The sequence below is a fragment of the Impatiens glandulifera genome, chromosome 6, assembly GCF_907164915.1.
Source record: "Impatiens glandulifera chromosome 6, dImpGla2.1, whole genome shotgun sequence".
In the NCBI taxonomy this organism is placed as follows: Eukaryota; Viridiplantae; Streptophyta; class Magnoliopsida; order Ericales; family Balsaminaceae; genus Impatiens; species Impatiens glandulifera.
In genome coordinates, this window is record NC_061867.1 from 23,644,997 (window position 1) to 23,717,085 (window position 72,089).

The 72,089-nt window shown below is 33.0% G+C and overlaps 2 protein-coding genes across 2 annotated transcripts; both read left to right on the forward strand.

Moving 5' to 3' along the window:
• The first annotated feature begins 7,222 nt into the window (after window positions 1-7,222).
• Window positions 7,223-8,789, forward strand: LOC124942069 (probable glutathione peroxidase 8). The gene is made up of 6 exons (XM_047482481.1): window positions 7,223-7,374; window positions 7,742-7,818; window positions 7,921-7,982; window positions 8,188-8,306; window positions 8,382-8,549; window positions 8,646-8,789. The coding sequence occupies exons 1-6, from the start codon at window positions 7,321-7,323 to the stop codon at window positions 8,667-8,669; spliced, it is 504 nt and encodes a 167-aa protein (XP_047338437.1). The 5' UTR covers window positions 7,223-7,320; the 3' UTR covers window positions 8,670-8,789.
• Window positions 8,790-27,930: 19,141 nt separating this feature from the next.
• Window positions 27,931-29,308, forward strand: LOC124943385 (probable LRR receptor-like serine/threonine-protein kinase At2g16250). The gene is made up of 3 exons (XM_047483896.1): window positions 27,931-27,964; window positions 28,089-28,637; window positions 28,848-29,308. Exons 1-3 carry the CDS (start codon window positions 27,931-27,933, stop codon window positions 29,306-29,308), a joined length of 1,044 nt encoding a protein of 347 aa, XP_047339852.1.
• Window positions 29,309-72,089: the final 42,781 nt, after the last annotated feature.

Below are 72,089 nucleotides of genomic sequence, written 5' to 3' on the forward strand. Positions count from 1 at the left end.
GGCTATTGGTTGTAAATGGATCTTTGCGAAGAAAGAAGAATTTCCCGATAAAACTGATGTTCGCTACAAGGCAAGATTGGTAGCTAAAGGTTATGCTCAGAAGGAAGGAGTTGATTATAATGAGGTATTTTCTTCAGTTGTTAAACACTCTTCCATTAGAATTTTGTTGGCCTTGGTAGCGCAGATGAATTTGGAGCTAGCTCAACCAGATGTGAAGACCGCAGACATACACGGTCATTTGAACGAGGAAATCTACATTTATCAACCAGATGGATTCAATGTTGCTGATAAAGAAAATTGGGTTTGCAAGTTGAATAGATCATTGTACAGGTTGAAGCAATCGTCGAGACAATGGTACAAACAACTTGACAAGTTTATGATAGAGCACAAGTACAACAGAAGCATATTCAGTTCATGTGTGTATTTGCGAAAATTGCAAGATGAGTCTTACATCTATCTACTCTTGTACGTTGATGATATGTTGATAGCATCAAAGAGCCAATATGAAGTTCACAAATTAAAGGCTCAATTGGATAAAGAGTTCGAGATGAAAGACATGGGGAAAACCAAATCTAATTGTTTAGATTTGGTAAACATATTCCGCGTTTGAGTCGGCGCTGAAGAGCGCCAATTGGAAGCACTGAAGGTTTATTTTTAATATTGAAGATTAGTATTTGGATATTGTGCCAAGGTGGAGATTTGTTGTTTTTGGCACAATTAGAATCCCACATCGGAAGATGATGGGAGTGAAAGAAGTTTCTTAGTATATAAAAGAAACTATATTCACAATTAGAATAAATCCCACATCAAAAGATGATGGGAGTTGGGGAAGTTTCTTAGTGTATAAAAGAAAACTCTCTCCTCTTTGGTTTATGACACCCAATATTTGTATCTCTTTTTCCTTATTAATTGATAGCCTTAGTGCTCGGAGACGTAGGCAACATTTTGGCCGAACTCCGTTATCAAACTCTGTTAGTGTTCTTTCGTTTGTTTTTTCTTTTTTAGTGTTTCTGTCAAGGGTTTTTCCCAATAGTGTAGCCCTAATAGTTTTAATGGAATCAACGTTAGTGTGCGCTAGGATGAACAAATCGTCTGTAAAGTATAAATGGGTTACCACCTCCACCTCACAGAAATGGTGAAAGATGTATGGACGACTCTTTCGGAACATTGTGAAGATGCTCTCAAAGATCGCCATAATAGCTACGAAAAGGTAAGAAGAGAGGGGGTCCCCCTACCTCATGCCGTTTTCACCCTTGAAGTAGCCTCCGTGGACTTCATTGACGATAACAACAAAATAAGATGAAGAAACGTATTGCATAATCCAATCAATTAAAAATTATAGAAAAAACATAAACAACCAGAAAATCTCGAATGGCTTCCCATCTAATAGAGTCGAAAGTTTTCTTGATTTCTCTTTTGAAAGTCACTCTCAGGGATATTTTCCTTTTTCCATAGCCTTTGAGAAGGCTCTCCATGAGAAAAATATTATGGGAGATCGTTCTACCGGGGATGAATGCAGACTGATTAAGATTTATAATTTTTCCTATAAAAATTTTAAAACGTTTAGAAATGATTTTTGAAATTATTTTGTACACCACGTTGCAACAAGAAATTGATCTGAAATCTTGTACTTTCTCGGGAACCGTAGTTTTGGGGATCAAGGTTAGGACAACCGTATTCCATTATTTTAGCTTCTTCTTGTTCATGAAAAACTTCAAAACCCCGTCAATAACATTATTACCCACAACCGACCAATTTTCCTTGAAGAACTGTGCGTTGAACCCATCCAGAACCGGGCTCTTGTTCCCATCGATATCGAACATAGTCTATTTAACCTCAACTCTTGTGACAACCCTTATTAACTCACGACTGTCTTCAGTAGAGATTTTTTTGTCAATAATCTGATACATGGTATTCAGGTGACTTTGATGCTACTTTCTAATACTAATTAACTGCTTATAGAACTTGATAGCAAGATCATGCACACCCTTCTGACCTTGAACGTACTCTCCATCATCGTTCTTCAGCCTGTACACATTGTTTCTCATGTTTCTGGCCTTGCATTTTCTGTAGAAGAAATCCGTATTTTTATCACCCAGCGAGAGCCAATTCTGTTTTGACTTATGTCTAATAAAGTTCTCCTCAAGGAGACTTAGCTTCATGAAGTTTTCAAGTGCATCCCTCTCTTTCTCATTGAGTTGTTCATCGCTATCCTCCCTTAATAACTTCTTCTGAACCTCATTCAGTTTCTCTCTTGTAACAAGAACCCTATTAGAGATATTGTTGAACTTCTTCTTGTCGAAGCTTTGGAGATGATTCTTCAGGAGCTTTAGTTTCTCGAAAACTCTGTACATATTAGAACCCCTGATGTGTTTAGCCTAGAAACTTTCAAGAATATCCTTGAATTTTTCATTTTTTATTCAGAAGTTGAAAATTTTGAAGGGACTCTTGAACCTCTTCTCCTTCTCTTAGAATAGTTTAATCGGGCAATGATCAGAGATACCTGGACTCAGAACGTGAAGTTGGCTTCTCGGAAACTAGTTTATCCAATTCTCGTTGACCATGAATCTGTCAATCCTACTTTTCCTGATGTGCTCATCACCTCGCGTAGAAGACCATGTGAAGAAGTTCCCAGAATTAGTAGGCTCAATACAACCCATATCTCTGATGCAGTCATTGAAATCGATCATATTCCGAGTGATTTTATATTCTAGGCTACGATCGATTTCATTTTTATTTACGTTGTAGTCACCGAGGATGGCCCAAGGCTTATCACCACCAATCCAGTTCCTAAGGCAGCTCCAGAGTAGCCTTCTGTCAGTGCTTGAGTTGCTAGCATACACAATAGCAAGATGAAACTCAATTCCAGTGATTCTGTCTTTAACCTCAATCAGAATGGTTTGATCATTGAAGAAGAGATGCTTGACCTCAACGACTTTATTATCCCAAGTAACCCAGATTCTGCCCGTTCTATCATTCGAATTGTGTATACGTTCCCAATTGCTGTCAACACACAATATGCAAACCTTGTCAAAATTCTTGCTATTGATTTTTGTTTCAATAATACCCATAATAGTAACTTTCTAATTCTCAATTATCCTCTTGATTTCTTTGCATTTTAGAATGTCATTGAGACCTCTAATGTTTCATGTTACTATATTCATGAATGAATATAGGTTTCTGGTTCCTGACTTTCAAGACTGTCTTGGACCTCTTCATCGGAAAAGTCATAAGAGTCACTACGAGCAATTTCTTTATGTTCTCCTATATGGAATGTTGTTGGAAAACTTCTTTTGTCTCTCTTTCTTCTTTTGAAAATAGGAATTCCAGGTTATATGATGCAACTTATGAATCTTAACTTCTCTTACATAATCTCTAACTTAAATTTCTAATTGTTGGTTACCTTCTTGTTTTTCTCCAAAAAGACCAAGAGAATACTAAAAAAATGTGGATAATCAGGTAAAAATGATTATCCTTACTACTGTAATGATCATTCATTTCCTCTTTTTATTTTCATATATATAAAAGTATTTTGAACTAAAACCAATGACTTAATTAGTTTTAATTAGATAATTTTTTATTACCTGATCAACATTTATATATGGACCCTTACTACTGTTTTGTGTAATTCATATGAAAATAATAAATTGTATGAAAAAACTCTCGATTCTTTTAAAATAAATTTACTTATAGAATAAATGGACCTCGTAGTATTAAATTAGCCTGGATAATGATTCAATATATATTAAAATTGAACCACATAATTAACTATTTTTAATTAATTTTAAAAGTTGTCAGAAATCATTTACAAATCATTTATATAATATTTTATTTTAAAAGAAATTTTCTGACACGCAAACTGATGTTAAAATTCTCGAACCTCAATCTTTTTTTGTAAAACCGGATTACAAAGGGTTTTTCCGAAATTACTAAAAATATAATTGGAGATAAAATTAAAATCGACATAAAACAATAGTCACATACATGAAAGTTATATTATTTTGTTGGACAAGTTAAGCATGTCAAAGCTTAAAGTACATAGCCCGAGTATTTTATCTCATTTTAGATGTGTTTATCATATTTCTCCTCTAATATTTTAGATGATCATTTTAAATTATTATACACATTTGTTAAAAATAATAGTAAAACACTCCGAAAATGACATATTGAAAAATAAAAGAATGTACTTCATTTAAGAAAAATAATGCTCACAAGAACTTTACGCCTTTTCTAAAATTTGAGAGGGAACACAAGTACATCATGAGTTCTTTACCTCACAAAATACTTTTCTTTTAAGGATAACATTATTACAGCCCCTCTCTCAATTTGAACCACAATTCCCTCATCCCTCAAGTGCACATATAACTCAATAATCTCTCACAAGTGCACTCACTAGAATTGAAATTATTGTAAACAGATAATTCATTTACGATTTTAGGTTTTTAGCTTTTATTCAAAATGTTACGACTTTAAAATCATTCTAAGCCTGTCTAGAATGATCTCTTAAACTCGTGATTTTTTTTTCCGTTTTTGGGAATTTTTAATCAAATGACGTTAAGTCGTTTTTCAAAAAAAAAAACAAACTCAATAATCTCTCAAATTTGGACCCACATATACACCATCATATAACTTCCACATGTAGGGATGACAATTGATACTCGTATAATCGATATTTGTAGGTACCCGATGGTCGAATCAGGTATTTATATTGGGCTTGGAATGAGAAGGGAAGAATGTTATCCGATAGGATTTGAGGTCAAGGATGAGAAGTGTGCAACCCGAAACTCGATACCCGACTATATTAATATTAATTTTTTTTATTAATGCTTTAAGTGACTTTTCAAATTTCACATCTTTATAATAAATATATATCATTAATACTTCTACCCACACTTTAACTTTAAGTCAACATCATTTTATTAATATTTCTCTTTCATGATTCTTTATCCATATTTTGTAATAACAAAATGTTATTTATCTGTTGTCACTTTTTATCTTAACATTACTCTTAAACAAAAGTATATAAGTAAGTAATATTTTTGTTTTATTTTGATATTATTATTTATAAAGTTATTTATAATTTAATAAAGTTATATTTCTTCTTTTTCAACATCTAATCAGGTAATGGGGTATCCGTCAAGGATCAGATACTCGACAAATCGGGATACAACTAGAGTTATTCGTCGAATTGGAATCGAGTAATAAAATGAAAATTGGGTTCGGGAATAAGTATTTCACTACCCGACGACAGATAGGGTATTTGTTGTCATTTCTACCCACATGCACACACATATAACTCCAATTTATCTCAAATTCGGACTCACGTATACTATCATATCTTAGGTTTTAAAGACGTATTGTTAACATCGCTCTTCAAATCAAACCATTATTCCATCACCCTTAAATTTGCGCCAGCTAGGACTCGAACAACAGTCTCAAGTGTAAAATATGAGCACTTTAATCATTATACCACTCGTGATTTTTGTTCAAATTATAATTTTGTGTATTCATATATATTTTATACCTTTCGATTGAAAATTTGAACCATTCAACTTTAAAGAATTGTTAAAAAAATGCTTTTAACAAGATAAGATTAAACCCATAACCATATAGAATTCTACTTCTTTTTTTATCTTAAACCACCGTGCCACCACCATTTATATTTAAAATTATAATAATTTAATAAAATAATTTGATATTTTTAACAAATGGGCTGCCCTAAGGAATGAGTTGTCCTATCCCGAGGGTTTGCCGGGCTTATCCCAGGACCGATCCTGAATATCATATTGGGGTTATATCTCGACAAGAGGGAAACCGGTGCTACTCCATTTTGAACAACCAATCCTCAAATTCACATATAGATATATTATCTATTGGGTTAGGTCTCGACAAAGAGGATGTAACTTCGGTTTCAAGGATACATCATTAATGTTCAGTCTGAATTGAAATTACTTTTCCCTTATTTAGGCATGGAAATTTAGCCCTGACGGGTCGGGTACCCGAAGGAACCGATTGGTTCGGGTAATTTTCTTGTTTTCGGTTCCAGGTAATTTCGGGTCGAAATCGATCGGTTTCAGTTCGGGTCCGGTTCGGTTCGGGTACCCAAAAATATCAATAATTTTTTTTTTTCTGGTTCTCCTTTTTCGTTCGTGTTGGCGGCATTCCTAACCTAGTATCAGATTCTCTTCTCTTTTGTATTTCCACTGCCCTCCGTTTATATAATTTCATTCTTACATGTTGAGCTATACTTAGTTTAGAATAATTTAGAATGAATACAACTATGGCAGAAAAACTGAAAGTAAGAGACGAGGAAGAAGATGAATAAAACTATGGCAGAAAAACTGAAAATAAGAGAGAGTAAGAGAGGAGGAAAATAAGAGAGAGTAAGAGAGGAGGAAGAAGATGAATGCTAGGTTAGAGAAAATGAAAGATTTTTTTTAGTATACCGTTTATTTTTTTTAATACAATATTTATAATTATTTTTATTAAATAATTTTTTAAAGCTTAATTCACATTAATTATTTTTTTAATGTATCATTTAATATTTTAAAATATTAAAATTTTGTTTAATTTCATCTAAATTATATTTAAACATAAGTAAAAATTAAAAATATATTAACTTGTTAAAATTAATTATTAAATAAGTAAAACAGAAATTGTTTTAAAAAACTTGTTCTAGTTCGGATCCGGTTCGGGTTCGGGTACCCATCGGTTCCGAACCGATATTTCTGATAATTTAATTTTTTTTTGGGGCAAAATCGGGTCCGGTTCAGCTCGGATCTGAGTCGAATCCCCAAAACCCGGAAATTTGCTCTAACTACCCTTTTTCACTCATATATACCACAATTATTTTCATTTTAATCTTTATATATACTCTTACTCAAATTCACATAAATTATAGTTTTTTATTTTAATTAAAAAAAAAATCTCCAACCACTTCAAATAATTACAAATTATTACTTCTTAAACAACCATATTCTTTTAACCCAATCCTTCCTATATCTCGGAATTGGATTATTTGTTTTTGAGCGAATTAGCGTTAGTCCAAGCCCCCCAAATATTTCAACAAATAAAAATAGGAGAGAAAGTGAAATAGAAAAGAGAATTCATAATAAGAGAAGTGTAGTTACTAGCTAAGCATTCTTCCTTGACTTCCTGGATCTTCACTTCGTCCCTCTTTCCTGTTAATTGATCTCTTCGGCATAAAGGGCGCAGGTACGTGTAGTTAGTCATCGACTCCTTACCACCTCATCTCTCTCAAAACTCTGATGAATCTCACTAACTTGTATCGTTTCTTTTTTCTGAAGATCCGCTAACAAGATGTCAAGTGATTCGAAAGAGGAACTTCAATCTGTTTATGATTTCTCCGTCAAGGTTCATTCTCCGTCTATAACTCGCATTGTTTAAGAAACGAATGTCAATTAATTTAAATTATAGGGCTTGAAAATTGGGTGATTAGTCACATGTTCATTAGTGCCATATTTTACATGTTCATGGCTGAATGATTGAAGGGTATTATACATGAAGAATATAATAGATACTGGTAAAAGCTTCTATTAGAAATCTTGCATCTTATTATTAACAAATTGATACTGTTATAAGCTGAAAATGGAATCAAAGTATGTAACTTTAACTGCTGCAGATTAGGAATGAATATGGGTAGTGTATTTTGTAGCAGAGAGTTTGTTCATACATTGAAACCAAATATAAAGACTGAAGATAGATATAAGCCTTGTTTCAGGATGGCAAGGGGAATGATGTAAATCTGAGCAATTATAAAGGAAAAGTTCTGCTTATTGTTAATGTAGCCTCCAAATGGTGTAAACATTTTTCTTCCTCGTGAATATATCTACACTCCTATTGCAATTTGTTGGCTAAAAATTATTGACTCTTAAAATATTGTATTTTCTTCAACTATAGTGGAATGACAAACTCAAACTACACAGAACTGAACGAGTTGTATGACAAGTACAGAGATCAAGGTATGTCTTGTGCTTCTAAAGACCACTTATTGTTTTTGTTTCTGGATCTGTTTTCTCATAATAATGGTATAAATACATTTCTGAATTTGTCTATATCTAAATTTAGTTTCCAAATGTTTATGTATTTGAAATTGTATCCAGATATCAGTCTAACAATTGGATTTGTTCAAACTTTTGCTTGGTCTAACTATCGGTTTGTGTTCAGGCCTGGAGATATTGGCATTTCCGTGTAATCAATTTGGTGAAGAAGAGCCGGGAAATAATGATCAGATCGCTGATTTCGTCTGCACTCGTTTCAAATCTGAATTTCCCATTTTTGATAAGGTCAAAACCAATTGAAAACACTTATAGTGTTCTTTCTTAAAGGGTCTGTAACATTTTTTCTTTTATGAATTGCAGATTGATGTTAATGGTGAAAACACAGATCCATTGTACAAGTTCTTGAAGCTGGGGAAATGGGGAATCATTGGGGACGATATTCAATGGAACTTCGCCAAGTTTCTGGTAGACAAGAGTGGACAGGCTGTTGATCGCTATTATCCAACAACTTCTCCTCTTACCATCGAGGTAGTTCCATTGCATTTTGTTTATTTTTATTATTAATAAAGCACAATTTATTTGTGTGATACTAATTGATGTGTTTTATTTGTGTGTGGTTTGCAGAGAGATATAAAAAAGCTTCTTTAGATTCATTCTTAACTTTGAAAGCAGCATTGTGTAAAACAGTACATGTGTGACTTCTTAATAGTTCTTATGCTTTTATGATCATATATATTCTTCTTGGAAGAACTGTCATATTTATTTGTTATAAATATAGGTTTGCTCAGCCATTGATTTAAAGTCATTCTTGTTTGGTAAACAAAATCAAATATAACTAACATGTATTCCGTGCATTTGCACGAAAATCGTGAAAAAAATATTACGGTAAAAATTCTATGGGCGGGTCAACCCACAATCCGACTCAAGTATACATTTACTCTCACATATATCCAAATTAACCACAACTCTTGACCCGACAATCCGGACACTTTAAAAATTAAGCATCATTATATATATATATATATATATATATATATATATATAGATTAGTTAGTTAAAAAGTTGAACTTATATTGTTAAAATGTCACGCGTTTATCAAATTTTGGGTTGAATTTAAAATATAAAGTGTTATTAGCCTAGTTGGTTAAAATGTTATAATTGTTTTGTTAGGTTACAAGTTCAAACCATACCTATAGCATTTTTAATTTTATGTTTAACCGTTTTAAGTTTATGGACGGGTCAATCCACAATCCGACCCAAGTATCCATTTACTCTCACATATATCCAAATTAACCACAGCTCTCGACCCGGCAATCCGGACACTTTAAAAATTAAGCATCATTATATATATATAGATTAGTTAGTTAAAAAGTTGAACTTTTATTGTTAAAATGTCACGCGTTTATCAAATTTTGGGTTGAATTTAAAATATAAAGTGTTATTAGCCTAGTTGGTTTAAAAATTGTACTTATTTTGTTAGGTTGCAAGTTCGAAGCATACCTATAGCATTTTTAATTTTATTTTTAACCGTTTTAAGTTTATGGGCGGGTCAACCCACAATCCGACCCAAGTATCCATTTACTCTCACATATATCCAAATTAACCACAGCTCTCGACCCGGTAATCCGGACACTTTAAAAATTAAGCATCATTATATATATATAGATTAGTTAGTTAAAAAGTTGAACTTATATTGTTAAAATGTCACGCGTTTATCAAACTTTAGGTTGAATTTAAAATATAAAGTGTTATTAGCTTAGTTGGTTAAAAGGTTGTACTTGTTTTTGTTAGGTTGCAAGTTTGAACCATACCTATAGCATTTTTAATTTTATTTTTAACCGTTTTAAGTTTAAGGGCGGGTCAACCCACAATCCGACCCAAGTATCTATTTACTCTCACATATATTCAAATTAATCACAGCTCTCGACCCGGCAATCCGAACACTTTAAAAATTAAGCATCATTATATATATATATATAGATATCCAAATTAACCACAGCTCTCGACCCGGCAATCCGGACATTTTAAAAATTAAGCATCATTATATATATATATATATATAGATTAGTTAGTTAAAAAGTTAAACTTATATTGTTAAAATGTCACGCGTTTATCAAATTTTGGGTTGAATTTAAAATATAAAGTGTTATTAGCTTAGTTGGTTAAAATGTTGTACTTATTTTGTTAGGTTGCAAGTTCGAACCATACCTACAACATTTTTAATTTTATTTTTAACCGTTTTAAGTTTATGGGCGGATCAACCCATAATCCGACCCAAGTATCCATTACTCTCACATATATCCAAATTAACCACAGCTCTCAACCCGACAATCCAGACACTTTAAAAATTAAGCATCATTATATATATATAGATTTCACTCTCTCTCATTTATTAAATTACAGAATTCATTAATTAAAATATTAAAATATTTATTATTTTAAATTATTATTTATTATTTTATTTATATATTAATATTCTTCAAATTTTTTTTTATCAAAAATAATCATTATCTTTTTAAAACCTTGTTCGGTATGAGTTTTTTTTTTAAAACATACAAAATCAAACATAATTTTTTATTCATCACATTACTTAAATCATTAATCAAAATACTAAAATATTTTTTTATTTTAAATTATTATTTTTTATTTTATATATATCAATATATTTTAATCAGTATAGGTTTTTAAACCAAACTTATATAAAATCAAATTGGCTCCCTTTTATTCATCACATTACTTAAATTATTAACTAATATACTTTCTATTATAAATTATTATATTTTTTTAGTTTGATTTTAATTATATCATTTCTTTCCCGTTTATTTTATGATTTTTTTTTTAGGGTTTTATCTGTTTTTTTTTTCAAAAAAATCTTAGTTAAAAAAATGAGTTTTTTTTTAAAAAAATTTTCATTCTATTATAACCCTTCTCTATGTATATATATAATACTTTTTTAAAAATTATATAATTTAATTTATATTAAAATAAAATTTAAAATATAATAAAATAAAATAAATATAAAAAACTATTCATATATTAATATAACTTTTATTAATGGAGAAATAAAATTTTAAATGAATACTAATTTTAGTAGTCACTTATATTAGATAATATAGTTTTATTTTTATTATAATTTTTTTTTTTTGGAAAAAACAGTTAGAACCATTTTATTAAAATCTTAAAAGTGGGAGGTTAGAAATCAAAACTAGACAGACCCTAGCTATGATTAAGGATGACAATTAAAAGATCCCAAAAAAACTGATTGGTAACATTCATATATTAAAAAAAAAGATTACAAACAGAAAAGACTACATTTAAATTTAATTATCACAGCCTAACATTTTCCCATGCCATCTGTTTTCATTAAGAGGTCTTCTTCCCATTCCTCTTCCTTTTCCCGTTCCTTTGACGATGAAAGGAGGTTGTATTGAAAATGATGATAAATATTGTTATTTCTCATTTTGAATTCTCTCTTTGTACGAGCCCGTTTTGATTTGATAAAAAAAATTGTTTCTGAGAATTTCAAGTCTTTTATTTTTGTTATCATCAACTTGAATTTCTGTGTTCTTGTCTTCATTATCTCCGGCTTCAGGTTCAAACTCCACATTGGTTTTATAATCTTCTTTATCGGCTTTAGAATTTTCTGATTCAACTTTTGAAATTTTGGGTATCTTCCTCTTAAGTTTCCTCAACATCAACTCGAGGTTCATCTTCCATTTCCATTCTAACCTCCATTAATATGAGATTTCTATTACTATGGGTTTTCCCTTCCTATCAACAACTGTCATGTTCTTTGGTAGTGTATTTTGAGGATTCACTTCAATGCTTATTCTAGCATAAATAAAGTTCTCTCATCACTCTGTAATTGAGTCCATATATAATGGTTTCTCCAATAAACTAGCAAAGTGACTTAGAGCTTCTACATTATACATGTGTGCTGGGATGTTCCTAAGTTTGAACCATATTTGGGTTATTTCCTTTGGCTTGCTTAGAATGCTTAATTCTTCAGACCATCTCTCAAACTTCATATAGTTGGATCCAATATAAGTATGCCCAATTTTCAGAATATCATCCATGTTCATTCCCTTTTTAAATTGTAGAAAATAGAGATCATGAATGTTTGTAGAAACATTCTCAAGTCCTTTCTGCTTCCATTGTTCCATTAGTGATTCCTTAGTGTTTGGGAAAGATACACGTTTCTTTCCTATGTAGTTCCCAACAACTACATTTTCCCATTCTTTGACGCATTTCTCCTCCACTTTAGTGGGCAATTTAAATTCAAAAGGAGAGTTGAGAATCTCAACTTTTGTTTTAAACTCACCCAAGTTGATTTGACCTTTGTATGCATGATATTTTGCTTTCTTTTCTGCATTATTTTTTCAGACTTCATTTACCTTCCAGTTGGAATTGGTTCTGATAGTATAGCTCTTTGATTTTGGGGATTTCATTAGCTCCCTCATTGTTTCCACTGACCAGTTTACTATCTTTTCGTATTCTTCCTTTTTTAGTAGGTTCCAATCTTGAAGATAATGTATATTCAATTGGACGGTTGTTTACTGTATTTTCTCTTTGTTGAGAATAATTTCCCCTTTCTCTGAATGCATCAATAGCTTTGTGATTTGATTTAAGTCCAAAAAAGTTTGTTCTTTCATTATACCCAACATTCTATGTTCCTTCATTTTCTCCCAGTTTTCCTGCTGCACTTTCTTCAGAATTTATATCAGTAATTCGTTTTTTACCTTTGTTGCATTTCTGATTTTCATGGATAATTTCTTCAGCAATCATATCAATTTCTTTTTCAGCTACCTCCCTTATCCTTCCATCACAAATTCACTAATTTCCTTATTCTTTTTTTTTTCTTCCCATTTTAATGAATAGCAGAACACAATAATAAAACAAAACAAAGCAATAACAGAATATGGTACACTAGAAATCATAACTAGTATAGAACAGGATAAACTAAAAACCCCAACCTTTCAACCAAGATTTGCAGATAAATGAACGACCTAGTTATTAAAGTCGATACTATGCCGTTCGTGCCGATCATGCCGATTGTGCCGATCGTCTTGAAATATTATTAATATAACTATTATAATTTTTTTAAATAAAAATAATTAATTTATTTGAATATTTATTTAGAAGGATTGTATAATAAAGTTAGTTTGTATCAAAAAAAAATTTGAATAAATTTCTTTATAAATATTTAATTTAGATGATATATATTTATAAATTAATTAATATTTTTTATTTAAATATTTTCAACTTTATTTTCTAGTATAATTATTTATTTATTTGAATTATTTAAAATTTAAATGGTATATTAGATAATATAGTATGTTATAATTTTATTTTTATTATGAATTTATTTTTATTTAATATAATTAATATAATTTTTTTATTAGTGTCATATTAGGCTAATATTATTGTAATATTTAATTTAGATGAGGTATATTTATAAATTAATAATAATTTATTATTCAAATATGTTAACTTTAATTTTTTAGTATAATTATTTTTTATTTGAATTATTTAAATTTAAAATATGATATGTTATAGTTGGATTTATATTAGTCTCGTTTATTAAAAAATTATAATTAAACATATTTTTGCGTTTTTTCTCAACCTCTCACCTCAACGTTTAAACTTAAAACGAGTTTAAATTTATAATCTCATATTTTTCTCTCTTATCACTTTTAAATATATTTTTTTATTCATTTCTCTCATTTATTTCAATCTTTTCTAATTAATTTATTTATTCTTTCTCGTCTATTTAATCTCTTTCTAATCATTTTATTCATTCTCTCAAATCTATTCTATTTATTTCTAATATTTTTATACATTTATATAAAATTATTATAATAATAAAAAATACATTAAAATTAAATTTATTTATTAATTTTAATATATATCATAATATATAAAATAGTTTAAAAAAATATGAAATTTAAATTGTTAGAATCGGGATCGCCGAAGGAGACCGGGGGTCTGACTTGGACGAACGCTTACACAACACGCTGGGTGATACTAACTCGGTTAGAAGTTAATATCGATCCCTATACCACGCAAGTTGTCACAAACTCTTGAATCGAGTTCAAGTGTGAAATAGTTCGTTTCAACTTGAAGCAACACACACGGTTTGGACAACGATAAGAAAGTATGGAAAAAAATAAGAAACACAACACAGGATTTATGAATATTCGGAGATAAAACTCCTATGTCACCCCTTCTTCTCAAACCTTAAGTAATATATTCACTAAGAATATTCAACACACTTTACAACACGTCAAATAACCGAGGCTTATTTACTGCTCGTTATTGACTTACAACTCTCACTTCTTACACAGAATGAATGGAATTGTAATACACTTAATACTTTTGACAGAATGTAAAACAAGAACAATTTGAAGCTTTTTCAGTTTTATATCTTGATGTCTTGATTCTTGTGTTCATTGTTCATGTGTTATCTTTGATGTTGATTTTCTTACTCTTAAGTAATGAGAATATGACAACGGTCATATTTCTCATACAACGAATACCTGCATGGTAATCCTTGATTCTGATTGGTTAGTCAACAAAGGACTGCATGACATTAAATGCGGTTTACACTTCCCAAGATGCAATACAACCGTCCAATTTTGTCTTCTCTTGACTTATCATCAGAGAGGTTTGACAAATACCTGCTCTTTGGGGACTACTGTTGGACTTATACAAAAATAGGTACCTGATCACTTTTGGTAGTCCTCTGCTTCCCAAAGTCTATCATCAGACTAGTATCAAAAATGAAATAATACAGTCTACATATTTGTAGGCTCCCTTCTACTTATTCCCAAAGTAATCTAACTGCACCAAAAGGGAAACTTCCAATTGTTCCATATCTTTGATTTGGTCTGTTAAACTGCCCGTTATTTTTGTTTGTACAGATTGCTTCAAGATTGCACCTAGTATTGTGCCGACCGGTCGACCTACCGGTTTGTAGTTTCAATATCGGTTGACCGGTCTTTCTACCGAAAAGTGAAAATTGATCTTTGAAGTATAGGTTTACCAATCCCTTAGCTTGAGCGGTAAATTCATTCGAACCAATCTTCTACTTGATTCTGTTGTAGAGATAGCCAAAAAGATATAACTTAGAGAATTTTGGTTTGTGTCGCCTCTACAATATTGGTCAACCGGTCCAAGGTTGATAATGCTGATTTAATAATTTGATCGATCCCTGTATTTCCTGCACAAATAGTGAATTTAGTTAAGTTTTTTAGATAGTTAATTACTTACTAATTAATTATCTAATTTATCTAACAATTTCTCCTTTTTTGATTATTTATGTTAAATATTCAAAACATGTATTTATTATCCGGTTTAAATTAAATTTGAGAAAAAATTTGAATTTTTTTTCGTAAATTAATTTCTTTAACAATTTCTCCTTTTTTTATATTTTTAATTTAAAATTATCAAAACTATCATTTTGAAATTAAAACCGGATCATTAAGTCCCAAAAATAATTATAAGTTCCCAAAATATTATAGATTCCAAAATTTAATAATTGCAAGGAAATCATAGTAATATAAGAAAAAACGTAGATATAGAAATTAGTGTCCCCCTTCATCCTGTTTGTTTATCAACTCTTTGAAGAAGCCGCTCACAAAACTACGGGTTGGTTGTCCAGGAACTCAGTCTCAACATTTCTTGCCGATTGCACAGGAGCATGGAACTCGACATTTCTTCGACTTTGGATAGCATTATCGACCGAACTTACATCACCTTTATGGATTTGTCGGTTTGACTGGGCACTGTGAGGGATAGCTTAGAGTGGTACTGCCTCGATCGGTTCGGGTAGTGTTCTCGGTTTGCGGGTTAACGGCTTCATCCTCCTCTTCTTCATCACAAATCGGATTTTCACTTCTTACGACAGGATTTTCAACCGGTGTTTCAATTGTCGTTCTCGTATTTGCTGTCTCAAACTCTTGAACTCTTTTTCTTTTAGTCGCTCTTGTCTTCTTGGAAATCGGAGGAGAAACATCTTTCTCTTTATCAATTTGGTCTTAAAGAATTCGAGTCGCTCTCTCATTTTCTTCCTCGGCTGCCTTAGCTTTGACATCTTCTTCCTCTTAAGTAGTGAGAATATGACAACGGTCATATTTCTCATACAACGGATACCTGCATGGTAATCCTTGATTCTGATTGGTCGGTCAACAAAGGACTGCATGATATTAAATACGGTTGACACTTCCCAAGACACAATATAACCGACCAATTTGTCTTCTCTTGACTTATCATCAAAATGGTTTGACAAATACCTGCTCTTTGGGGACTGCTTTTGGACTTATACCAAAATAGGTACCTGATCACTTTTAGAAGTCTTCTGTTTCCCAAAGTCTATCATCAGACTTGTATCAAAAAGGAAATAATATAGTCTGCATATTCGAAGGCTCCCTTCTGCCTATTCCCAAAGTAATCTGATTGCACCAAAATGGAAACTTCCAACTGTTCCATATCTTTGATTTGGTTTGTTAAACTGCCCGTTATTTTTGTTTGTACGGATTGCTTTAAGATTGCACCTAGTATTGAGCTGACCGGTCGACCTACCTAGTCTCAGCATTTCTTGCCGATTGCACAGGAGCATGGAACTCGGCATTTCTTCGGCTCTGGAAAGTATTATCGGCCGAACTTACACCACCTCTACGGATTTGTCGGTCTGACCGAGCACTATGAGGGATAGCTCGGAGTGGTACTGCCTCGATCGGTTCGGGTAGTGTTCTCGGTTTGCGGGTTAACGACTTCATCCTCCTCTTCTTCATCACAAATCGGATTTTCACTACTTATGGTAGGATTTTCAACTGGTGTTTCAATTGTCGTTCCCGTATTTGCTGCCTCAAACTCTTGAACTCTTTTTCTTTTAGCCGCTCTTGTCTTCTTGGCAATCGGAGGAGAAACATCTTTCTCTTTATCAATTTGTTCTTTAAGAATTTGAGCCGCTCTTTCATTTTCTTCCTCGGCTGCCTTAGTCTTGACATCTTCTTCCTCTTAAGTTGTGAGAATATGAAAACGATCACATTTCCCATACAACGGATACATGCATTGTAATCCTTGATTATGATTGGTCGGTCAACAAAGGACTACATGGCATTAAATGCGGTTGACACTTCCCAAGACGCAATACAGCTGTCCAGTTTTGTCTTCTTTTGACTTATCATTTGAGCGGTTTGACAAATACCTACTCTTTGGGACTGTTGTTGGACTTATACCAAAATAGGTATCTCATCACTTTTGGTAGTCCTCTGCTTCCCAAAGTCTATCATCAGATTTGTATTAAAAAGGAAATAATATAGTGTGCATATTCGAAGGCTCCCTTCTACCTATATTCCCAAAGTAATCTAATTGCACCAAAATGGAAACTTTCAGCTATTCCATATCTTTGATTTGGTCTGTTAAACTGCCCGTTATTTTTGTTTGTACGGATTGCTTCAAGATTGCACCCAGTATTGTACCAACCGGTCGACCTATCGGTTTGTAGTTTCAATATCGGTTGACCAGTCTTTCTACCGAAAAGTAAAAACCGATCTTTAAAGTATAGGTTCACCGATCCATTAGCTTGAGTGGTAAATTCGTTTGAACCGATCTTCTACTTGATTCTGTTGTAGAGATAGCCGAAAAGATATAATTTAGAGAATTCTAGTTTGTGTCGCTTTTACAATATTGGTCAACTGGTCCAAGGTTGATAATGCTGATTTAATAATCTAATCGATCCCTATATTTCCTGCACAAACAGTGAATTTGGTTAAGTTATTTATATTACTTATTTTAAAATAAATTAATTTATAATATGAAGAAAGAAATTTATCTTAACATTATTAAATATTTATATATATTATTTATATCATATTTATATTAAATATATTTAAAATTATATATTTATAAAAATAATATATTCATACCATTTATTTTAAAATATATTATTTTTTAATTTAAGTAATTTATTAATATTTAAAATTATATATTAACAAAAATTTATTAAAATTTATAAAAAATAATATAATTTATTTTCAAATATATTAATTTTTAATTTAAATTATTTATTAATATTTAAAATTAAATTAATAAATATATATATAATATTATATATATATATATATATATTTCATTATTAAATAATATTATAAATATAAAAAATAAATTAGCTTATAAACCGAATCAAACATACACATATTTATCGTATAAATAAGATAATATCAAACATTAAACGTACAAATAAAACTGGCGTCAATAAGCTGCCATTAACGTCAATAAGTTGAATCAATCTAGTCTATTGTGTTTTAACTTTTATTTAAATTATTTAATAAAAATATTTAAAATAAAATAATTTTAAAATTTAATTTATATTAAAAAATTATAATGTAAATAAATATTATATATATATTAAAATTATTTTTTTATTAATATAAAATAAAATATTTAAGCATAGAATAATTTAAATATTTATATGAATACAATTATTGATTAAATAGATGACATGATATTTTGGTTTTTATATAAAAATTGATAAAATTGTGTATTAATCCATTAAGAAAATGTCACATAGAAAGATAAAAAAATTAATAAACAAGGAAAGTGATGTTTCACTTTTATGTATAAATGTCACTTAATTAGTGAAATACATAAATTACTTGTATGTGTAATATTGAATTAATCAAACAAGCCCATCTTTGTCATAATAAAAAATTAAAACTATGTGATTTGACAACTCATGGTAAAAGTAGGACTCATATTTCCTCCCTCCCACAAAATAACGCTTATTTAGGCCTCGTTTGATCTTTGAGTTATTGGGATAAAATTCAGGTTTTATCCCAAATTCCAACAATCCCATCACAACTCAAATCAATCATTTTATTAATTAAAATATCAAAACTACCCTTCAATTAAATTTAATATTATTTTTATTAATTACCTTAAATAAAAATTAAAACACCGTATCAATCTAACTATAACATATCATATTATTTATCATAACATTTAAATTTTAAATAATTCAAATAAATAAATAATTATACTAAAAAATAAAATTTATATATTTATCTAACAAATATTAATTAATTTATAAAATATCTCATCTAAATTAAATATTTATAAACAAATTTATTCTAACTTTATTTTTTATATAAACTAACTCTAAACCATAATTTTAAATAAATATATTAATTAATTTAAGTTCATATTTTTTCAATTTAATAAAATAAAAAAATATTAGAATGTAATTTAAAAAAAAAATATTGCAACTCTAACAATCTTATATAAACACATCTATTATCAAAATTTTATTTGTATTGATATAATACATGACATTCAAATAAAAAAAAGTCATGACAATAAAATCTTAAACAACCCATATAAAATTATCATTTATTCATGTCTAATACAATCATACACTTTTTTAGAAAGCTCATCTCGAAATTGATCCATTTCATTACGAGGTAAAACATTAGGCGACAATAAAATATCATCGTCTACTAATACTTCAGTGTCATCGTTGGGGTTATCATCCATTATGACTTCTATATTATTCTTCCGAACAAAATTATGTAAACCTGCAGTTGCTTGAATTATTTGAAGTTGTTTCTTAAGATTAAATCCACGTAATTATTTTCCGTTTGAGATAATTCGCCACTTATTTTTCCAAATTCCGAATGTCCTCTATATGGTTGATCTGAGCGAAGAGTGTTGCATATTGAACATCTCTTTTCTCGTAGAAGGAAGTACTCCTCCGAAATGATGAGGATGGTAATTTGTTCGAGGATATGGGGCTAAATACTCTATTTGATTTGAATACCCAGAATCAACCATATAATATTTTCTTGTAACAAATTAATAATTAGTTATAGTATTATTTACAATAAACCTGATATGTGTTTAATTAACGTACCCGGGAGTGGATGTGGAAAAAGATATTGAGGAGTATGTCGTGCTATATCAAGCACCGTTGAGTCGTGCATTGATCCTTCTGCACCGACACAAAATAAGTGAACATGAGATCATGGTTTCATATTGCTATTACGTTAGTGGTTGTGTGCCCCGATCGTCCACGCCAACAATACAAATTTTCTATTTAGGATACACTTCCACGTGAGTACCATCTATAGCACCAATGCAATTCTGCACATATGACAACATAAATTAGATAATTTCTTACATAAGACAACACATATAAAATTAAAAAAATAAATTGAAACCTTAAATATTTGACGTAATGGTGTTGTTGTAAACTTTGGATGTATAATATTTTGATCAATCAGTTGTATCTCAACAATACTTAGTCGATGAAGGGACTTTAGTACCATTGAAACGTATCGAGATACTGTTTGTTTAGAGTGACCAAATGTTATTCCCACACAAGACATACTATGACCATATGCTAAATATTGTAAGGTCATCACCACTTGTTCCTCAACTCGAATTGAAGATCGTAAGATAGACAACTCATACACTTGTACAAGTTGTTCTATAAGTAGTCTAAGACAATGAGTCTCCATTTTAATCATGTTTAGACATTTTTCATTGTCAGACATTATCACTTGTACAAGTTCCATACCTCGAGTAGAAGGATCCTTTATTGGGCGTGTTAATGAATAATTGAACGTGTCTCCCAATATCTCCATCAATAATGTTAAGAAAGATAGATCATATTCGTCTAACTCTGGTGGTAAATTAGAATGGTCCATTTTTTTCCTGCAATGTAATGAAAATATAAAAATTAAACTATATAATTATAAAATACATTCATAGATTAACATATAATAATAATAATATATTAATTATAAAGGTGACACATAATTAAACAAAGTACTTAAATACCTTAAAAAAACTCTTACATAATTAATACGATAATGGTTAAATAACAAATACAACAGATCAATAATCCGGTGGTGGTGGGTAAGGATAGTATGGTGGAAAATTAAGGTCACAGGGTTGATGACTTGGGAGATCTTTACTCATTGTTCCTGGACGAATATGCTTATTTTCATCAACTATGAACCGAAGATAGTCTAATTGTTCTTCTTGATCATCAATTTCCAATAAACTAACCATTAGATCTGGAAGGGCACTGAAAACATTCACTCCAACCCTGTAGAGCTCTGATCTACTACTAATTTTGTGTACTTTAAGCATTGTGTCTATACACTTCTTTATAGAAGGTTGAGACCCCACCGATGGATTTACAGAACCGTGTGCAAACTGCATACTATCATTCGTGTGTTCATACGGTTCCGATATATTCATGTAGTCAGATTTCTCTTTGTGCTTATATTTCTCTTGAAAGAACATAGAAATTACTTTTTTGCAAGGAGATAACCATGCGTTTTTTTTTTGGGTGCATTGGATGAACTTGCTTTTCGTTTGCTCCCTGAACTGTCATAATTAGACTCCGTACCCTGGCTCTGGTTACCAACAAGTGGGTCATGAAAACCTTCATCAATGGTTTTATCAGAATCGCCAGACCCCTCGTCTATATTTAATGCATGTTCCATATTTCACCAGTAGCAGCACGATGAGCCCCAAAATTTTTTCCAACAAATCGTAATCTGCTATTTGTTTGTTTTTTAATTGTGATAGCCCTTTCCAATTCTAAAAAAATATTCCAATAAAATTAGAATCAAATAAAAATTTATTGTGGATTGACTTTCTAATTTCAATTGAAATATTATTACCTTATGTTCTGCCCACCATTCGTCTGAGGCCGTAATCTCTTTTGTGTCGTTGTTAAATCCGATTCCAGTTGATTTTCTAGCCCGGCATATCAAGTTCCATAATTTTTTTTATTCTTGAAGTGGTTTTTGAATTGTTCATTTGTGTGAAAAATTCGAAATATCTCCCAAAATCTTTCAGCCAACATTTCACATGTGGGTTTCCGAAACCCTCCTTCTACAAGTTTTTTATTCTCTTTTTCAATGACTAATAGTTCAAGAAAGTAGGTTGCTCTTTCGGGACATGCTTCCCACTTCGCAGTATTTGGAGCAATACCTTGCCACTTTGACAAACTCATTTTCCTAACTGAAGGGAAGTTATTATTATAAAATCCAACAGGTAATATTATCTTCATATACTATCATATCTATTGTACCATATATACATTATTTATATAACTTAAATATTCTACCAAATAAATACACTGATACAATAGATACATGTATTATTCTTTTCTATAACTTAAATATTCTACCAAAACTATACACAAATTCATATTCTTTTATAAATTACTTCATTCACAGACTGTATTCATATTCTATTATAAATTACTTCATTCACAGTATAATTATATATAACAATGATAATTATAATTTCAATTATTATTATTATTTTTTAATTAGCTCATTCACAAGCAGTAATTAATATATGTTTAAACAAAAAATCTCTTTTAACAGAAATCTTACTGATCAGCATACAAAATGAAATGAAAAGCAATACTAATCAGTATATGTTCAAACTAAAAATTTCTTTATTCAAAGAACGGTACTAAACCGCATACGAAATAAAAAACAGTACTAATCAGTATACAAAATGAAAAGCATATGAGAACAGAACACTAACCTGGAGTTGCAGCCGTTCACCTGGAATTAGGATGCGACGAAGATCTTAGATTTTTTTAAAATGAGTTATTTCCAGGTAACTACAAAGGGATAAGTATCAATGATCAAGTTTATATAGGGTTGATGGATGATAAAAATTGATCATGAAGGATGAGAACGAATCTTACCTGCTTCATATTCGCTGAAAATATTCGCTGAAAATATTCACTGATTTCTGATCAGATTCCTGATAAAGGTTGAGTTGAAGGAACTGATCGGTTGAGTTGAAGAAACTTATCGGCTGAGTGAATGGAAAGATCAGAGGAGAAAGATCAAATGGATAATTGATAATGAGATCAAATGGAATCAGTGAAATTGATAATTGATTTGGGTTAGAGAGAATCTAACCTTTGATACTGTTAGAGAGAGAATCTGACATTTGATATTGCATCAGTGAAAATGAGATTTGAGAAGAGGGGAGAGGATAAGATAAGATAAAAATAATTAAATAATTAGAAGGGTAAAACTGGAATAAAAAAAATCTAGATTTTTACCTAATTTGGTCAAACATGGATTTTTTTAGAAGAAACCCAGACATTACCCAAATAACCCAAAGATCAAACGAGGCCTTGTTTGGAATTATTGTTTTGTTTTTAAAGGTTTTTAATATTTTTCAAACTCGTTTCATTTATAATTTTTGAAATTTTATTTTGTTTATATATTTAAGATTAATCACCTGTAGATATGAAAATGTTGTAAACAAGGCGGCTGCTTTATCCTTGTTTTCGATATTTTTCATCCCTAGTAGTTAATATGAAAATGCCTTCAAACCCGATTGTTTTATCTTTGTTGGTTCTTAATTCATGCAGTTCCTTTTACTTTTATTTTTAAGATTAGTAATATATTATGTTTATTTTATACAAGTAAAATATATTTTAACCTCTTTGGGTTCAATACATTTCCACTATTGAAGCAAATTTTATGTTTTATTTCAGACCCAAATTAATTACCTAGAGATGAAAATGATGCATTCTTTGAACTGTATATTCGTTCTTTATTTTGGTACTGTACTCTTTTTTATTTGACTTCATTAGTCTTGTGTACATTTTATTTTATTTTATTAGTCAACCTTATTTTGAATTTCCAGCAATTTAAAAATTATCTAAATTGAAAAAAAATTTAACCATTATAAACATTGTCGCTTAAGATAGAAAAAAAAAGATTCACTATTTATTGTTATGAAATCTTTGTAATATTAAAGAGAAGATATTCAATTCACCGATTCACATAGATAAAGCAAAAAAGGAAGAATCTTCAGAAAAAAAAATACTTATTTGTTGCTGCTAACCTATGTCCATTGATATTTGGCCTCGGTCAATTAAATTGAAGAGAAGAATACTAATTTTATCACTGAACTATAATGGAATATTCATGTATATCAATGAATTAATTTTTGTTCGCTCATATCATTGTACTTAAACTTAATATTCACTACTGCACAAAATCTCTAACCCCGTTAAGTTTCTGTTAAATAGATAATATGTGGAATTGTCATATCATCTTTTTTTTAATTAATATATGGTAAGATTGACAATTAATCTTTATTAATTAATATATTATATATGTATATATATATATATATTTATTTATTTATAATTCTAAATAATAAAACATTTATTGAAGCGTTAATAATTTTTCTCTCCTGTCCTAATTAACTAAGCTCACTATTCTTATTCTTCGATTCTTGTTCTTTTTTAATTTATGATATTATATGAATTTTTATTAATGTTATTTATGTATATTTTTAGTTTATTTTTTGACTACTTAGTGAATTAGGGTAACAAAAGATGAGAAAGATAAAAGTGATTTATTTTATTATTTAAGAATATTAATAAAAATAAATGTTGAAAATATATTAATTTTAAAAAAAATGAATTATTCTTAATGTATCTCAAAATATCTAAATTGTTTGGTTAATAAATCTAAAATGTAATATATAATATATATTAATTTTTAAAAAATGACATGTCAATCACATGTGTCATCTTTTAACAGAAAACATAACGGATTTGAATATTTTGTTAACAAATAATATAGATGAACATTAAGCTCAACTACAGTGTATGAGCGTACAAAAATTAGTTCAGTAATATACGTGAATATTCCGTTATAGTTAAGTGATAAATTTGACGTTCTTTCCCAAAAAGAAATATTCAATTTTTGGATGGTACTTTAGAAATTCTACCTCCTATTCAAACTTTCCCCATTAGTTATCAGGAAAAGAAGTCACAATAGTTTTCAAAGAGTTAACAAAAGAGTTAACAGAAAGCAGACTTTAGCAAAAAAAAGAATAATTTAGTGTTTCACTCATGAACTTGGTTTTGTTTGGGATTCATTTGTGAAAGAAGGGGATGCTTGTGAGTTTATTAAGAATTGTTTGAACCATTGCCCAAAGTCACTATATCTAGAGAGTTTGAAGATCATTATATTTACACTAATATCATGGAATTATGTACAGATTTGGAAAGAGCAAAAAGACCTTCATACCAAAGAAAATCATTAATTTGTCTTCTTTTTTCCAAATTAAGTTTTATGTATGGATGAATAGGCCTAAACTTGTGCAAATTTCAGCTTATATTGTTTGTTTTTGTATTACATAGACTAATACCCATGACAATCTGCAGGGATAAAAATAAAAAGATGCATAATCTTTATGGAAAGAGTTCACCTAATCATCATTCAATTATTATCAAGGTCAAGCAATCTTATCTATATAGAAACTGTGGTTTGGTAAGTAATTAAAACAAAAATTTTATTTTATTTTCATTTTTCGATTTGCAACATGTTGATGATATGTCCAGTGTATGCAACTTTTGTATTAGGAATTTGGATCAGAGATTAATATGAGATGTATACAATTGGCTGATTCACTAGAAATAGTATTGTATAATAAGCTAAAACCCTATATTTTATTTGTCTTGTTTAGAAATTTATTTTGTTTGTTTGTTTTACATAACCTATATTTTATTTGGTATTGTTTAGATTTTATTATATTGTATTTTATTTTAAAAATTTAACTTATTAAAATTTATAATTTTTTTTAGTAAAAAATTGCAATGAATTCATAAAAAAAATGAAATTATTTTTTTAAATATAATTAATTATCATCTCCCCGTCTCTTATTTTTCACTCTTCTCATTTCTTAATTAAATTAAATTAAATTTATATATAATTAATAATAATAAATTTTATTAATTTCGAAAAAATAAATTAATAAAGATAATCTATAAACTATAAGTAAGATGGTTATCAGATAGAAACAATAACACATAATTTTACATATATAGTTTTTACTTCTAATTTTAATTTTATAATATTTAATTTTATAATTTAATTTATTAAAATTATATATTTTTGGATAAAAACAATTACAAGTTATTTCAATTACCTATTTTAAATACAATTAATTATATTATTTTCATTTCCAGTTTTTCTATCATTTAACCTAACATCTCAATATTTTATTCTATATTAATTTCATAAGTTTTAATTTATTTTAATATTTTATTTTATTCTTTCATGTAGTCAGTGAAAGATGATTGCAAGATACTTTTGTATTAAAAAACTTATAAACTTTTGTATTCAAATAATTGTACACCTATTTAACTCAGATTTTCCTATGACATTGTTTACATCTTATTTTATTTTATTTTTTAAAAACTCTAGATTTTATAGGGTCTTGTTTAAATTTTATTATATTATATTTTGTTTATATAATTTAATATATATATATATATATATATATTAGTTAGTTAAAAAATTGAACTTATTTGTTAAAATTTTTCGTGTTCATCAAATTTAGTGTTAAATTTATAATATAAAGTGTTGTTAGTCTAGTTCGTTAAAGGGTTGTACTTGTTTGGTTAGGTTGCAAGTTGAAATATACACATAAAATTTTTAATTTTATTTTAACCATTTTATGTTTATGGGCGGGTCAACCTACAATCCGATCCAAATATCCATTTACTCTCACATATATATCCAAATTAACCACAACTCTCGACCCGACAATCCGGATACTTTAAAAATTAAGTATCATTATATATATATATATATATATATATATATATATATATATATATATATAAAAGTTAGTTAAAAAGTTCAACTTATATTGTTGAAATGTCACGCATTCATCAAATTTGGTGTGAAATTTAAAATATAAAGTGTTGTTAGTTAGTTGGTTAAAGGGTTGTACTTGTTTTGTTAGGTTGCAAATTTGAAAACATACATATAATAATTTTATTTTTATTTTTAAACGTTTTAAGTTTATGGCGGGTCAACCCACAATCCAACCCAAGTATCCATTTACTCTCACATATATATATCCAAATTAACCTCAACTCTCAACCCGGAAATCCGAACACTTTAAAAATTAAGCATCACTATATATATATATATATTAGTTAGTTAAAAAGTTGAACTTATATTGTTAAAATGTCCCGCGCTCATCAAATTTTGTGTTGAATTTAAAATATAAAGTGTCGTTAGCCTAGTTGGTTAAAGGGTTGTACTTGTTTGGTTAAGTTGCAAGTTTGAAACATACATATAGCATTTTTAATTTTATTTTTAACCGTTTTAAGTTTATGGACGGGTCAACCCACAATCTGACCCAAATATTCATTTACTCTCACACATATATTTAAATTAACCACAGTTCTCGACTCGGCAATTCGGACACTTTAAAAATTAAGCATCATTATATATATAGATATATAGATAATCGTTACTATTTAAATAATATATAATAAATAAAAACATTTTTCTTCCAAAATCATATTTAAACTATTTTGTAAGACAAATTTTTATCTTAAAAAATATGGTGCAAATAATGAAATACAAACTTTATTTGTAAAGTAGAAAATATCAAAATCCAAATAATTAATTTTTTTTTTTCTCTTCTTTCGGGATAATTCGACTAAATGACCTTAAAGATGACCTTATTTGACTTTTTGACCTGCACATAAAATTAAATGCGCTGGTGACACCCTTTTTTTGGGACGATTTTCTCTTTCGAGACTCAACCTAAATCCTATAAAGTCCTATTTTTTTCATTTGTTTGTTCTCATTCTCTCTCTTCTCGCTCTTTTCGCTCTTTTCGCCGAAGAAAACAACGGCGAAGACAAGTGCTAGCGACGAACTACGAAGCCCGAACTGCGAACTACAAAGCCCGAACGACAAACAACATCGCCTTTCTCTTCTCTCGTTTAATTGATGAATGTTTGTTTAATTGATTTTCCTTGATTGCTGGTGTTTAATTGATGGAGGTCTCATGTTGATTCGCCTTGCATGCGCGAATGTTGCTGAGCGACCGCGATTGTTGCGGAGCGGGTGCGACGGAGCTTGATACAGAGTAGTTTCATATCGTGGTTGCGTCTCTTGCGGTTGCGTATCGCAGGTGCGTCTCGCGAATAGAGGTTGCGTCTTCTCGTTCAGGTTTGTGTTATTTTTGTAGTTCTTACGCTTCTGATAATACTCTGCAACCGGAAGAAGGAACAATCGAATAATCAAAGGGAGATTAACATTCAAAACATTCCTTCAACTGCGACCTCCCCTGGATTTACGCTGAACTTTTTGAATTTGGGAGAGGGGTTTACATACGAGAAGATTCTTCGTGCGACATATAATTTCAGTGATGGGAATCTAATTAAAAAGGGTCATTCAGGATATCTTTTCAGGGGATTATTGGAAAATGGAACATTTGTGGTGATTAAACGAGTGGATTTGTCTTATGAGTCAGAATTAGACTTTTTCAGCAAGGTTTCTCATTCAAGATTTGTTCTTCTTTTGGGATATTTCTTAGAGAAGGAAAATGAGAAATTTTTGATTTACAAACATATGCCCAATGGCGATTTGATGAGCTCTTTCTATACGAAGAAGAAAATAGAGGATGATAGTTTACAATCACTAGATTGGATAACGAGAATAAAAGTTGCAATTGGAGCTGTAGAGGCTCTATCTTATATGCATCATGAATGTTATCCGACAAAAGCAGTTCTGATATGTTCTTTTCTATCTGTTACAACTTTTATTACTTGAAGTTCCCACAAGAGTAGAGGGTTATTTGTTTATGTCCAAACCTTCTAATTGTCTTCTTTTTTGAATCTGATGTTGAATCTGGATCTGGGTCTCTGGGATACATCTAGACCCTGAAATTTGTCTTCAAACACATCCTATAAGGGTTTGATAGTTATGTTTTATGTTTGTTAACCAGGTTCATCAACATTGACATTTGCGAATGACGTATACTATTTCGGAAAGGTATTGTTGGATTTGATAACGGGCAAGATAGAACTGGATGGATCAAATGATGAATATTCAATAAAGGAATGGTTAGAAGAAAGTTTACCTTGTATAAGTATATATGAGAAGGAGCTTATAACAAATATTGTGGATCCATCACTAATCATAGATGAAGATTTGTTAGAAGAAGTATGGTCAATGACTATTGTTGCCAAATCTTGCCTAAATCCAAAACCATCTAGAAGTCCATTGATGAGATATGTTGTGAAAGCATTGGAAAATCCTTTGAAAGTCATAAGGATTGAAAATACAAGCTCTGGCAAGTTAAGAACTATTTCATCGATAGGTTCTTGGAATACTGTGTTTCTTGACAGTTGGTGTCATAGTAGTTCGTCTGATGTAGGCAAGGAAGGGATAACCTCTTTCCATTGATCGTCCATTGTCTATGAGACCTCTTTCTAGGGAGAACCTTCCAGAAGCAAATATTTCCTGATTGTTTATCATTAATGATATGATGACACGGGGGTTTTCTTTGTTTATGTTTAGGTTGGTGATGGCAATTGATCAATTGATTAGTTGGGTATGTTTCTTGGTTTTGATTTGTAATTGTTAGATATTTCTTGTTTACAATTCAATTTGTCTTTTTTGAAAGAATTTTTTTTATTGGATCTGTCAATGAATATCCTTCATTCAGCACAAAAAATATCCAATTAATCAATACTAATTTAATTATTATTTATTTTTCATATCTCCTTACTTTTAAGGATAATTGGATATGCATCTTAAATATGGATATTAAGTATAATTTGATCCATAATTATATATATATTATCTTAAAAAAAGGTTCCTTACAAATATGCTATCAAATCAAAACCATCATTGATTATCATTCCAGAGGAACAAGAAATTCTAGTAAAAGATTATGATCAAAGATGGTAAAATTGGATGAACTATCTTCCCTACCAGCCATTAATTAATTTTGGAACTAGTGATATTGAATTTGCAGCCTTCTCCAACCTACATGAAACTTGAGAAGTCATTATCATCACGCTTTTAGCAGAATAAAAGCGTGTTATTAAGAAAGGACCATGGAAACAACATTAGAAGGATGCAGACCTAGCTATTTCTTGTACAACCTTCACTACATAGGAAGAATTTGTCTCCAAAACTTGACCTCCCAACACAATTTCATCTAGGATAGTATGCACCTGTAAAATAGTAAGCCTATATATATCAAATATACAACAAAGTTTACTTAATCATAAGTCTATATTGTCTCGAATAATGTGACTTCTTTCAATAACGAGTTCATTTTTATACATAAGTGAATATATTGAGCTTATGCAATGGCTACATAAAAACGAAGAAGATGATACAAAATTCTTCAAAAAGGGTACTTAGAAAATGTGAAATCAAGAATGAAAATCTATAACAATGTACCTTGCATAAGATCTAGCATCGCTAGTTCATTTTCGTAGGTGTCGAATACAAAGATAAAGTACCGTGTTGCAAAGGTCTTGTAGACAAACATAGCATCCTGCAATAATGGGAGTATAATATTAACCTCTACATCCAAATTTTGAAGAACATTAGCATCAAAAGCACTTGAAGCGATCATAATAATTGTGCTTTTTTTTCATGTGATGACAATCAATTCACAATGCAAATCTCTAATCACCATCATAATTAGATTTGTAAGTACAATATCAAATTCATTTAAACGTTAACATCAACATAAAAAGAAATTTTGCAGCATAGATACTTCGAATGACTTCCTGTTGCTTCTCTACAGGCTTCCTTCGTAATCCAAGTCAGATTCAGTCAAGCAATGTACAACCGATCGGGAAAATCAACATTTTGGATCTCAAATAATATTAAAATGCAATTACTAACTATAAATGTTCTAGTCGCGAGACGGAACCGCATTCGCGAGACACATCTGCGAAACGTAACCGTATTCGCAAGACGCATCTACGAAACGCAACCGCATTCACGAAACGCACCCGCATAAACGAGACGCACCCATGAGATGCACCCGCATTCGCGAGACGCAACTGCATTCATGAGATGCTACCGGAATCGGATGACACAACCGGAATCCGCCGCAACAGATGCATTTATACCAATCAATCCATAAACCCTAAACCTAACAATGCGTTCAAAGAAAGAAAGAAACAACAAGAGAAGGACAGGGGAAGCATACCAGTACCGGATATCATGGTTGCCTGCTTTCGCTGGGATTCTGACGTCCTTCGTTGGGATTTCGACGTCCTACTTTTTAAAGAGAAGGAGGAGAAGGAGAAGGGAGAAGACGTGAAGAGAGAGAACAAGAAAGAAAGAAAAGAAAAAAGAAAATGGGAAGAAATGGATTTTTTAATTATATAGCAAGGGCATTGTGGACTTTTCACAATGACGCAACGGGGTCATTTTTGTCCCAAAAAAAATAAGTGTCACTAGCGCATTTAATTTTATGCGTTGGCACTTATAGCAAATAAGGCTATCTTGGGTGTCATTTCGTCAAATTTCACCTTTCTTTCACTCAACTAGTAACTTGTCTTTTAAGTATCAATTTTCTATGAAGTTTTTTTAAATTGTTTTGCTATATTTCCATCCAATCGTAATAATGATGTTCATAAGATTTGCTTATAAATAGTTCTTGAATTCGGAGGACGAAAAATACAAAAAAAACAATGGATGTTCCAATAAGCTATGGTTTGGTGACATAAGAGGAAGAAGAACATAAAGTGGGCTTCGATCATTTAAACGACATGGCCAAAGAGATTGATGCGTTGAAATTTGACAATGCAAACTAGACCCGAGAGTTGTTAGAATCTCGAATGGAGAATGACTAACTGATGATATAATTAGAGGTCATTTATACGTTAAAAGTCGACATTTCAAACTTGACCGGAAAGCTGTTACATTCTCGAATGGAGAACGACGAACTGAAGATCTTATTAAAGGCAAAATTTACCGCGCCTAGCGTTCAATACACATAATTTGCTCGGAGAAATGAAATCCATCTTTGAAATAGCAGCAAACATGAATAATGGTGTTGTTAAAAAGGTAAATTTATTTATTTGTTTAGATAACGGTTTTATTGAAGATTCATATTAATGATTTACATATATTTTCAATGTGTAATTTTGTTGTTGTTTGCAGATAGAGGATATGATTAATATTAAAAAAGAAATCAATGATAATGATAGCATAGTGGAATGGATATTAAAGAAATTCGTGAAAAAAAAAATTAGTGAAAATCTGAGAGATCAACCAGAATCCTCAAATTTTGAATATTATTTTTTTTTTTTTGAATATTATGATGAATTATCATTTTATTTTGATATGTAATTTCATTTTGGAACATCGTTAGGTATTTTTTTTTAGAATTTTTGGTATTTACTTTGTTCTCAATTTTAATTTGCTCTAATTTAATATATTTTAATATTGTTCTACTAATTGTGTGGTAATATTTTTGTTTTATTAAATTCATTTGATGATGATATTGATAATTTGGTATGGTTTTATTAATGATATGATATTGATATGGTTTTATTTGATAATTCATACTTGTTTAACATAAATATAAAAATAAATATTAAACTTTTTATACCTTTACACAAAACAATGACCTAATTTTAAGAAAATTTTGATCAAATGACTCTCATGATAACAGGTCTCCAATGTTATTTACAAAAATAACCTTGTGCTCTTAGAAAAAGTTTAAATTACCCCTAATAACTTTTCTTCTTATCTCTCTTCTCTTCTACTCTCTTTTTTCTCTCTTCTTCTTCCTTAACAAAGGCGAGTCTGCTATCCCCTCTGACGTCTCCAGTATCTCCCCGATGACACGTCTATCCCAAGCAAAGCAACGCCTGCCTGCTTCTGCTTCCCCTCCCGACGTCTGCTATTCTCCCCGACGACTTTGTAGCATCTACGCAGAACTATAGCCCCCGACGAATGTACCATCAAGCTAGATCTCCATCAAACTCCGAATCAATGGGTAAGTTAGACATTGCTTTATTTTAGTTGAAAACACTTGTTATTATCAATTGGGATCGCAAAGTGCATCTTGTACCGACGCAAACTACACTTTGCGTCGGCGCAAGATGCACTTTGCGCACTTTGAATCGGTGCAAACTACACTTTCCTCACTTTGCTGCACTTTGCATTGACGAAATTTGCACTTTGCATCGATGCAAATTGCACTTTGCATCGGCGCAAACTTCAACGTAATGTACAGTTTGCAAACTGCACTTTGCACTTTCCACTCACTTCTGTGAATTTTTATCAATTGAAGATCACAATATATTTGTGAGTGTTTTTGTCCTCCACAAGGGGAGACGCTGAAACTTTTTTAAGGAAAATGTGTTAAGAACATGCCTCAAATCCACAATATATATTCTAGTGATTTTGTTCTTTATATATGTTATTTATTTTATTTATTTGTAACATCATTATATATATATATATTATATTTATTTAAAGACAGAGAGAAGTGCAATCTTTGATTAATGATCAGAGTGAAAATTTTGTTTTGCCAATGAAAGATAATTCTGAACAGTAAAAATAGCTAAATGCAGAAAAAAAAATACAAGAAATAGAGGAGGTAATAACAAGACATACAAACTTCAAAAGGAAGTTCTTTATATTGCAAATATTGTGGAACTGAAGGTCATGTACAAGAGGGTTGCTTTAAAATAATATAAATATTCTTTGATCAATACTGTGGAAAAGTAACCGTGATCTAAAAGTAAAAATTTCTAATACCTCAACCAATATTGTGAATGATGCAAACACACCATTTACCTATTTTGAAGAACAATCAGAATCTCCATCCACCTTCGCAAAGTTCAACGGTTCAAAAATTGTAGTTGTTGTCAAAAAAGTAATGAAAGGATTGCTCAAAGAAGGAAAGGAAATAAAGAAATATTATGAAGGTATGTATCATTTTTCTGATAACATTACTAATGCATGTAGTTTTAATGTGCATAGTAGTTATAAGAATAAACCTTTATGGATATTAGATAGTGGTGCTAGCTGACATAAGTGGTGCTAGCTGACATATTTGTTCAAACCCAAATATTATTACTGAAATTAAGAAAATTGATAATATACCTTTTTTTTTCGATGGCACTATTAAACATGTCAAACTAATGACAAATGATAGACTTTCTGAAAAATTAAAATTGTATGATGTAATGTTCATTAAAAACTTTCCATATAATCTAATTTTAGTGTCTAAACTTACAAAAAGAAACAAACTTAGTTGTCAATTTTCTTCTTCGGGTTATTTATTGTAGGATGCTAGGGATAACTCTATCATAGGGAAATGAGACTTTAGTCAAAACCTATACTTACTTGATACAGATTCAATGAATATAACTTTTAATTCATGTATTGATTACATGTTGTTACATAGAAGATTATGACATCCTTCTGAAACAGCATTACAACATGCATTTGATTTGAATAAAGATGATACAATTCATTGTGATATCTGTCCAGTTTTAAAATGAATTATTATATTTTAATTACAGCATTTCTAAAACTGTTAAATGTTTTGAATGATACATATAGATATTTGGGGTCCTTACAAGGAAATATCTCTTATCGATTGCTCATAAATGCTTACAATAGTCGACGATTTCAGTAGGTTTACATGCACTTATATGATTAAAAATAAAAATACAAAAAATTAAGTTTCAATCAATTTTTATACCATGATTAAGACACAATTTGAAACTTCATTCAAAATTATTAGGTCTGATAATGGTAGTGAATTTTTAAATAACGAATTGCAAATTTTTTTTAAGCAAAATGGTATTCTTTATAAAAAAAATTCGTGTTCTTACACCCCACAACAAAATGGAGTAGTAGAACACAAACATCAATATTTACTTCAAGTGACACGAACTTTAATGAATCAGTCAATCTAGATCTTATAATTTCGTATTTTTGTTGATAAAAAGAACAGGCGTAAACTCTTATCACCAACACAGTTAGAGGATACGAGCAGCAAACGATCCACCAACAGTTGAAAATATAATTCGAATTTAAAAATTCTGAGACGAAAAATATGAACCTGACTAAACATGATGTCAAACTGAAAAATAAAAAAATAATATCAACTCAAATATTTTAAGTGATCAAATAATATAAGTGATGGAAAGAGAAACAACCCAATACAAAAGTCATTGATGCAAAAAAAAATGATTTTTCAATATATATATATATATTATATATAGAGAAAAAAGAAATAATTATTATTGAGAATTTTTTGAATTTTTTTCTATAAACAATAATTGATTGGTTAAACTATTATAATTATAAGCCAAATTAAACTAGTCATATATAATATCACTTGTTCTACTCTTTTCTTTCTTTACAAATGAAGAATTTAGTTGATATTTTATTTGAATCACATCACACAATTTTTTTTTCCTTTATATATTAAAAGTCAATTAGTAATGAATAATTTTAACAAATAAATATATATAACTCAATCAAATATATTAATAGTTAAAAAATATATATATAATCATAGTTAATTCGTTGCACAACAGATAAATGAATATAAAAAAGTGAGGATGAATCAAAACATTAATAATGGAGAGTGTTGATGTAAATGTCGAAAATTTGGAGGTGGGATCATCTGCTATCAAACTTGTTTCTGTTCCATGTTCCCTCTCATAAAGGAGGGGCATGAAGGTAATTATTGTTATTATTTTAATAACAATAATTACTTTCATACCCCTCCTCTGTGAGAGGGAGTATGTGAACATGCACAAGTTTAGTAACATGTTTTATGCTCCTTCTCATAAAAGAGGGGCATTAAGGTCATTATTATTAACAATAATTATTTTAATGCCCCTCCTCTATGAGAGGAGCATGGGAACATGCACAAGTTTGATAGCAGAGGACCTCAAGTGTAAAAGTTGACTCATCGATCTACCTTCTACCCTTTATTAACTATGTTGTTTTCTAAAAAACTAACAAAAGCATTAATATATTTTGAATTTTTTTTTCTTTAAATAACTTAATTAAAATATTAAACATCAATTTATGATAAATTAATTTTATACTAAAGAAAAACATTTAATCAAAGTAATTTAAAAAAGATGAGTCACCCTAATAAATGAAAAGGATTGATTATTTATGTTTTTTTGACAAGGTTATTGAATAATTTTATTTCAAATGGACCTAAAATTTAAACAAATAGACATCTCAATCTCTCATTCCCTCTTCCTCCTTTCCTCTCTCTCTCCCCCTCTCTCTCCCCCTCTCTCTCCCCCTCTCTCTCCCCCTCTCCCTCCCCCTCTCCCTCTCCCTCTCCCTCTCCCTCTCCCTCTCCCTCTCCCTCTCCCTCTCCCTCTCCCTCTCCCTCTCCCCCCCCCCCCCCCCCTCCCCCTCCCCCTCCCCCTGAAAGAAACATCATCTAGGTCCTCATCCAAAGCCTTTGCATCCACAACTATGGAGGCTAGATTTGCAAAAGTAGTTAAGGCTGTATCTGACTCAAAGACTAAAGACTTCTCCAAGGCTGTAGACGCCGAGACTACAGCCCTTTCAGTAGTTGCCTCCCAAGTTGCAATTGCCTACAAGCCGGTCTAATAGTTTCTCTTTTCTTTCTGTGTTCTTAATTTCTGTCTTTGAACTCATTTTAGCTTTTAGGTCATTTATTCTCAATTCCCAAAATTGTGTTTTGTAAGCATTAAGAGTTCTACTCTGTTCTAGTGGGAAAATTGACGAAATGATCCTAAAAAGGCCTTAAATACGCTAGTGACCAATGCATAAATTAAATTATGTTAGTCACTACTTAATTTTTTTTATGAAATTACCCATGTCGCGTAACGCGAAGGGGAGGATCGTCACACGAAGGGAAAGTCTATGATAAGTCCTGAATACCCTTACTATTTAATATAACTTCGCCCTTTTTTTCATTTCACTCTTCTCCTCCATCTCTTTCTTCCAGCTCTTCTCCTCTTTTTCTCTAAACGAAAACCTAAACGACAGTGATCTTCGACGGACAGCCACGGTGGCGATCTTCGACAGACACAACCTTGACCACGAGCACGAGCACAATGGTGGAAACTGATACTCTTCTTCCTCGAGCATGATGCTCTGATTCAGCTCTATTTCAGGGAAGATTCATGTCTTTCGGTCCCTTTTCGCGATGGGAATGATTGTCTCATGTGAATGACTGAATCACATGAATTTTCTCGCGATGGTCCGTCCCTTCTTGTGATGGGAGGTCCCTTCTCGCGATAGGCCTTCTCGCGAAGGGCATGATCATCTCGCAAATGGCACGATCGTCTCGAGAAGGTCTCGATGAGGAGAATGGAGATGAGGAAAAGAGAATGAAGAGAAGAAGAATGAGGAGAATGAAGATGAAGATAAAGAGAAGAGGAGGGAGGTGATGAATGAATATGAGGAGAATGGAGATAAGGAGAAGTAGAATGAGAAGAAGGAGAATAAAGATGAAGAGAAGGAGAAGATGAAGATGAATGAAGATGAGGAGAAGGTGAACGAAGGTGATGAGAATGAAGATGAGGTGAATGAAGGTGAGGAGAATGAAGATGAGGTGAAGGATAAGGAGGAGAAGGAGAATGAAGATGAGGTGAAGGAGAATGATGAGACTTTAGCTTGAACTTGTTTTAGATCTTATTTTGATAGTGTCTTATTTGGTGGTTTGCAATTGGGATTAAATGAACTAGTGCATGTTATGGTTGATTATTAGATTCACATTCATATTAACTATTTGATTAGAACAAGATTAATTGACACCTACACCGTCCCTTCTCGCGACAGGTAGTTCCTTCTCGCGATGAGAAGTTCCTTAAGAAACACTACAACATAACATTATTACCTTAAGACCTAACAATTTAACATTATTCTTAATCATATTTCCACTTAAGAACACCAACATACTTAAGAACACTATAACATAATAACATATTACCTTGTTTCAATAATTATGTTAATCACATGTGACAGAATAACACCTACACCTTTCTATGAATAACATGTGACAAAGAGAAGTAGAAAACATTAAAATGAAAGACATCCAACCAACCAACAAACCACCACAATCTTAAAAATATACACTCTTATTCATTTTATCCCAATCATAACGGAAAAGTTTACTTTGTCTACAAATGAATTATGGCACTATACTATATATATATATATATATATATATATATATATATATATATATATATATATATATATATATATATCATGAATAATTAAGGGGAGGAACATAATTTTATCTAAAGTAATTAAAAAACCGTCTACTAATATGTTTAAGATTGTGGTGCTAGTGTTGGATTGAGGGTTGGACTCTTAGAGGAGATCCCTGAACTAATGTTAGGAGTTTGAGAAGTTCCTTTCTGTGAATTTGGTGCCAAACTTGAGGAGTCCGGGCTAACGTTAGGACCTTGTGAAGTGCTTCCACTAATGGGGGATGATAAAGAATATAATATTTACCTTGTGAATTAACTAGCACTAGTATTGTATCACTGCAAAACTCATTCAATTAATTATGTTTTGATTATCTATATGGGTGGTACATGAAAATCGTGTTCTAATCAAATAGTTAATATAAATGTGAATCTAATAATCAACCATAACATACATTAGTTCATTTTATCCCAATCTTAAACCACCAAATAAGACATTGTCAATATAAGATCTAAAACAAGTTCAAGCTAAGTCTCCTCATTCTCTTTCACCTCATCTTCATTCTCTTCACCTTCATTCTCCTTCTCCTCATTCTCCTTCACATCATTCTCCTTCACATCATTCTCCTTCACCCCACCTTCATTCTCCTCATTCTACCTTCACCTCATTCTCCTTCACCTCGTCTTCATTCTCCTCACCTTCATTCTCTTTATTCTCCTTCACCTCATCTTCATTCTCCTCCTCCTCCTTCTCCTCATTCTCTTTCTCCTCATCTTCATTCATCATCCCCTTCATCTTCTCCTACTCTTCATCTTCATTCTCCTCATCATTCTTCTCTTCATTCTCTTTTTCCTCATCTCCATTCTCCTCATCGAGACCTTCGCGAGAATATCGTTCCCTTTGTGAAACGATCATGCCCTTCGCGAGATGATCATGCCCTTCGCGAGAAGGCCTATCGCGAGAAGGGACGGCCCATCGCGAGAAGATTCATGTGATTCGGTCATTCTCATGAGAAGATCATTCCCATCGCGAGAAGGGACCGAAAGACATAAATCTTCCTTGAAACAAAACTGAATCAGAGCATCATGCTCGAGGAAGAAGAGTACCAGTTGCCACCATTGTGCTCGTGCTCATTCTCGTGGTCAAGGTTGTGTCCGTCGAAGATCGCCACAATGATTGTCCGTCGAAGATCACTGCCATTTAGGTTTTCGTTTAGAGAAAAGCAGGAGAAGAGAGGGAAGAGAGAAGGAGGAAAAGAGTGAAATGAAAAAAAGGGCGAAGTTATATTAAATAGTAAGGGTATTTAGGACTTTTTATAGACTTTTCCTTCGTGTGACGATCCTCCCCTTCACGTTACGCGACAGGGGTAATTTCATCAAAAAAATTAAGTGGTGACCAGCATAATTTAATTTATGCGCTGGTCACTAGCGTATTTAAGGCTTTTTTTAGGATCATTTCGTAACTTTCCCACTAGAACAGAGTAGAATTCTTAATGCTTACCAACACAATTTTGGGAATTGGGAATAAATGACCTAAAAGATAAAATGAGTTCGAAGATAGAAATTAAGAACACAGAAAGAAAAGAGAAACTATTAGATCGGCTTATAGCAGATTGCAACTTGGGAGGCAACTACTGAAAGGGCTGCAGTCTCGGCGTCTACAGCCTTGGAGAAGTCTTTAGCCTTTAAGTCAGATACAGCCTTAGCTACTATTGTAGACTTGGCTGTGAATCTAACCTCCAAGAATAAAAGGGATAGGGTTAAAGAAGTCTTTATTTGCAAATGAACTCAATAGGGCTACTAGACAGTCTCTAATATTTGAAAAATAAAGAAAGGGACATGTCTCTATTAAGTGTATATAAAATTTTCCACCCATATTTTTATATTAATAATATTATTAAAAATATTAATTAATATTTAAATTGACAATTATTGATTTCTTTTACCAATATTATTAAATTTGTTATTACGTTTTTGTTAATTAAAAACCAAATTTACAAATCACTTAAAAAATATATTTTATTCATAATAAATGAAAAGAAACTATTATGTATATACATTTGTCATTGAGGAGAGACATGTGGTTTTGTCATTGAGGAGCTACATGTGATGAAGTGAATAATGACTAATGGAAGGGCTTGTTTGTTTGGTTAAAGTATTCAAAATAAGGAGAAAATGAGAAGAAGAGTGAGAAGAGAGAGAAGGAGGAGAAGAGTGAAATGAAATAAAATGGCGAAAATATATTAAATAATAAGGGTATTAAGGACTTTTCACAGAATTTCTCTTCGCGTGACGATTTTCCCCTTCGCGTTACGCGACAGGGGTAATTTTATCAAAAAGATTTTAAGTGGTCACCACCGCATTTTAATTTATGCGCAGGTCACTAGCGCATTTAAGGCCTTTTTTAGGGTCATTTCGTCAATCTTCCCACTAAAAAAGAGTAGAATTCTTAATACTTACAAACACAATTATGAGAATTGAGAATAAATGACCTAAAAGATAAAAGATAAATGAGTTCGAAGATAGAAATTAAGAACACATAAAGAAAAGAGAAACTATTAGGCCGACTAGTAGGCGGATGATTCTGCAGCCTTGGAGGCGCCTTTTGTTAGGACTGTAGCCTTGGAAGTAATTGTTGAAAGGGCTTAGTCGGCGTCTACAACTTTGGAGAAGTCTTCAACCTTTGAGTCATATACAGCCTTAGCTACTTTGGCATACTTGGCTGTGAATCTAGTCGCCATAGCTATGGATGCATAGGTTTTGGATGAGGACCTAGATGATTCTTGTGTCAGGGTTTTGGGCTCATCCTCAACATCTTCGATGTCAACGTCGTTGTTCATCTAGAATCAGAATAATTTTTTTTGAAAACGAGGTTATATTATTTTTTCTTCTCCAAATCAAAACAAGATAAAAAAGAATAAAAGGGAAGAAGTATCAAACTAGAGAGATTACCTTCGAAGTTTGACAATCGTAAATCGTCAATCACACTCTTCTTTTCTCAGCTACTTCCTGTTCGTTTTCCCCTTCTTTTGGAAGGGGGAAGTGTTTAATAAATAGCGGATGAGAACTCTTACTTGCAGCCCCTTCCTCTTCAGTCTACTAAACATGTCTCTATTAAGGTTGTAAGGGCTAATGGAAAAAAGAATGAAAGGGATAGGGTTAAAGAAGCTTTTATTTTTAGATGAACTCAAAACTTCAAAAGGGCTACTAGACAACCTCTAATATTTGGAAAAAAAAGAGACATGTCTCTATTAAGTGCATATCAAAATTTTTCACACATATTTTTATTTTAGTAATTAATATTATTATTAAAAAAATATTAATATTATTAATATCAAAACAAGATAAAGAAGAATAAAAAAGAAGAAGTATGAAACTGGAGAGGGTTACTTTCGAAGTTTGACAATCGCAAATCGTCAATCACACTCTTCTTTTCTCAGCTCCTTCCTATTCGTTGTCCCCTTCTTTTGGAAGGAGAAGTGTTTAATAAATAGCGGATGAGAACTCTTACTTGCAACCCCTTCCTCTTCAATCTACTAAACATGTCTCTATTAAGGTTGTTAGGGCTAATGGAAAAAAGAACGAAAGGGATAGGGTTAAAGAAGCCTTTATTTGTAGATGAACTCAAAACTTCAAAAGGGCTACTGGACAACCTCTAATATTTGAAAAAAAAAGACATGTCTCTATTAAGTGCATATCAAAATTTTCCACCCATATTTTTATTTTAGTAATTAATATTATTATTAAAAAATATTAATATTATTAATATCAAAACAAGATAAAGAAGAATAAAAAAGAAGAAGTATGAAACTGGAGAGGGTTACTTTCGAAGTTTGACAATCGCAAATCATCAATCACACTCTTCTTTTCTCGGCTCCTTCCTGTTCGTTGTCCCTTCTTTTGGAAGAGGGGAGTGTTTAATAAATAGAGGATGATAACTCTTACTTGCAGCCCCTTCCTCTTCAGTCTCTATTAAGGTTGTTAGGGCTAATGGAAAAAAGAATGAAAGGGATAGGGTTAAAGAAGCCTTTATTTGTAGATGAACTCAAAACTTAAAATGGCTACTAGACAACCTCTAATATTTGAAGAAAAAAAAGAGACATGTCTCTATTAAGTGCATATCAAAATTTTCCACCCATATTTTTATTTTTAATATTAATATTATTATTAAAAAATATTAATATTATTAATATCAAAACAAGATAAAGAAGAATAAAAAAGAAGAAGTATGAAACTGGAGAGGGTTACTTTCGAAGTTTGACAATCGCAAATCGTCAATCACACTCTTCTTTTCTCAGTTCCTTCCTGTTCGTTGTCCCCTTCTTTTGGAAGGGGGAGTGTTTAATAAATAGCGGATGAGAACTCTTACTTGCAGCCCCATCCTCTTTAGTCTACTAAACATGTCTCTATTAAGGTTGTTAGGGCTAATGGAAAAAAGAATGAAAGGGATAGGGTTAAAGAAGCCTTTATTTGTAGATGAACTCAAACTTCAAGAGGGCTACTGGACAAACTCTAATATTTGAAAAAAAAAAGACATGTCTCTATTAAGTGCATATCAAAATTTTCTACCAATATTTTTATTTTAGTAATTAATATTATTATTAAAAAATATTAATATTATTAATATCAAAACAAGATAAAGAAGAATAAAAAAGAAGAAGTAAGAAACTGGTGAGGGTTACTTTCGAACTTTGACAATCGCAAATCGTCAATCACACTCTTCTTTTCTCAGCTCCTTCCTGTTCGTTGTCCCCATCTTTTGGAAGGGGGAAGTGTTTAATAAATAGCGGATGAGAACTCTTACTTGCAACCCCTTCCTCTTCAGTCTACTAAACATGTCTCTATTAAAGTTGTTAGGCTAATGGAAAAAAGAATGAAAGGGATAGGGTTAAAGAAGCCTATATTTGTAGATGAACTCAAAACTTTAAAAGGGCTACTGGACAACCTCTAATATTTGAAAAAAAAAGAGACATGTCTCTATTAAGTGCATATCAAAATTTTCCACCCATATTTTTATTTTAGTAATTAATATTATTATTAAAAAAATATTAATATTATTAATATCAAAATAAGATAAAGAAGAATAAAAAAGAAGAAGTATGAAACTGGAGAGGATTACTTTCGAAGTTTGACAATCGTAAATCGTCAATCACACTCTTCTTTTCTCAACTCCTTCCTGTTCGTTGTCCCCATCTTTTGGAAGGGGGAAGTGTTTAATAAATAGCGGATGAGAACTCTTACTTGCAACACCTTCCTCTTCAGTCTACTAAACATGTGTCTATTAAGGTTGTTAGGCTAATGGAAAAAAGAATGAAAGGGATAGGGTTAAAGACGCCTTTATTTGTAGATAAACTCAAAACTTCAAAAGGGCTACTAGACAATCTCTAATATTTGGAAAAAAAAAAGAGACATGTCTCTATTAAGTGCATATCAAAATTTTTCACACATATTTTTATTTTAGTAATTAATATTAATATTATTAATATCAAAACAAGATAAAGAAGAATAAAAAAGAAGAAGTATGAAACTGGAGAGGGTTACTTTCGAAGTTTGACAATCGCAAATCGTCAATCACACTATTCTTTTCTCAGCTCCTTCCTATTCGTTATCCCCTTCTTTTGGAAGGGGAAGTGTTTAATAAATTGCGGATGAGAACTCTTACTTGCAACCCCTTCCTCTTTAGTCTACTAAACAAGTCTCTATTAAGGTTGTTAGGGCTAATGGAAAAAAGAACGAAAGGGATAGGGTTAAAAAAGCCTTTATTTGTAGATGAACTCAAAACTTCAAAAGGGCTACTTGACAACCTCTAATATTTGAAAAAAAAAGACATGTCTCTATTAAGTGCATATCAAAATTTTCCACCCATATTTTTATTTTAGTAATTAATATTATTATTAAAAAAATATTAATATTATTAATATCAAAACAAGATAAAGAAGAATAAAAAAGAAGAAGTAAGAAGCTGGAGAGGGTTACTTTCGAAGTTTGACAATCGCAAATCGTCAATCACACTCTTCTTTTCTCAGCTCCTTCCTGTTCGTTGTCCCCATCTTTTGGAAGGGGGAAGTGTTTAATAAATAGCGGATGAGAACTCTTACTTGCAGCCACTTCCTCTTCAGTCTACTAAACATATCTTTATTAAGGTTGTTAGGGCTAATGGAAAAAAGAATGAAAGGGATAGGTTTAAAGAAGTCTTTATTTGTAGATGAACTTAAAACTTCAAAATGGCTACTAGACAACCTCTAATATTTGAAAAAAAAAGAGACATGTCTCTATTAAGTGCATATAAAAATTTTCCACCCATATTTTTATTTTAGTAATTAATATTATTATTAAAAAAATATTAATATTATTAATATCTAAACAAGATAAAGAAGAATAAAAAAGAAGAAGTATGAAACTGGAGAGGATTACTTTCGAAGTTTGACAATCGTAAATCGTCAATCACACTCTTCTTTTCTCAACTCCTTCCTGTTCGTTGTCCCCATCTTTTGGAAGGGGGAAGTGTTTAATAAATAGCGGATGAGAACTCTTACTTGCAACACCTTCCTCTTCAGTCTACTAAACATGTCTCTATTAAGGTTGTTAGGCTAATGGAAAAAAGAATGATACCAAAGGAGCAGACTGAATACTTCCATATCCATGCAAGTCTGAGGAAAGACTGTAGGCTGCAGAAAACAGTACTACCGGATCCTTCTACTTCGGGATAAGCCAGAAAGGAAATCTTCCAAGTACAGACAACTGTCCAAACAGACAGTGCCTACATTGAGTAAAAGACAAACCCAGCAGGTTTGTCTTACAAACCGGAAGAACAGACCGGCAGGTCTGAGACATAATGCCAGGTCTGAGCTTGACCATCAGGTCTGAGGAAATGACCGCAGGTCTGAAACACTGAATCACTGCACTTCTGATCAGCCAATCAGATTCAAGGCAGTGAAATATGACCGTTGGCATATTTCACCTATAAAAGGGGTAGCTGAAGAAGAGTAAATGCAGTGACTTAAGTGGGACATCAAGCTAGACAAGTGAAGCGTTGAGAGCATTTACTACAAGTGATAAAACTGTGTTATTCTAAGAAAGCCTAAGTGTTAAATTCTAAGTGTGTGTTACAATTTCGGTGTGAATTGTAAGAGTATTATCGAGCAGGAAATAAGTCTCGATCGGATTGTACTTATATTCCTTAGTGAATATCCTTCTCGCGGCTTCGAGAGGAAGGGGTGACGTAGGAGTTTTATCTCCGAACATCCATAAAATCTGTCTTGTTATTTACTTTCTACCGGCTTCATCATCTAACCGACTAACTTAACCACACCGCTCCAAACCGACTTTATACTAACCATACCGAATATCCAGTTTACCGAAACCGACCCACCATTTCCAAATCTCCATCATCCGAAACCGATTCCGCCTATCATACAAGTGTGCCGCTTCAACCTGAAAGAAAACCTCTTCCGCACTTGAACCTAGTTCAAGGGTTTGTGACAGGTTGTGTAGTATTGAAACCTCTAACCGGATTAATCACCAGCGGCGACCTAGATCCTAACAATTGGTATCAGAGCAGTTAGTTTCAATACTCAAGCAAGCATGTATCAGGATAGGCCTCCAATGCTAGAAGGTGATGACTTTGCCAACTGGAAGGCACGCATGCACCTGCACCTAGTCACCTTGGATGATGAAATGGAATCCATTCTGACCGAAGGACCAATATTCATTGATAAAGATAGAAAAGAATGGACGGCTGAAGATAGGAGAAGAAACAATCTGGACAACCATGCAAGAAACCGGATCTCCAACAGCGTGGACAGAAACACATACTGCAAGATCAGAGATTGCAAAACCGCGAAGGAGACATAGAACACGGTTATCCAGACCTTTGAAGGAAATGAAAGAACAAGGGAGAACAAGATAATGGTAGCCACACAGAAGTTTGAAAGCATCAAAATGAAACCAGGAGAAACTATGAAGGAATACAGTGACCGGTTCACTGGTGTGTTAGATGAACTAGCAACTCTAGGCAAGAAGTATGACAACAAAGAGGTCATTATGAAGGCTTTGAGATCTCTTCCAAGTGCTTGGGACATAAAAACAATGGTAATGAGGGAATCAAAGAGCCTACGTAAGATGAAACTATACGACGTATTCGAAGATCTAAAGGCATACGAATTCGAGATGAGATCTAGGACTGAAGAGGAAGTCTCGGCCTCAACATCAACCAGAGCACTAATCACATCTATAGAACCGGTTGCACCTACTCCTGCACCTGCACCGATACCGGTTCCTGCACCCGCACCGATCAGAACCGCCGAACAGTTCACAGAGGATGCCATGGCAATGCTTGCACAGAAGTTTGGGAGGTTCATGAAAAGGAGCCAACCGACAAACAACTACTATGGTGACAAATCCAATGTAAGATGCTATAACTGTAACTGTTTGGGACACTTTAAGTGGGAATGCAGGAAACCGAGGAGGGATACCCAGAAACCGGACTATCAAAATGACAGAAACAGTTATCAACAAACCGGTGAAGGAAGTGAGGTACCGAAAGCACTGATAGCTGACGATGGAGGAAGTCTATGGGCTCGCAGTGATAGTGACGATGAACTCACATGTCTCATGGCCAATGAGGAACAGGTATTTGACTCTCCTTGTGAGGAATTTACTAAAGATGAGTTATACAATGCATTGAATGACATGGTAGAAGAATATAAGAACCTATTGACCATGCTACTCCATAACACCTATTCCAATAGAACGAGAGGTACCCATCATAACCGAACCGGAAGTCACACAACCTGATGATACCCACACCCTAGAAAGCGAGTTAGATCTCAAGACCGAACAACCTAGTGAACCGACTAGAGAACTAACCAAGGAAGAAAATGCCAGACTTCAATATCAGATGGCCGCCTATAAGAGATCTAGCGATATAGTAAAGAACATGAATAAACACTACAGGCACCCTCGTTGTAAGCGTGGCCTTGGATACACAGGGAATAGCTCTAAAGACCGAAAACCCATAGAAAAAGCAAGGCTTACAGAAGGACACCTTCCCTTTATAAAATTTCTTAAGAGCACCTGTACCGCTGAAGAAGAGGAGACCGCATATTATAGGGAAGAGAAGCTAAAGTACGATTATGTTGGTCCAACCGATTCATGGCTTGACCTTGAGAAAAGAAAAGACGAAATCCTCAGATATAAGAAAAACTTCCCTGAACCGCATAGGTCAAACCATAGATCACCGAACCAAAGACCATCACCATTTAGGACATTCGAAGGAAAACCGAAATACACCAGACCAAGTGTCAAAAGGACAGTCAAAACCCTAGCAAAGAAGACCGTCCGGTTTATCAAAGTGTGGGTACCCAAGGGACTAATCGCATGTGGACCCAAGTAAATGTGGGTACCAAACAGTTGTAAATATGTACATTTTGCAGGATCCAAAGAAACGGCTAGGAAACTCCGAATGGTTCTTGGACAGCGGTTGCTCCAGGCACATGACCGGAAATAGCAATTTGCTAACCGACATCAGATCAGTAACCGGTGCTCTAATTACCTTCGGTGACAACTCAAAAGGTAAAACTGTGGGCAAGGGTAAGATTGTCCATGGTAACCTAACCATTGATAATGTACTTCTAGTTGAAAACCTACGTTTTAATCTACTTAGTATTAGTCAGATGTGTGATGCCGGATACACGGTAGAATTCCTTAAACATGCATGCTTAGTTAAGAATTCTCAAGGCATCGTACTACTAACCGGAAATAGGATAGGTAACATCTATAAGGTAGACTGGAAAACTAGAGTAGAATATCCTATATGCATGATAGCTAAGACTGATCAAACCTGGCTGTGGCATAAGAGACTTAACCATCTAAACATGAAAACCTTAAACTACATTCGTGGTAAAAAGCTAGTTGAAGGTATTCCTGATATAGTATTTAACTAGGATAAGGTTTGTTCAGCATGCCAAATGGGTAAACAAACTAGGTCATCTTTTAAAAGTAAAGGAAACATTCAATCTAGCCGATGCTTAGACCTCCTTCATATGGATTTATTTGGACCAATTCAGGTCATCAGCCTAGGAGGTATGCTCTACACCATGGTAGTTATTGATGATTATTCTAGATATACATGGGTAATATTTCTACCATCTAAACGTGAAACTGTATCAAACCTGATCACACTTCTTAAGCTTTTGCAAAATGAAAAATCAACTCGTATTAATAGCATTCGAAGTGATCGAGGTACCGAATTTACCAATAGTACATTAACTGCATATCTTGATGAATCCGGCATTAGACACGAGTTGTCTAGTGCTAGGACTCCTCAACAAAATGGCCTGGCCGAGAGAAGAAACCGGACTCTCAAGGAAGCCGCACGGTCCATGATAGCCGATTCCGGCATTGCTCAGAAATTTTGGGCTGAGGCTATCAACACTGCATGCTATACACAAAACCGCTCTTTAATAAACAGATTTCACAACAAAACACCATATGAGGTTTATTTTAACAGAGTTCCTAAACTCAAGTACCTCAGGATTTTCGGTTGTAAATGTTATATTCATATAAATGGTAAAACCCAACTCACCGCTTTTGATGCAAAAACTGATATCGGCATCATGTTAGGGTACTCGGCAGTAAGTAAAGCATATAGAGTATATAATAATAGAACTGCAACCATGGAGGAAACAATTCACGTTGTTTTCGATGAATCGGTTGAAAGCAATACTGCTTCATGCTTTGATCTACACAACAGATTGGAAAATAACGATATTCATTCTGATAGTGAAGATGAGACTCCGGTCTTCAGGCGGTTTGTCCATGACCAAATGGGTAATATTGATACCCAGCCGGATCAAGCTGTTCCACAACAGGAAGTTGACACTTCGGCTCAATCCGAGGGAGTCGGTCGGTCTGACAATCTCGCTCAGCCTACCGACAAGTCTAGCCTTGATCAAACAAACGGTAACTTGGTAGACACTCCTGAATTGAATCTCAGAAGAAACAGTAAACATCCTCCTGAGCAAATTATAGGTGACCCTTCAGAACCTGTTCGAACTAGGAGTCAACTTCTGAAAGGATATTTTAACTCAACTTTCATATCCCATATTGAACCGAAAAGAATAGATGAAGCATTGTCAGATCCGGATTGGATCTTGGGAATGCAAGAAGAGCTAAACCAGTTCGAGAGTAGTAAAGTCTGGTACTTAGTTCCCAGACCGAAAGATCAATCGGTCATAGGAACAAGATGGGTATTCAGAAACAAACTCAATGAGGACGGTTTGGTCACGAGGAACAAAGCCAGATTAGTGGCTCAAGGTTACAAACAGGAAGAAGGCATTGATTTTGAAGAATCATTTGCTCCTGTAGCCAGAATTGAAGCCATTAGGATTTTTCTAGCTTTTGCGGCTTTCAAAAACTTTAAGGTTTTTCAAATGGATGTTAAAAGTGCATTTCTGAACGGTGATCTACGTGAAGAAGTGTACGTTGAACAGCCACCCGGTTTCAAAAATGCTGCATTTCCAAACCATGTATACCGGCTAAACAAAGCTTTATACGGTCTAAAGCAAGCACCTAGAGCCTGGTATGATACACTAACCGCATTTCTACTAGAACATGATTTCACCATCGGTTCAGTGGATAAGACATTGTTCAAATTTGAAAAGAAGGAACATATCCTACTTGTTCAGATTTATGTAGATGATATTATTTTCGGTTCCACTGACCACAAGCTTTGTGACAAATTCTCAAAAATGATGACTGACAAGTTTGAAATGAGTATGATGGGAGAATTAAGTTTCTTCCTAGGTCTTCAGGTTAAACAACTTAAAGAAGGAACATTCATCAGTCAACCTAAATATACCAAGGAGCTGCTAAAGAAATTCGGTATGGACACCTGCTCCTCGGCGGCTACTCCAATGAGCTCATCAGTTAAGCTGGACAGGGATGACGAGGGCCAATCGGTAGACCAGATTGCATACCGGGGCATGATCGGTTCCCTACTGTACCTGACAGCGAGTAGACCGGACATCCTGTTTGCAGTTGGTGTGTGTGGGAGATTTCAAGCAAATCCAAAGCAATCCCATTACACAGCCGCAAAGAGGATACTGAAGTATCTGAAAGGCACTCCTGATGTCGGTCTGTGGTACCCAAAGGACTCATCCTTTAATCTAACAAGCTACTCAGACGCAGATTATGCAGGGTGCAAGATCGACAGGAAAAGCACCAGTGGAACATGTCAGTTCCTAGGTGACCGACTGGTGTCATGGCACAGCAAGAAACAGACATTGGTGGCTACATCAACCGCGGAGGCTGAATACTTGGCGGCCGGAAGCTGCTGCTCTCAACTCCTCTGGATCCAACAACAGCTGAAGGACTTCGGTGTCATAGCCGAAGAGTCACCGATCTTCTGTGACAACACAAGTGCCATTGCGATCACCTACAACCCGGTTCTCGACTCCAGAACCAAGCACATCGACATAAGGCATCATTTCATCCGGGAGCATGTCACGCTGAAGCATATCCGGCTGGAATACGTATCGACCGATCAACAAGTAGCCGATATCTTCACGAAGCCGCTGCAGGAAGCTAAGTTTTCTCAATTCAGGCTTACTCTCGGCTTAACCGACATTAGCCAAATCCTTCCAAAGGATGCTTAAAGGGAAACCGGTTCAGACAGACAAACCGGTAACTCTTCCTAAGCTGTCGAACTTCGAATCTTCGGGGTGTCTGTGGAAGAACCGCCCAGCTCATTAGATAGAGTAAACCGACCGGCTACTTGGTGCATGCACCAAATAACCGCATCGGGATGAACAACTGATACCTGACCGGTTCGGATGCAGGCTACCCCAGATTATTTGAATTTCAAACAGAAGAGGAATAGTTATCAGAGGTTAAGGATATCTGTTCTGCAACATTACTCTTTCAAAGTAAAACAGGTCGTGCCTAAAAAGACGTGAAGATCTTTTGATATCTTTCACGGTTCAGTCCTATGACCGACACCTAGACTGCAAACTTGCCCATTTCATGCAAAATCTCTTATCCAGCAGTTAATACATGTCATCTCATTTAATGCCTGGACAATAGGATAGTCCCTAAATTAGTATTTAAGTGAAGCCAACATTCACCACAACACTCACAAGACAAAAGAATATCCTCTCACTAAGGCAAACCAATCATGTCTCACTTCCCAAACATCCTCCAAGTCGATTTTGAATCCTGCTCTAGTACCGAACACTATGAGGTGTATCGGATGATCAAGAAACTGGAGGATACTGGCCTCCAGTATTTTCTGGATGATAAGCAAACTATCTACCCTGAATCCGTCTTGGAATTTTACTATAATGCCAGGGTATTCCGGGGCACACCCCACTTTGATACCCACATCCAATCAAAGGTTGGGGGTATAATCTTCGATTTCACCGAGCAGGACTTCGCTCGGTGCTTTGGTCTGCCTAAGCAAGGGATCACAGACCTCAACCCTCCGGCCGATATTAAGGCAGAGGTCTCCCTCTCCCTTGCCCGGTCGGATGAGCCTGTTGATGATCATGGCTCTAAGTCTCTCTTGAGGGCTGAGTATCAGCTCCTCAACGATGTAATAGGAAGGGGCATCTTTGGAAGAGATGTCACCAACACCTATTGCGCGGCGAATTTCAACATGATGGCGGCCATCATCACCAGCACGCCGGTCAACTGGTCCCGGGTGCTATTCGACACCCTCATCTGGATGGTCAACATCCGGTCGGTCGGTCTTATTCCCCAAATAAGCAGCCTTCTGGTGGAACTTGGTGTTCCAACCTGTCTTGGCGAGGGTTTGAACCAGGCCCAGGTGCTAACCAGAGAGACGACCGATTCATTCTATGATCGGTTTGAGAGAGAATGGAGGAGGAGGAACTTCAATCTCCCTCAAGAATTCAATCCCCGCGCCCGCTAAGTTACTCCTTCCTGCATCCGGTCGTTTTGCAGCATGTACCAGATGTATTCTTAACCAACTCAAGTTTGATCATATCGGCTTCATCCATGTCTATTTCGACTTTATTTGTGTCTTTCTTGATTTCATGTTCTCTTCATCGTTCATGTATGCCATTTTTCGGCATTGTCTCTACTATTTTCAGTTTCTATCTAATTAATATCGGTTATGTGTTGAGTGCATTTAATGAGATAATCCCAATCAATGAGATAACCCCCAACCACCCGAACATTTAAAATCCAGCTAATCTAGTTACTTCCCAACTAACATTTACCTAGGGCTTTGCAATTTGCCGCTTCCCCATGCGCCTTGAAAAGGTAAAGATTCATTTTATTAATAAAACAAAACTGACCATCAATGCTCAGATTTTCCCTCCAAAACCGATCCTATATAAGGAGCCATACTCTACTCATTTCATCACATCCGAAAGCATAAAATCACATCTGATACTCTTGAATCCCGTCTCTCTTTCAAATACCGAAATCATGCCGAGCAGAACTCTGGGAAACTTTCTTTGCATCGATTTCAACTCTTGCACGGACATAAGGGATTGCACTACTAAGGAGAAATTCATGTATGACTCTCTTGCTGAAACCGGTCTTCAACCGTTTCTTGAAGAGGCCGGCCCTATTATTCTAGACGATGTCAAGGCCTTCTTTCGAAGCGCCTGCATCAGGGAGAAGTATATCGTCTCTACTGTCAGAGATCACACGTTCTGGATCGACGAGGATGAATTTGCCTCACTATTCGGTCTACCCGCTGAAGGCTTCTCTGACTTTCCGACTATTTAGGACCTTGCGGGATTTGAAACCGCGCGATATCTGTCGGCCACCCTCTCTCCGGTGGAACACTTTGGGCCAAAAACCCAACTTGCTAGTCACGGTCAGCTACTGCTCGAAATTGTGACCCGGTCAATTCTGTGTCAATCACCTAATCAACGGTATTCCAGGAATACCTACAACATCATGACCCACATTCTCTGCAAATCGGCCATCAACTGGTCATCGGTCATTTGGGAAAACCTAAGGAATATGGTGCTGACCAAGAAGGGTCTCGGGTATGCACCGCATATCAGCAAGCTGATTCTTGGGTACCGACCAGAGTTCGGACCGGGCACACCGGCTTCCTCTTCAAACATCCTCGACAGTGATTCGGCAAGAGAACGACTCTGGAGAATGTCTTTTGAATAGGCTATACTTTACATTATTTCTGTATGCCTATCTCTGTACCGAATCTTATAATCGGTTTCCTTTATCTGCTATCTTTTGACTTTTAATATCATTTCAGTTTAAATGACCGTGTCTTCTCAATTCCTTGAACATTTATCTAAGTAACCGGTTAACATCTTCAAACCATAACCGTGTTCTCATCCGGTCACTTGAAATCTGCTTAAAATGTTCACTCAAAATGTCCGGTTAGACTTAGAAACCGTTAAATCAATCGGTTTCAAAGGAACTATTGCGTCATCAATAACATAAGCAAGGATTTTGGAGGGAAATCTCCCGCTCAAACTTGCCGCCCACCTCTTTTTGTTTTACCGCCCATAGTTTGGCGTCTTTTTATTTTGGAGGGAAAATTCCCGCCCATTATTGATGGGACGGTTGGGCTTCCAAACCGCATCTATAAAAGGGACCTTCGGTCATTTTATTTCATTCTCACGCGAATCTACTTTCTCTCTCTAAGCTTTCTAACTCTTTTGAAGTGGCTCTCTCTCTCACTTTCTCAAACTTTTTAACATGGGTCGTGATGCGACATTGTTTAAACTCTACTCTCAGGTGGATTTCGAGGAAATCCGGCTGAATGGTACGACCGAGGCGAAAGCAGTTATTGACCGGGTAATCAAAACCGGTCTGGAATATTTCCTAGGCGGTCCTCACGTCATTTACAAAGATGCGGTCGAAGAGTTCTTCAAAACCGCAACTATCGCCTACGACAAGATCACCGCGACTGTATGCGGTTCCCGAATAGAGCTCACAGAAGGATTGGTGGCCGAAAGCCTGCGTCTTCCAACTTCAGGCCAGGATGCAACGGCAGAAATAGACCAGGACACCTTTGACTCGGCCTGTTACATTCTATCGGCATCTAAAGAGCCGATCAAAACATCCGGGAGCAAGCAAATGCTAAGGCCGGAGTATATCCCGATATGTGACATTTTCACAAGGGCGATCCTGGCAAGGGGAGGAAACCTCAACAACCTCACCAGGGACAAAATCAAGATGCTCATCGGTCTGATGGAAGGTAAAGAGGTCAACTGGGCAAGATCGGTGTTCAGCAACCTCATGGACATGGTGAAACCGGACTCAACCCGGTCGTGGGGATACGCCGTGCCCCTCGGTAAGATCTTCTTCCATTTAAATCTCAACATCGGTCCCGGCGTTGCGGTAGCCAAACGCTGCCTCATCAGATCAAGGCAATTCCTTAAAAGGACACAGCCGGCTCCCAGCTCCACAGGTGGCCGAAAGAAGAAAGCCGCAAAGAAAGATGCCCCGGCCGAAGCAAAGACCGGAGGAAAAGGCAAGGAAAAGATAACCTTCTTAGACCCACCACAACAAACGGAAGATGAGGAGTGGGCCTCTGCGGAAACCGACACGGAGAGGACCGATGATAGAACGGTCAATGACGACGATCATTCGGCTCGGAGTCCAAACAATGCCGAACCAAACACCAATCCTGAGACCACCGAGGGTGAAGAAGGGGTTGATAAAGAAGCCAATGATGAAAGCTACAACACGGAAAGGGAGGAGGCCGAAGAGGCAGAGGCCGATAGATTAGCCCAGAAAATCCTTCAGGGCGTTAACAAGCGAGCCGAAGACGTTGAAGAGCTATACTTGGAGTGGCATGAGCCGATAAAGAGGCACCGCGCCCAACTCAGCTGACCGAAGCGGAAGTGGAAGCCGCTCGACTTAAAAATGCTGAGGCCATATTCCCAGGGTTTGCTGAGAAAGTGGCCAACCGAGCTGCGGAGGATGCCGCACGATTGGAAAGGCAAAAACGGAAGCTGGACGAATTCTCCGAAGTAAACAAGAAGAAGAAGGCGGCCGCCTCCGTTTCAGCACCGAAAAAGAGACAAAGGGAGGCCCCTAAGAAAGCTCAGATAGCCGAGATGCTCAAAGAAATCTCTGAACCGGTCATTCCGAGTACATCGCAGCAAGCCGACCAAGTCGAGGACGAAGTCGAAGAACAACTACGGTCCCGGTCTAAAAGGCGACGTTCTTCCGAACAGACCAGGCAACAACAACCGAAGAAAAAGAAGAGCGCCTATGACTTCACGGACTCTGAATAGGGACTATCCTTCTTTTCTTACTGGCCTTAGTATTTCTATATATTTTGTCTTTTCCGGTCATCTACATATAAATATATAAAGCTATTTTTGAATCCGGCCTTATTTTGCATTTCTACTTAGTTTTGATAATTTTAAATAAAATAATCAAAAAGGGAGAAATTGATAAGATAAAAGATAGAGACTCATATAAAGACCTTTTCCAAAAATTTTCTCAAACACTTTTCGAAAAATTCTCCCAAGTCAAAAATCTGGCCAAACAAAACAACCGGCCTACGGTTGCAAACTTACATGATTTTGATAATTTTAAATAAAATAATCAAAAAGGGAGAAATTGTTAGATAAATTCAGACCGGTTCAAATAAACCTAACTTAAATAAACTTTCCATGCAGGAACAAGGAACCGGACCGGATGAACAAGAGAACCGACTGAAGAAACCTAACCGGTCAAGCTACCAAACCGATCAAGAGTATTCGGAACGTGACCGCACAAAGAAAGGATCGGCCAAAGCTCAAAACCGGAATCATCAAACAGCCGATCATCCACAAGACAAGAATAACCGGAAGAAGTCTGGTTACATCACTACCAAAAGACATTCGGCCAAGTCAAATGACCGACCAGTAATAGAAGACAATTTGGGTATCTGTTGAGAATGATACCAAAGGAGCAGACTGAATACTTCCATATCCATGCAAGTCTGAGGAAAGACTGTAGGCTGCAGAAAACAGTACTACCGGATCCTTCTACTTCGGGATAAGCCAGAAAGGAAATCTTCCAAGTACATACAACTGTCCAAACAGACAGTGCCTACATTGAGTAAAAGACAAACCCAGCAGGTTTGTCTTACAAACCGGAAGAACAGACCGGCAGGTCTGAGACATAATGCCAGGTCTGAGCTTGACCATCAGGTCTGAGGAAACGACCGCAGGTCTGAAACACTGAATCATTGCACTTCTGATCAGCCAATCAGATTCAAGGCAGTAAAATATGACCGTTGGCATATTTCACCTATAAAAGGGGTAGCTGAAGAAGAGTAAATGCAGTGACTTAAGTGGGACATCAAGCTAGACAAGTGAAGCGTTGAGAGCATTTACTACAAGTGATAAAACTGTGTTATTCTAAGAAAGCCTAAGTGTTAAATTCTAAGTGTGTGTTACAATTTCGGTGTGAATTGTAAGAGTATTATCGAGCAGGAGATAAGTCTCGATCGGATTGTACTTGTATTCCTTAGTGAATATCCTTCTCGCGGCTTCGAGAGGAAGGGGTGACGTAGGAGTTTTATCTCCGAACATCCATAAAATCTGTCTTGTTATTTACTTTCTGCCGGCTTCATCATCTAACCGACTAACTTAACCACACCGCTCCAAACCGACTTTATACTAACCATACCGAATATCCAGTTTACCGAAACCGACCCACCATTTCCAAATCTCCATCATCCGAAACCGATTCCGCCTATCATACAAGTGTGCCGCTTCAACCTGAAAGCAAACCTCTTCCGCGCTTGAACCTAGTTCAAGGGTTTGTGACAGGTTGTGTAGTATTGAAACCCCGGTGTTAATCTCTAACCAGATTAATCACCACCCTACGAGTGAGAACCGCTAACCGGTCCAACCCCCGGTCCACCAGCGGCGACCTAGATCTTAACATAGCGGAAGAGAACTCTTACTTTCAACCCCTTCCTCTTCAGTCTACTAAATATGTCTCTATTAAGGTTGTTAGGCTAATGGAAAAAAGAATGAAAGAGATAGGGTTAAAGAAGCCTTTATTTGTAGATGAACTCAAAACTTCAAAAGGGCTACTGGACAACCTCTAATATTTGAAGAAAAAAAAGAGACATGTCTCTATTAAGTGCATATCAAAATTTTCCACCCATATTTTTATTTTAGTAATTAATATTATTATTACAAAAATATTAATATTATTAATATCAAAACAAGATAAAGAAGAATAAAAAAGAAGAAGTAAGAAGCTGGAGAGGGTTACTTTCGAAGTTTGACAATCGCAAATCGTCAATCACACTCTTCTTTTCTCAGCTCCTTCCTGTTCGTTGTCCCCATCTTTTGGAAGGGGGAAGTGTTTAATAAATAGCGGATGAGAACTCTTACTTGCAGCCCCTTCCTCTTCAGTCTACTAAACATGTCTCTATTAAGGTTGTTAGGGCTAATGGAAAAAGAATGAAAGGGATAGGGTTAAAGAAGCCTTTATTTGTAGATGAACTCAAAACATCAAAATGGCTACTGGACAACCTCTAATATTTGAAAAAAAAAGAGACATGTCTCTATTAAGTGCATATCAAAATTTTCCACCCATATTTTTATTTTAGTAATTAATATTATTATTAAAAAAAATATTAATATTATTAATATCAAAACAAGATAAAGAAGAATAAAAAAGAAGAAGTATGAAACTGGAGAGGGTTACTTTCGAAGTTTGACAATCGCAAATCGTCAATCACACTCTTCTTTTCTCAGCTCCTTCCTGTTCGTTGTCCCCTTCTTTTGGAAGGGGGGAGTGTTTAATAAATAGCGGATGAGAACTTTTACTTGCAGCCCCTTCCTCTTCAGTCTACTAAACATGTCTCTATTAAGGTTGTTAGGGCTAATGGAAAAAAGAATGAAAGGGATAGGGTTAAAGAAGCCTTTATTTGTAGATGAACTCAAACTTCAAAAGGGCTACTGGACAAACTCTAACATTTGAAAAAAAAAAGAGACATGTCTCTAATTAAGTGCATATCAAAATTTTCCACCCATATTTTTATTTTAGTAATTAATATTATTATTAAAAAAATATTAATATTATTAATATCAAAACAAGATAAAGAAGAATAAAAAAGAAGAAGTAAGAAGCTAGAGAGGGTTACTTTCGAAGTTTGACAATCGCAAATCGTCAATCACACTCTTCTTTTCTCAGCTCCTTCCTATTCGTTGTCCCCATCTTTTGGAAGGGGGAGTGTTTAATAAATAGCGGATGAGAACTCTTACTTGCAGCCCCTTCCTCTTTAGTCTACTAAACATGTCTCTATTAAGGTTGTTAGGGCTAATGGAAAAAAGAATGAAAGGGATAGGGTTAAAGAAGCCTTTATTTGTAGATGAACTCAAACTTCAAAAGGGCTACTGGACAAACTCTAATATTTGGAAAAAAAAAAGAGACATGTCTCTATTAAGTGCATATCAAAATTTTATACCCATATTTTTATTTTAGTAATTAATATTATTATTAAAAAATATTAATATTATTAATATCAAAACAAGATAAAGAAGAATAAAAAAGAAGAAGTAAGAAACTGGTGAGGGTTACTTTCGAACTTTGACAATCGCAAATCGTCAATCACACTCTTCTTTTCTCAGCTCCTTCCTGTTCGTTGTCCCCATCTTTTGGAAGGGGGAAGTGTTTAATGAATAGCGGATGAGAACTCTTACTTGCAACCCCTTCCTTTTCAGTCTACTAAACATGTCTCTATTAAAGTTGTTAGGGCTAATGGAAAAAAGAATGAAAGGGATAGGGTTAAAGAAGCCTTTATTTGTAGATGAACTCAAAACTTCAAAAGGGCTACTGGACAACCTCTAATATTTGGAAAAAAAAGAGACATGTCTCTATTAAGTGCATATCAAAATTTTCCACCCATATTTTTATTTTAGTAATTAATATTATTATTAAAAAAAATATTAATATTATTAATATCAAAACAAGATAAAGAAGAATAAAAAAGAAGAAGTATGAAACTGGAGAGGGTTACTTTCGAAGTTTGACAATCGTAAATCGTCAATCACACTCTTCTTTTCTCAACTCCTTCCTGTTCGTTGTCCCCATCTTTTGGAAGGGGGAAGTGTTTAATAAATAGCGGATGAGAACTCTTACTTGCAACACCTTCCTCGTCAGTCTACTAAACATGTCTCTATTAAGGTTGTTAGGCTAATGGAAAAAAGAATGAAAGGGATAGGGTTAAAGACGCCTTTATTTGTAGATAAACTCAAAACTTCAAAAGGGCTACTAAACAATCTCTAATATTTGGAAAAAAAAGAGACATGTCTCTATTAAGTGCATATCAAAATTTTTCACACATATTTTTATTTTAGTAATTAATATTATTATTAAAAAAATATTAATATTATTAATATCAAAACAAGATAAAGAAGAATAAAAAAGAAGAAGTATGAAACTGGAGAGGGTTACTTTCGAAGTTTGACAATCGCAAATCGTCAATCACATTATTCTTTTCTCAGCTCCTTCCTATTCGTTATCCCCTTCTTTTGGAAGGGGAAGTGTTTAATAAATTGCGGATGAGAACTCTTACTTGCAACCCCTTCCTCTTCAGTCTACTAAACAAGTCTCTATTAAGGTTGTTAGGGCTAATGGAAAAAAGAACGAAAGGGATAGGGTTAAAAAAGCCTTTATTTGTAGATGAACTCAAAACTTCAAAAGGGCTACTTGACAACCTCTAATATTTGAATAAAAAAGACATGTCTCTATTAAGTGCATATCAAAATTTTCCACCCATATTTTTATTTTAGTAATTAATATTATTATTAAAAAAATATTAATATTATTAATATCAAAACTAGATAAAGAAGAATAAAAAAGAAGAAGTAAAAAGCTGAAGAGGGTTACTTTCGAAGTTTGACAATCGCAAATCGTCAATCACACTCTTCTTTTCTCAGCTCCTTCCTGTTCGTTGTCCCCATCTTTTGAAGAGGGAAGTGTTTAATAAATAGCGGATGAGAACTCTTACTTGCAGCCACTTCCTATTCAGTCTACTAAACATATCTTTATTAAGGTTGTTAGGGCTAATGGAAAAAAGAATGAAAGGGATAGGGTTAAAGAAGTCTTTATTTGTAGATGAACTCAAAACTTCAAAATGGCTACTGGACAACCTCTAATATTTGAAAAAAAAAAGAGACATGTCTCTATTAAGTGCATATCAAAATTTTCCACCCATATTTTTATTTTAGTAATTAATATTATTATTAAAAAAATATTAATATTATTAATATCTAAACAAGATAAAGAAGAATAAAAAAGAAGAAGTATGAAACTGGAGAGGGTTACTTTCGAAGTTTGACAATCGCAAATCGTCAATCACACTCTTCTATTCTCAGCTCCTTCCTGTTCGTTGTCCCCATCTTTTGGAAGGGGGAAGTGTTTAATAAATAGCGGAAGAGAACTCTTACTTTCAACCCCTTCCTCTTCAGTCTACTAAATATGTCTCTATTAAGGTTGTTAGGCTAATGGAAAAAAGAATGAAAGGGATAGGGTTAAAGAAGCCTTTATTTGTAGATGAACTCAAAACTTCAAAAGGGCTACTGGACAACCTCTAATATTTGAAGAAAAAAAAGAGACATGTCTCTATTAAGTGCATATCAAAATTTTCCACCCATATTTTTATTTTAGTAATTAATATTATTATTACAAAAATATTAATATTATTAATATCAAAACAAGATAAAGAAGAATAAAAAAGAAGAAGTAAGAAGCTGGAGAGGGTTACTTTCGAAGTTTGACAATCGCAAATCGTCAATCACACTCTTCTTTTCTCAGCTCCTTCCTGTTCGTTGTCCCCATCTTTTGGAAGGGGGAAGTGTTTAATAAATAGCGGATGAGAACTCTTACTTGCAGCCCCTTCCTCTTCAGTCTACTAAACATGTCTCTATTAAGGTTGTTAGGGCTAATGGAAAAAGAATGAAAGGGATAGGGTTAAAGAAGCCTTTATTTGTAGATGAACTCAAAACATCAAAATGGCTACTGGACAACCTCTAATATTTGAAAAAAAAAAAAGAGACATGTCTCTATTAAGTGCATATCAAAATTTTCCACCCATATTTTTATTTTAGTAATTAATATTATTATTAAAAAAATATTAATATTATTAATATCAAAACAAGATAAAGAAGAATAAAAAAGAAGAAGTATGAAACTGGAGAGGGTTACTTTCGAAGTTTGACAATCGCAAATCGTCAATCACACTCTTCTTTTCTCAGCTCCTTCCTGTTCGTTGTCCCCTTCTTTTGGAAGGGGAAGTGTTTAATAAATAGCGGATGAGAACTTTTACTTGCAGCCCCTTCCTCTTCAGTCTACTAAACATGTCTCTATTAAGGTTGTTAGGGCTAATGGAAAAAAGAATGAAAGGGATAGGGTTAAAGAAGCCTTTATTTGTAGATGAACTCAAACTTCAAAAGGGCTACTGGACAAACTCTAACATTTGAAAAAAAAAAGAGACATGTCTCTAATTAAGTGCATATCAAAATTTTCCACCCATATTTTTATTTTAGTAATTAATATTATTATTAAAAAAATATTAATATTATTAATATCAAAACAAGATAAAGAAAAATAAAAAAGAAGAAGTAAGAAGCTGGAGAGGGTTACTTTCGAAGTTTGACAATCGCAAATCGTCAATCACACTCTTCTTTTCTCAGCTCCTTCCTGTTCGTTGTCCCCATCTTTTGGAAGGAGGAAGTGTTTAATAAATAGCGGATGAGAACTCTTACTTGCAGCCACTTCCTCTTCAGTCTACTAAACATGTCTTTATTAAGGTTGTTAGGGCTAATGGAAAAAAGAATGAAATGGATAGGGTTAAAGAAGCCTTTATTTGTAGATGAACTCAAAACTTCAAAAGGGCTACTGGACAACCTCTAATATTTGAAGAAAAAAAAGAGACATGTCTCTATTATGTGCATATCAAAAATTTTCACCCATATTTTTATTTTAGTAATTAATATTATTATTAAAAAAATATTAATATTATTAATATCAAAACAAGATAAAGAAAAATAAAAAAGAAGAAGTATGAAATTGGAGAGGGTTACTTTAGAAGTTTGACAATCGCAAATCGTCAATCACACTCTTCTTTTCTCAGCTCCTTCTTGTTCGTTGTCTCCTTCTTTTGGAAGGGAGGAGTGTTTAATAAATAGCGGATGAGAACTCTTACTTGCAGCCCCTCCTCTTCAGTCTACTAAACATGTCTTTATTAAGGTTGTTAGGGCTAATGGAAAAAAGAATGAAAGGGATAGGGTTAAAGAAGCCTTTATTTGTAGATGAACTCAAAACTTCAAAATGGCTACTGGACAACCTCTAATATTTGGAAGAAAAAAAAAGAGACGTGTCTCTATTATGTGCATATCAAAATTTTCCACCCATATTTTTATTTTAGTAATTAATATTAATATTAAAAAAATATTAATATTATTAATATCAAAACAAGTTAAAGAAGAATAAAAAAGAAGAAGTATGAAACTGGAGAGGGTTACTTTCGATGTTTGACAATCGCAAATCGTCAATCACACTCTTCTTTTCTCAGCTCCTTCTTGTTCGTTGTCCCCTTCTTTTGGAAGGGGGGAGTGTTTAATAAATAGCGGATGAGAACTCTTACTTGCAGCCCCTTCCTCTTCAGTCTACTAAACATGTCTCTATTAAGGTTGCTAGGGCTAATGGAAAAAAGAATGAAAGGGATAGGGTTAAAGAAGCCTTTATTTGTAGATGAACTCAAAACTTCAAAATGGCTACTGGACAACCATTTTGAATATTTGGAAAAAAAAAAGACATGTCTCTATTATGTGCATATCAAAATTTTTCACCCATATTTTTATTTTAGTAATTAATATTATTATTAAAAAAATATTAATATTATTAATATCAAAACAAGATAAAGAAGAATAAAAAAGAAGAAGTATGAAACTGGAGAGGGTTACTTTCGAAGTTTGACAATCGCAAATCGTCAATCACACTCTTTTTTTCTCAGTTCCTTCCTGTTCGTTGTCCCCTTCTTTTGGAAGGGGGAAGTGTTTAATAAATAGTGGATGAGAACTCTTACTTGCAGCCCCTTCCTCTTCAATCTACTAAACATGTCTCTATTAAGGTTGTTAGGGCTAATGGAAAAAAGAATGAAAGGGATAGGGTTAAAGAAGCTTTTATTTGGAGATGAACTAGAAACTTCAAAATGGCTACTGGACAATTTCTAATATTTGAAAAAAAAAAGAGACATGTCTCTATTAAGTGCATATCAAAATTTTCTACCCATATTTTTATTTTAGTAATTAATATTATTATTAAATAAATATTAATATTATTAATATCAAAACAAGATAAAGAAGAATAAAAAAGAAGAAGTATGAAACTGTAGAGGGTTACTTTCGAAGTTTGACAATCGCAAATCGTCAATCACACTCTTCTTTTCTCAGCTCCTTCCTGTTCGTTGTCCCCTTCTTTTGGAAGGGGGAAGTGTTTAATAAATAGCGTATGGGAACTCTAGCTTGCTGCCTCTTCTCTTCAGTCTACTAGACATGTCTCTATTAAGGTTGTTAGGGCTACTAAAAAAAAAAAGGGATAAGGTTAAAGAAGCTTTTATTTGTAGATGAACACAATAGGACTACTGGACAACCTCTAATATTTGAAAAGAAAAAAAAAAAAAGACATGTCTTATTAAGTGCATATCAATATTTTCCACCCATATTTTTATTTTAGTAATTAATATTATTATTAAAAATATTAATTAATATTTAAATTGACAATTAATGATTTCTTTTACCAATATTATTAATATTTGTTATTATGTTTTGGTTAATTATAAACCATTTTTTGGGGGGGGGAAACGATATAGTCATTTCATTAAAATACCCCAAAAGGGGAAAAACCTACCTAAGTTAATGAATTAAAGCAAAAACAAACATTTGCTTTAATTTTAAAAGGCCGGATTTACAAACCAAATGAGTAAACACAAAATGAATTAGTGCTGCAAATTCGGGTTTTGATCATCACTAACTGGTTTCCTTGGGCAATTAGGTTCAGAGTGTGAAAAAGTACAACATTTCTTGCACCGATCAGGCCTCCATTCATATTTAAATCCAATATGAATGATATTTGCATTTCTATTTTTCAGCTCAAGGAAGTTAGGAAGAACACTGTCCGAATGAATTTCAACACTAACTCTCGCAATAGATGCTCTTTCATAATTGTTCAGTGCATCCAGTTGACACAAGTACGGAGGAACGTTATACAAATTAACCCAAATTTGTTCCGCTTCAGGAGGCCTTTAGTTGATTTCCATCTTCTCCTCCCATTTATTAACTTTGAAGCAGTAGTTAGCCACAAAGATAAATTTTGCAGATAAAATTATCGAGATTTGACTACCTTTTCTAAAAAACAGAAAATAGTAACCATATGGGTTGACAGTAACTCTTTCCAATCCATCTTCCTCTTGTTTATTAAATAAACTTTTCTTTACAGCAGCATAAGTAACAGAAACTCTTCCCATAAAATGTCAAACATTGACATTCTTCCAAGCATTAACACATCTTTCCTCAATATCCAAAGGTAACTCAAATTGGAATGGATGATAAGTGTTTTTGCTTTTGGGAAGCGATTGTCAAGAAACAGTTTACACTGATCCGGGTCAATGTTTGAATTCCTTTGCCAGACCCTACCTTTCTGCCATGTTTGATTAGCATTGCTTCGAACCAAGTAAACTCTTGTCTTAGCACACTTCCCCATTTCTTTCATCGCATTGACAGACCAGTCAACCATATCATGATGATACTCACCTTCCTTAAGCAAATTCCAGTCTTGAAGGTAATGAACATTGAATTGTATCTTGAGTTGAGTGCTTCTTTCATTGCTCATCACTAATTCTTTCCTTTGAATTTGAAAAAGCATCTCTTAATTTGATTTCTCATTCCCGCTAGATTTGCTATTTCAGTTTCCCCAATTTTCCATTCTCCTTGAATTCCAGAAGCATTACCAGCAGCAGACCCTGAAGCATTCCCATTAGCAACACCATTAGCAGAAACATTTCCAGAAGCTGTTCCAGCCTTAGAAGGAATATTCCTTTTGTCAGCAGCATTTTCATGAGAATTTAAACCAGCAGCATTTCCATAAGAGTTTCCACCAGTAGCCATAGAATTCATATTGTTATTAACATTTCAGCAACGTTGTGCTTCATTTCGTCAATTCCATCAGGAGCAACAGTAGAATTTCCAGCTATTATATTCTCATTAACAGCAGCTTGAAAACCAGTAATATGCTCAATACCAACAACAGATTGAGCACTTGTCCTGCACAAATTGGCTTCCACAATGCAGACGCTATTATCAGTAACTTTAACAACAGAACCCTCAAATTCAATTCCTGCAATCTTCATTAGATTAGTCTGATCCACAACAGCTTTAATAACAGTAACCTTAGGCTCTGTAACAACTCCTTGATCCATATCAACATATCCCAAATCATTAAGACTAGCCAGGTCCAAATCACCCAGAATTGGTTTTTCAACCTCAGTGCTACCAATGAAGACATCTTCATTCAACCCAACAGCATAGCAGATCCAGAATCACCAATAGTACCAATTTTCAGCAAATCAGAACCCTTAACCACAACAGTCTCTAATCCCTGCATACTTCCCTTGATTTCAAATGATGTATTAGTGACTGTGCCGTGGGTATTAATCCCACATAAGGTAGTACCCGAGGAATTCGTGTTCAAATGTACCTGTGCAGCTAGGGGTCCCAACACATTTATATCACTAATAATTAACACAGATTTATCATTTTGAAAAACAGGTTTTTGACATCCCTCAACCGCTTCAGGCAATGTCATACTACTAATACCGTGGAATCCAACACTTTCGATCTCCACCCGACTGTCATTTCCTAGATTCTTAGGGCACACATCTAACAATTCATTCCTAATCGCATTAATATCCTTATCAGTAGTAGCAGTTAAAGAGATAGGATTAGAAATCATACCCGGAGTAGATTTCAGTTTGGACTTCATTAATCCATTGCTTGCAATTAGTAAATCAGCATCCATGCCGTCATTATCAGATTTTTTGGCATTGCTATGGGATTTATTGGTGCTCTTTTCCTTCAAAGCTTTGGCATTGTTATTGGAGCATGAAGAATTAATATCAGGATCCGCTGGTTGGGACTTGGAAGCACCCCTTGTCCGATTTTTAAAGTTAGTCAGACGCGAACCAACCATTAGAAGGGTTAATCCTCAGACGTATCAACCACACAAAAGCTATACAGTCAAGAAGCTGAACAGCCAAAAAAGGGTTAGGCTATCAGTTACACAGCGAATACTATGCAACTTCAACTAGGGCTAGCAATTAAAACTTGATTTCAGTATTCAAAATAAGGAGAGAAAGAGGAAAGGATGAGAAGAGAGAAATGAAAAAATAAATAAATAAATTATATTAAATATTAAGGGTATTCTAGACTTTTTACATATTTTTCTTTCGCGTGATTATCCTCCCTTTCGTATTACGCGACAGGGGTAATTACGTCAAAAAAAATTAAGTGGTCATCAGCACAATTTAATTTATGCGTTGATCACTAGCGTATTTTAAGCCTTTTTTAGGATCATCTCATCAATTTTCTCACTAGAAAAGAGTAGAATTCTTAATGCTTACAAATACAATTTTAGGAATTGAGAATAAATGACTTAAAAGATAAAATGAGTTCGAAGATAGAAATTAAGAACACAGAAAGAAAAGAGAAACTATTAAGCCAGCTTGTAGGCGATTGCAGCCTTGGAGGCAACTACTGAAAGGGTTGCAGTCTCGACGTCTTCAGCCTTGGAGAAGTCTTTATCCTTTGAGTCAGATACAACCTTAGCTACTTTTGCAGACTTGCTGTGAATCTAGCCGCCATAGTTGTGGATGTATAGGCTCTGGATGAGAACCTAGATGTTGCTTCTGTCAGGGTTTCAGGCTCGTCCTTAACATCTTCCATCTCAACATCGTTGTTCATTTAGAATCAAAATAAAAATATTCTTGAAAATGAGCTTTTTTTTTCTTCTCCAAATCAAAACAAGATAAAGAATAATAAAAGAGAAGAAGTATGAAACTGGAGAGGGTTACCTTCGAAGTTTGACAATCGCAAATTGTCAATCACACTCTTCTTTTCTCAACTCCTTCCTGTTTGTTGTCCCCTTCTTTTAGAAGGGAAAGTGTTTAATAAATAGATGGGAACCCTTGCTTGTTGCCCTTTCCTCTTTAGTCTACTGGACATGTCTCTATTTAGGTTGTTAGGGCTACTAGAAAAAGAATGAAAAGGATAGGATTAAAAAAGCCTTTATTTACATATGAACTCAATAGAGCCTCTTATATTTGAAAAAGAAAGAAATGGACATGTCTTTATTAAGTGTATATCAAACTTTTTCATATTTTTATTTTAGTAATTAATATTTTTATTAAAAAAAATAATTAATATTAAATTGACAATTAATAATTTATTTTACCAATGTTATTAATATTTGTTATTTCGTTTTTGTTAATTATAAACCAAATTTATAAATTACTTAAAAAAATTATTTTATTCATAAAAACTTAAAAACAACTATTATGTCTATATATTTGTGATTGAGGAGCAATAGGTAATCAGGTAAATGTTGATTAATGGAAGGGCTTGTTTGTTTGGTTAAAGTATTTAAATCTAAGAGTTTGTTTGTTTTTGTTAAAGTATTCAAAATAAGGGCTTGTTTGTTTGATTAAAATTATTTAAATAATTTTTGAACAATTTAATATAATATTTTATCAATTATATTATAAATTTAAATATTTTTAAAAGAGTCTTACAAATTAACTTGTTGATAACCCATTGTGTAGTGTTTACTTTCTTTTTAGAGGGATAATAAAATGTATAGGGTGTGATAAGGTTGAAAACTAGTTTTTAGTTTTTTATCTATAAATAATAAGTTATTTTTATAAATATTTGATTGAAAATATATAAAAATAAATATGAATGATTTTAAGTTTTTTGAAATAGACAGACAAATACAACATACGAATGGAATGTAGACGCACTGCTACACACAAACAGAAAAAGAAGTGATTATATACAACCAGGTTGGTCTGTTATTCGGATTGGGTTTTTGAAAAAATCTAGAGAGAGAAAAAGGTAATGATTGGTGATAATTTTGCGAAGGGGATGATTATTTTTGGTAAAATAACTTAAAGGGTATTAATATATATGAATAAAATAAAAAATAATAATTTAAAATAAAGGGTATTTTAGTATTTTAGTTAATGAAATGAGTGATTTGATTTTTGAGAAGCGATTGATTGAAAAATTGATTTTGAATGGTTTTTTAAAAAAAGCAAAGAGAACAAGGCCTAAAAGATTATCTGGTCTCGATTATATATTAATCTATCATCTATGCTAGTTATTTCATTTTATTGGAAATGTTCATGTTAAATTATTGTTCTGCATGTTTATTCTCTTTTTGAACTGTTTTTAATGAGGTTGATCGATTATTTTCATAAATCTCATAATTAAAATATTAAATGAATTTTTGATAAAAAAAACTAAATTAATTTGAATTAGAGGTTGTTAAATTTGTTGTAATTAAACACTTAAAAATAATATAATATGTATAAAATTGATACTCATAATTAAATTTCAAAATAAATAACTTGACTGAACCATTAAAATTTTAAATTGAAAAATATATTTGATTCATATTAGATTTTTTATTCAAATAACTGAAAAGCATCTTAAATAAAATTAATTGACAATTTTTAAAACCTTTTCATATCTTTTTTATTTTTTTTTATTATCAACTCGTAAAAGCACTGGTATTTTCTGTTATTCTCAGGTTAACACACGTACATCATCCTCCTTTATTTATTATTTATAAAGCAAAATAAAGTGAGGATAAACGTTTGAGTGACACATTGAGAGATGAAAAATTATTAATGGAATAAAGTCTTATTTGTTTGGTTAAAATTATTTTACAAAATCTTAATCTATAAGGTGTTTAAAAAGTTATTTTTTTTTATTTTTTTTAAACGTCAAAAATATGAATATATAGTAATAAATTATAGTTTTATTTAAAAATAAAATATATATATATCAAACATGGTTTCAAACGACTAGAAGATGTTTTGATTGAACTTCACCTCAACATTGATGATATAAGAGGACAAGGTTATGACAATGGCTCCAATATGAAAGGTAAACATCAAGGTGTACAAAAAAGGTTACTTGATGTAAATCCTAGAGCATTTTATATTCCGTGTGGATGCCATAGTTTAAACCTTGTTATATGTGATATTGCAAAATCTTGTGACCAAGCAAAAGATTTTTTTGGATATCTTCAAAAGATTTATACATTATTTTCGGGTTCAACACAACGGTAAGATCTTCTTAAAACATTTGTGAAGAATTTGACACCAAATCCCTTGTCGACGACTCGTTGGGAAAGTCGTATTGAAAGCGTTAGAGCAATAAAAAATCAAGTAGTAGAGTTTAGAGATGCTCTGGTTGAATTATCTATTACAGAAAAGCATGATCAAATTGGGAGAATATAAGCTAAAGGCTTGTGGATGTCTGCTTTAGAAGATTTTGAGTTCTTAATTAGCTTATGCATTTGGTACAAACTTTTAGATAAAGTTAATTGTGTTAGTAAATTGCTTCAACAAGAAGATATGAAAATTGATGATGCAATTACAAGATTGAAGGAGCTCATTATATATTTTGAAAATGTTAGAGAATGTGGTTTTGAAGATTTGATGGAGGAAGCTAGAACTCTTGCACGTAAAGTTGGCATTGATCCAGTGTTTGTTCAAAAAATAGTTTCTCGAAGACCGAAGAAATTTGATGAGGGTGTGAATGATTATGCCGATGGTAATCAATCATTAGAGGATAAATTTAGAATTACATATTTTCTCCGCATTATAGACCAAGCTCTTACATCGCTTCGGGATCGGTTTGAACAACTTGAACGTTTTGAAGAACTCTTTGGATTTTTGTTTAATGGAAAATTCAAAAGTGTTAGTGAAGAGCAATTGAGGCAGGATTGCACTAAATTAGAAAATTTCTTGAAACACAATCAACAAATGGACATTGATGGGGATGCGTTATTTAAAGAGCTCATTAATTTGAAGACAATATTACCGGCAAAAGTAAAAAGATCAATTGACATCCTTAATTTTACAAGGTCATTATGGGAAGCGGGTTGTTTTCAAAATGTAGGGATCGTTTATCGAATTTTGTTGACTATACCGGTTACTGTTATTTCTGCAAAGAGAAGTTTTTCCAAGTTGAAGTTGATAAAGACTTACTTACGAAGTTCAATGTCACAAAGAAAGATTAAATGGATTAGCGATGATATCAATTGAAAAGGAGTGCTTAGAACAATTAGAATATGATGACTTAATTGAAAATTTTGCTTCAAAAAATGCAAGGAGAAGTATGTTTTCATAATTTGTTTGTCTTTTTAGATTGATATGTGTGTTTTAATAGTTGTTAATTATTATTGTATTTTTTTTTCATATAAAATTTATTATATTAATGTTTTTGATATTTATTATGAAATGTTTTATATATGAGATATTGTTGTTATATATTTAATTCAGATTATATATTTTGTTAATTAAAATATTTATAATTATTAATTAAAAAATAATAATTCTTTTATAATATTAGGAGCCACAAAATGTAAAATTGTATTGGCTCCAATCCTAGGACCGACCCTGACGAGCTCTAAGGACTTGCTTGAAATTCATTCCAATCATTTGAAACTGGTTATTTAAAAAGTAACTATGGCTAACAAAAACATTTTTTTTATGATATTTATATATAATAATAAAATAAATAATAATTTAAAATATAATATAATTTAATATTTTAGTTAATCAGTAATTAATTAAAGTAATATATTATATTTGATTCCGTTATATGTAATTATTTAATAAGTTAGGCTTGATTCAGTCTCATTGTTTGCTTAGTAGCGGACATAAGAGAAATAATTGTGTGCATACATTAATAGAAATTCTTTTGGGATTTTTTATATATTTAATTATTATTATTTCTCCACCAAATCATATTTAATTAACTAAATTTTAAAAATAATTTTATTTTTTTTAATTAAATTTAAATTTCAAATATAAAATAATATTTTCAAAATTAAATTAATTAATTTATAAATAATTATTTTTTTATATAATAATATAATCTTTAACAAAAATTTAAAAGTATAAAAAAAATTACAAAACACATAATTATAAATAAATATTATTTTATTCACTATTGTATTAACTAGTGAGGTTTCCGTATATTTATACGGTTGCCATTTTTTTTTATCGAACTTTATCAACTAATTTCGATCGATCAACAATATTATTTTCACTTATTTACCGACTCACTTACGTTAGCCAAAATATTCTATATTACCCAACCATCTTCTCTTTATCGAGTTTTATGAACTCATTTCTTACAAATAACAATGTTACTCAACTTACCAACTAACTTATGTCAACCAACCAACATATTACTTAAGTCCTCTTTATAATTATTACAACTTTGTGGCGAGTGAGATTGAAACCCTCAATCTTTATTATTTAAAATTAACACTTAATTATTACACCACTTAAGATTGTTGATTTTTTTTAATAAATTTATGTATGAATATATAATATATATATATATATATATAATAAATGTTATAAACGAATTTAAAATATTATTAGTTTACTTATTTAAAAGTTTATTAATTTTGAAGTTGATTTTAAAATATAAATTGGTATTAGCCTAGTTGGTCAAAATGTTAAAATTAATTTATAGTGTGACGTTAAAAGTTCAAAACTTGTATATATCAAATTTTTTAATTAATTTTTCAAGTTTATGGGTGGGAGGGTCAACCCACAGTCATACTCAAGTATTCATTTACCTTCACATACATATTCAAATTAATTACGGCTCTCGACATAACAATCCAAACACTTTAAAAATTAAACATATATTACATAATTTAATTTATTAAGGTAACAAAATATTATTTATTTTTAAAAA

Excerpts from the sequence above, each read along its gene's own strand:
- LOC124942069 (XM_047482481.1), top strand. The coding sequence starts at position 7,321 with ATGTCAAGTGATTCGAAAGAGGAACTTCAATCTGTTTATGATTTCTCC. Across the intron at positions 8,307-8,381 it reads AATTTCCCATTTTTGATAAG|ATTGATGTTAATGGTGAAAA; the intron begins GTCAAAACCAAT and ends TATGAATTGCAG. Across the intron at positions 8,550-8,645 it reads CTTCTCCTCTTACCATCGAG|AGAGATATAAAAAAGCTTCT; the intron begins GTAGTTCCATTG and ends TGTGGTTTGCAG.
- LOC124943385 (XM_047483896.1), top strand. The coding sequence starts at position 27,931 with ATGTTGCTGAGCGACCGCGATTGTTGCGGAGCGG. Across the intron at positions 27,965-28,088 it reads CCGCGATTGTTGCGGAGCGG|TTCTTACGCTTCTGATAATA; the intron begins GTGCGACGGAGC and ends TTATTTTTGTAG. Across the intron at positions 28,638-28,847 it reads GACAAAAGCAGTTCTGATAT|GTTCATCAACATTGACATTT; the intron begins GTTCTTTTCTAT and ends TTTGTTAACCAG.